A 72,089-nucleotide genomic window follows, 5' to 3' on the forward strand; every position below is an offset into this window, starting at 1 on the left:
CCCTCTGTCATTCACCAGACAGTAATACTATTATTTTGGTGATTCAACCGCAAACAAACTTGTTGATTTTTGACAGTATTTCTGACCAATGCAATATATAAATGGCGAGGTAAAGTTTGAATGATTTCACAATTTTCAAGCAGCTTTAGCGATTTAGCGGTTAGCGACTTCAAGGGATTATTTTTAGCGAAGCTAACGGTTTCGCTAACGTATTCCAAATTTAGCGAAAACGCTAACTCGCTAACCACAATTTAGCGCCGCTAACAAGCGATTTAGCGAGTTAGCGAAATTGTGCCCAACACTGGAAACAGGTCATGTTTTTAAATTTGACGAAGCCAAAATCATAGAGAAAATAACTAAACATAACACTAGACTAATAGCGGAAACATTTTACATTAAAATTAAAGGTGAGAACAATGTTGTGAATAGACAAGTAGATTCCGCAACGTTCAAAGCTGCATATGACCCTGTAATCAAAAAACTTGGGGGAAAGAGAAATAGAAAGTAAGACATAGCAAAGAGAAAGATAAACGAAGTAGAACCCAATGGACGAAAAAGTGTAAGTTAAGAATTTGTAATATGTTTTATGTTGTAAATGTGCCTAAACACTATATTGTTTTAGTGTCCGCAGATGATGAGCGAAGACCAGTAGTAGCTCGAAACGTCCGGACTAACTGGTAATTTAAATCTTCATACTTATTTCGCCGAAAAACGTCGATTAAATCGAACAAACATTGTGGTGGCGGCGATTATCTGAAATCAACAAAAAGAGGCGAACGGAAAAATTCAAACTTGGTCGTTTCTGAAAGCTAGAATTTTTATTTCAAACATATGTGAAAATAAAAAGCTGGTTTTTTTCTAACTCTAGTAAATTTTAGTTTAAATATTTCATGTTTGGTCATTTTCTACTATGCAGCATATTCTAATATTTTCTTGAAGCCGATTAGAGCCAAGTTAATAGTTAAAAAGAAATTTGTCATACCATGACACAATTTCTTCTGATTGTCACGTAAAATAGTCTTCGAATTTAGGATATAAAATCAGTTTCCTATCCAGTTTTGGATAAAAATCTATCTTTCAATTTTCGTTACTCTGCCAATTTGGTTGATTACCATCAATAATGTCTTTTTGAGAAAATTTTCAATCAAAAATAAAAACAAAAAAAAATGTTTTTGTTGGTTATTTCACACGTAATAGTGCAAATTATTATTTCCTTTGTTATACTTTACAACAAAGATTTTTAAAGCTGGTGCAGATATAAAATTGATGTTATATACGAAATTTGAAGACTGAAGTGTCATGGTACGACAAATTTCTTTGTTAGAACTCGAAATACGTATGAGTTTTCAACATACAATGTTTTACAAAAATATGTCTTTTGATAAGAGAAACAACTTTGTAAAACATTATGATGCAATAAACAGATGAAATTTGAAGTAATTGACGAAAAAGTGATTTTTGAGAGGTCTTTATATTAAACAGTCTGTGAGATAGAAACTGTAAAAAAATACGCCTACTATGTCTTTGATAAAGTTACTTATATATTCTTTAGCTACAACTTTGTCGAAGAAATTATCCTTCTATCTCTTTTCTATAAAAAGTTATTATGTGTTATGTGTTTACAAGCCAAATTGGAACTTAGTCGTTGATTTCACATTAATTGTCTTTTATAGTTGAACAATTTTGTTGAACATTGTAGGGAGCTATTATGAATCGCTTAGCCGTAAAAGTAAATTTCCACTTAGTTTTGGTTTATGGACCACTGTGCCTTGTAATATCCCAGCAATCAATTTGGTTTGTATTATATTGTTTGTATTGGTTGCAACAGAGAAATACGGAATCATATCTGCACGATAAAGTTATATTTCACACCACACAAGGACTTATAAGTACTACAATGAAGGCAATATACGTTCGAAAATTTTGAATCATTTGTAATTCTATTTTGCATTCTATACAGCGGTTTTTAGAACACACCACTTAATACTCCTGTATATATGTTTAGTATATAACGTAATATAGCTTAATATTACGATCACCTACATTCATCCACAGTCATCAGTTCTATATGAGGACACGCACGACTGCAAAACAACTTATTCTACATTTTGCTTTGACATACGCTAATCATTATACAATTCCAATGTAAAATTGACATGCATACGACTTAATGCGAACTTTCTATTACGATCTTGTGTTATCTGGGATTTCCATCAAAGCTGGTTCTAATGCTGTTTCTTCACTCTTTGTCGGAAAAGCGGAAAAAAAACCCGTTATAGACGAACCAATTCAGCATCCCATACAAGAATATTAAATTTGGGAAAATGTTTTTTAAAGATTTGACTTAGTCGAGATAATATTTGTTGGGGCATTGTTCGGTGTGGCAAGCTCTAGGCAAGAAATGGTGGTGCTACAAGCTAGTAGTTGAGCGAGAAAGTATAATCAATTTAACTGTATTCAATATTTAACTGACCAAATACTTTTTTGATTGACTGTTAAATACTCAAAAGTAAAACAAAAAAAAAACATTGCTTTTAAGCAACTAAACAACACATTTACCTATTTCTCTTTTTTCGTTTATTTCGAATCCGATATGACGACTTGACGTGACTTTTACCCGATTTTTCTGCTAGGTTGAGTTATGAGCATATTGTCATATAAATCAAATATAAATTCATTACTCTAAAACATAGTGATGAATGACCCGCAGGTTAAATCACTCGGTAATAAACTCAACAACATTACTCTGACAAATGCCACTCTATTACACCACCGATGCGATAGTGAAAAACGACCACTCTATTACATACTGTTTAGTGTAATTCTCGAAGTACCGACAAACACCCAATCCTGATAAGCGAGTCGAGTCTTAAATAATTATTTGAGTTTGAGCCAAATGTAGTGCACAGTTCGTAAATGCGGTAGCTCGTTCCGATTGTGCTTTCCGATGATGCTTTGTGCTTCTTCATCTCAGCTCAGATTGAGATGAAGATGACTACCAACCAATACAGACAACCTGGCAGTGTTTGTTTGTTTGCTTATTTTGTTTCTGTGTTTTCTTTTTTTTTGTGGGCCGCATCGGTGCGGTGAGTTGTTTCCTCGCAACATAGAGCAGCAGCGGCGTGCGGCTCGTTTTGCTCGTTGTCCATATGTACGAAATCCGAAGTTTCCTTTGCGAGAAAATCCTTCCTTGGTGGACCGATCTTGCCTTCTGGCCTGGTCTGGCCTGGCCCGACGAGGTGATATTCTTTCGCAGTTACACTGGCACTCACACCAGGAAGCTGCAGCCTGGAAGGCAGCAAAGCAGACACACACGGAACGAACAGAACAGGCTGAAAAGACAGAAGGCCATCTAGGACAGTGCTGTGGTGGCAGCAGCGGGGCGGAGAAACATACCAACCCGCTGAAACGAGGGTGATACACATGTAACAAATTTCTTATCTCTCCTTTATGCTCTTATGCCAATGGTTTTATGCGTTTCTCCGGTCGTTCGTCGGGCAATCGCTCGGTCGAGGCGGTAAAGTGCCGGCAGGCAGGGGGAAGGTAGCTGCGCTGCTCTTATGTGGGATGAATGGTTTATCCGGCGTTTGGGTGAGTTTTCGCCCATTCTTACTTTCTCGCTTTTCATACGGTGCCGACGGCACGGTGCGAAGCCGGAGCGCTCACGGAGAAGTAGGGGGAGGAGCGGATTACTTGCGCTTCGGGATTGATGCTTTGGCAGCTTTTTCTCGTTGAGGGTGATTATGGGCTCACATAAATATTGAAGTAATTATTCAATGATTGGGTTACTGGAGGGATATTTTGTGGGAAAATTTGATCGCTTGCTGCTGGGAGGAATTTTAGCACTTTTTTACTGGTTGACTTCAAATCAGATTCCATGGGTTTACTGATTTTAGATACATTATTTTTAAGAATTGATATTATTTTAGATAACGTCGTGTTTTAATTGGCACTGGACGTATTTATAAAACAATATTTTTTCGAAATTTACGAAACTTTCACAGCTAAACTCAAATGCGGGTGCTAGAGTCCCTCTCTCCGCTTCGCTTAGGTGAGCCTTTGTCGCAAACTGTACTCCATTGTCCTTTCGGTCAGCGCCAACATGCTGGTCGATAACTGCCTGCAGACTGTATATCCGCTGATATGCGGGCGGAAGTGGGCACGCAATCCAAACACCGTAGGGTGGTTTTGATTGGATCCGGTCGTCGGTCTGGCAATGGACCTGCATATTGCACCTGATTGATAACCGTGCGGATAAACTTATGGCTACGGGAGACAATGTCGGTCAGATTGCAGTAACCGGTCGATGTATTTGCGGTTTAGGGGTTTTCGAACCTCAGGGGTTGTCGCTCGATGACAGGGATTTATTCGCTTCCAATTTCAGTTGAGCCTTATATGGTCTTTTATTGTCTTCCTCGCGCTGCCGTTGCAAAGTCGGTCATTAAGGGTAATTAATGATCATAAGGACCAAATTACATCTCTAGCGGACTTCACACATACCTAGTTAGAATTGAAGGTCAGGAATTTTCAAAGGTTTGCTACTTTATACGAATGTAGATTTGCATCGATGAATAATATGAGTCAATAGCACTCTCCTTCGCTTTTGGTCGATATGTTGTTAACCTTTTTACTCCATTCTCGTTTTAACCACTCGCAGGTAGACTATGGTGGTGAGTTTTACGTATGTACACAGACTGAAGGATGGTTTAGTATTGTACAAAACATATTTTCGGCTTCATCATCGTTTCTGCCTTCCTCCGCTTTGGTGTCCTTACATTATGTGACCATCATAAATTTTGTTTGAAATTTTCTCGAACAATCCGGAATGATTTTGTTTCGAAAATGTGACTTGCAGCTTTGCTGACTTGCAAACCGATGACAACGATACTGTTCTCAATGTCGTTTATATATATGCTATCGCAAAATGAAAACTATTACAGTATGATTCCAATTATATCAGCTCCCGATTAAATCTACCCCCGTTTATATCTCCTTCCGATTATATCAGCTTTTTTTCGATTATATCAGCCTCAAAAATGAACTTTTTGTTTGTTATTTTTAAGTTTTATTTAATGATTTCTTATGAACATATGAACAGCCAGATCAATGTTTCAGACATTTTAACCCTTTATGGACCAGGATGCACAGTGGTCTGAATAGTGCAATACGTGATCACGTGAGATTACGACGAAACGCGAGATTTTTCGCAAATGGTTTCTTTGGCAATATTAATTTGGTAAAAAACCCCTTCGTTTGGCAGGAACCATTAAGTGATTAATCCCCTTAAAAGTGAAATACGAAATTTATTTTCTCACCTATTCGGGATACAGGTTTGATGCGTTCAGCAAAGATGTCGTAGATATCAATAGAAATAACTTTGTCAGAGACATTATAGCTGTATCCCTTTATAGAAATTAGCTAGGAAGCGGTATTTGTGGACAAACCCCTTAAAAACAGTTTTTTGTTTCTAAATTATTCTGGTCAATTTTTACGTGTTCATAGTTTTCTTCAAAATTAGTTATCTTACTGAAATCCACGTTTAAGTGGAACATCACTATACGCTATTCTTCCAACATCAACATGGAACATCACTATTCGCTAATTGAGCTAATATTGCGCTAATATTGAGCTTTTTTGGTGGAAAATAGTATTTCTTTGAGCGCAAACATTTCTCAAGCTGGCATTTGTTTCCAGGTGTGCTTCCGAATGTTCAGTCGTGCAAAATAGGTACCGTGAACGTACCATATTCTGCGCAGTTAAGACATTTTTATGATTCTTCCGCTATTCTAAGTATTCTGGATTTAAATTAACAACGTCGATAGCCTCAACGTGTAGTTCTACGGTCTATAATATCTGGTAATAAATATTGGAATTATAAGTCGACCAACAATTGAGTATATTTTTCGTTTTGTAAACTTATCCACGGTGCCTAATTCTGCGCACTTTCTTGCCCATGTTCCTAATTCTGCGCACCCAAAAAATGAAAATAAACACTCCTGCCATGCTGTTTATGTCTTTATACGCTGAAAACACACCAAAAAATCCGGCATTAGCCATTACCATAATTGAATCCATGATCCGGCCTTCGTGTGCTGTCCGGGTGGCAAAGGAATATTGTTATCATTTTGATTGCCTCATTTTAAATATTTTATTCTCGATGACGTGAAGGGTGAATTGATTCGGGTTTTCTGCATACTGAACATTACACTTTAGACATATATTAAAAATTGTGTTTTCATGTAGAAACCCCTTCGCCACTGTCTGACAGCTCCATGAAGTTGGACATTCAAAAAAAAATCAGAAAACATGGTTCCATAAATTGACGCTCGTAGGTTCGGACCCCGAGTCGCAACACAGGATTCCAATCAATGCAAGTTAAACGTTCTACTTGAATTTTCATGCCTCTATACCTCAGCCATTTGGGTGAGGTTGCGTATTCTTTCATGATTTCTTCGAAGGATACATTACTGCGCAGAATTTGGAACATGAATGAAAAATCTGTGCCTAAATCTGCGCACTACTGCGGTGCATTTTTCTAACGAAAGCAAGGCATGCAATCATTCTTTTTGTCTAAAACTTGACTAAAACTAATTATTCTTTCTAACTATGCTGAGTAATTTGATCATTGCATGGAATTTCGATCATAAATTTGTTAATTTTCTAGAATAACAGTTTTAGCGTTGGCGCTAACGACGTTGTTTTTTGACATATAAGATACTTTCAGATTCACTTTAATTTATTTCGCTGTCAAATATGATGCCTCTTTGGTGAATAATGGCGTAATATTCAACAGGTATTTATAAAAAAATAACACAATGGTCATAGTTATGCACAATGTTGATAAATACATATATAAAGAAAAATGCGCAGAATTAGGAGCTGCGCAGAATTAGGAGCGGTCACGGTACCACAGATAGCCATTCCCATGGCTCTGACAAAGTTGATTAGCCTCAGGCCATTGTCGTTTGTGGTAGGATGGAGGCTGTCTTTACCAATAACGAGGCGAATGAACTCTTCGCGTCCGATGTTATGTCTTGGGCATTCTTGGCCATATGTCCTTTCGAGAAGATCATAGAACTCCTCTTTCACATTATCGGGTTTGTCGTTCGTCGGTGCGTACACATTTATCACGCTGTAGTTAAAGAATTTGTCCTTAATCCTCAAGACGCATAGACTTGACTGGATGGCTCCACCTAATGGCATGCTTCTTTTGTTTTCCATGTAATACGAATCCGACTCCACACTTCGCTTGGTTGCCGACACTGTAGTAGATGTGATGCTTGAAAGTCGTGCCCACAATAGGATCTACTGCGCGGAATTCGTGTTCTCCCGTGTTCGGCTATCGCACTCAGGGCTTGAAAAGGGATCGCAAGTTGAATGTGACTGCCGTGAATGCGAACTTTCCGCATTCAAACTCCGGTTTTTGAACGATCATTTGACTGATTGTTGAATCCAGTCAATCTGCCGTTTGCGCTGCTGCCGTCTTACAATTCATGCGGCATCTCAGCAAAAGCAAACAGTCGATCTCCCGTTTTGCTTTGCGCTTTGAGAATATAAACTGCAAACTGACTGGAAGCATACGGTGACGTTTTTTTCGTTTCTCTTTTTGTCTCCAAATCGGCTGCTCACAGTAATAGTTTGTCACCCGGACGTCGGTCCGACGCAAGCAAAATATTTGTTTGTGTTGGACGGAGTCCGACCGACTTCTTCCATGCACATGTAGTGGTTGTTTTTTGTAGTATTTAATCATACGATTGTGCGGTTGTTTTTCGTTAGTATGGTGACTGCCAGTCATTTGACTGTTTTACAGTCATTCACTGCTCCAAACGGTAAAGGCAACTTGATCGAAACGAAAATGTTAAAAAGCTTAAGAACGCGTTCGTTCTACTGCGTGCAATCGGCGTTTGACTCAGCAAACTGCCAGTTGTGTTATGCATAGCGTTCGTATTCCACCACTAAACGGACGGTGTGAACTTGAATGCGCGTTAGTGTGACTGCGGTAGAAAAAAAGGATCGGTCGAAGTCCTGATCGCACTTCCTGGATGGCTGCAACCTCGACCTTCATCCTCTGCAGCTCTCTTGTCACGATAGCCGCGCGTGCCGGTTCAAGTAGAGTCCTGACATTTTGTTTGTCCTTTTGCGTTTGCCCAAGTCCGCACTGATTATTTCGTTGAGGGTAATTTCCTAAATTTCTCGTAGCACCAAGATTTGCCCCCTTACTAGGGCTGCGATGCCTAGTCTCACAGACAGGTCTGCCGTCTTGGGTAAAGCTGGCAAGCCACAGCGTTTCATGTGTCAGCCATCCGCTCCGGATCAGTTGCTGTTGTACGCCGCCCCTAACCTGGGATCCAGCCGCGTACGATCCAGCATGCCCACCCTTTCATGGCTAGTTTTTAAATAAACACTAAAAATTTGTCACATGCTAGAATATTCCATCTACTACGATTTTATACAAGACCTCAGTTTAAAATATATTTTTATAGTATCTATTTATATAATCATCAAATCATCAAATTTATATAAGAGGCTTATGTCTGTACCGAAAACCAGGTCTCTGACAGGACGTCATAAGAGGCTTATCGGAAACTAAAAACAGGTCCCTGACAGGACGTCATGCTTTTGTAGCAATAGGTTGTATTCTCAGTCACCTTACTGGTCGACTGCTGGACTGCTCGATTGCTCAACTGGTTGACTAGACTGCTCGACTGGACTGGTCGATTAGACTGCTCGATTTGATTGCTCGACTGGACTGCTCGACTGAACTGTTCGATTCGATTGCTCGACTCAACGACTTGATTGGACAGATCGACTTGATTGGACAGATCGACTTGATTGAACAGCTTGATTTAACTGCTCGAGTGGACTACTCGACTTAACTACTCGATTCAACTGCTTGACACATTTTCTTGACTTGCTACTCGACCCGACTGCTCGACTTAACTGCACGATTAAACTGTTTGACTGGACTGTTCGATTCGACTGCTCGACTGGACTGCTTGACTGGACAGCATGATTCATTTGCTCGACTAGACTGTTCGTCACAACTGTTCGATTCGACGCTCGACTCCACTGCTCGATTCATTTGATTGATTTCACTGCTCGACTGGACTACTCGACTTAACTGCTCGACTCGACTGCTCGAATGAACTGCTCGATTCAACTGTTCGACTTAACCGCTTGATCCGACTGCTTGACAGAATAATTCGATTCGACTGCTCGACTAGACTACTCGATTCAACTGCTCGACTGGACTACTCGACTTAACTGGTCGATTAAACTGCTCGACTGGACTACTCGATTTACCTGCTTGACTTGACTGCTCGATTTAACTGCTCGACTTGATTGCTCGCGACTGCTCGATTGAACTGCTCGACCGGACAGCTTGACTGAACAGCAAGAATTTTCTAAGCAACACTTAGACTTTAATCAGACTAGTTCGATTTGGCATGGTTCGATTTTGGCATGCCTCGATTTTGGCAACAAAAGTATCCGTTTTTGGCAACACAAAATATTTTACTTCCAAAAATATTCTTAAATATCAATCAGTTTCCGCACACATACTTCAAATGACGAAAAAATATTGCCTTGAGTGTGTTCATGAAAAAAAGTTTGCGGTTCTAGAATGTTTCGAACAATAATATTTTTATTGCCGTAGGACTACGTCTTACCGCAGGTCGCCAAATACTTATTTGTACCGCACGGATAACTCTTGGCAGATTTTGTGAACATGAAAAGATTGCAATCGTTGATTAACCCTAGAGCGGTCGCGCTAGTGTACTGAGTACACGCGTTTTCGAAAAACGCGAAAAAATCATCAAAATTTCTATCAAATCACACCAGGTTTTGGTTGTATTGGAAGATCTACTCTTCCTCTTTCTAATGATGCCAAAATACAGCAAAAAGAAATAAAAAAAGTGGTCGAAAGATGCTTGTAAAAATAGTGTGTCCGGGCGCGTGTACTCAGTACACCAGCGCGACCACTAACGTAACTTTTTTGAAACGAAAAAAGTTTTACAAGCGGTCGCGTCGTGTATTGAGTACACGGTGGGCAATAGCTCAAGTTTGTGAAGAGATAGAAGGTTGCGACTTTCGACAAAGTTGCTTATCTAGTTAGGACATATCACGTGATATACAACAAAGTTCGGAACTGATTCGCTAGATGGCGCTAATAATGAAGAAATTAAATTCATTTAGGAATATTTTAGAACCGTAATGAGCTAGAAGGTTGCTACCGTGCCGTATCGAAATCCGTACACCTAAGAACTACACAATTTTAAATGGTCAATATAAAATTATGCTATTGTAATAAGCAATTCGTCATGTTTTCTTTTGACAGTATAATGCTTATTTTAACGTTATTTGGAATAACAGGAAACTAAAATTAATCCTAGTTATAACGATTCGAGATCAAAATGTGCAGCTCTTGATTCAAAATCCGTACACTTTTTCATGCCTGATTCAAAATACGTACACCTGTGACTCAAAATCCGTACACCATGCTAAAAATCAATTAAAGTCCGCATAATTTTGAATCTAAATCCGTGTAAGCTTGATCGAAATGAGTTTGAAGTTTGTGGCTAAGTTGTTTTTCTTGATTTGACTAATTGCTTTATAAAATATGCTTTTCTCGATAATTGACGCATTGTATTTTAGTCCTGCTCATCTAAGAGTCGTTCACACGCACAGTAGGAACACTACAAAGAATCAATCCTTTTGTTTTAAGCCAAATTATGGGTAATTGTTCATTTTCGGTCGGAAAGTTAAAATATCAGGTTTGGTACTGATTAAATATTGCCTCTATCCATGGGACCACCCACTTGTAACAAAACCTCGTTTGTGTTAAATGTTCTTACATTCTTTTCCTTGTGCCTCTGGAAATATTGGGCTTAGAAACAAACTTTTTTAACATTTTAGAGTAAACTAACTTCACTTATAAATAATATATAACATTTTTTCTTGATTTTTGTTGCAAATTATACAGAAAGCTGAAAAATTGCAGAAGAGACTCCGGTATTTCGAGAGTACCAATTCAATATAGTAGCTCTTATCGTAGTGACCGGAACTTAAACTATCTCGATGCTTTATTAAAGGATTATCCACCATATATTATCGTAATTGCCATCTTCCAGTTTATCGACATATATTTAGCTTTAGTTATTTCCATTTTGTTTGGCAAAACATAGAATAGAGTTGGATCGCTAAGGATACTGCACAGGTGTACGGATTTAGATTCAACTAGTAAAACTGATTCAAAATCCGTACAGTACTAATTATAATGAATAAATATTATTTCAGTGCCATAATGAATGAAATTAAGCTGTAGAACGATAAACACCTTTAGTTCAAATTGATTTTCGGGATTTTAAATAGGAAAATCACTTCAAGTACACTTTACACTTCATTTTATTGGAAGTTATTTTCTTAGCAAATTGCTAACAACACAGCCAATTTAGAAGGAAATCTGATAGGTATTAACGTTTTAATTTTTATTACTTGTATTTCGTGTCCTACTACCTATATTTCGACATTGACGTAATGCTAATAAACCACTGGTCTAAACCTATTATTAATATTTTGCATTTAGACTGTTTAATACATATAATCAAGCAAATTGTATTAGGTGTACGGATTTCGAAGCTGTACGGATTTCGATACCGCATGGTATTTACTACATAGTTGTTTGTAAAGCCAAGACGCATTTGGTAACGAACACTGAAGTTTGGAACTAGTCCGCTAGATGGAGTTTACGGTGAAATTTAATTCATTTGGCGATATTTCCGAACCATGACGAGATAGAAGGTTGATGTTTTGGACAAAGTTGTTTATCAGGTCAAGATACTTCCGATGACGGTAAATTAAATTCGGAATTAAGTCAGTAGTAGGTGGAGATGATGAGAAAATCAATTTATTATCATAATATTGCGGAACCATGATGACATAGAACGCTGCTGTTCGCTACAAAGCGGTTTCTGTAGTCAAAACACGTTAGATAACGCACCGTTGTCCTTTTCATCATTGATTGCGTTGTCAATTCCAGCCAACCAACAGCTATTTCTATGGTTTTCTGACAGAAGCAATTGATACGTATTGCTTCAACTTTTATCAAAAGACAAGATGAACAGCACAGACTGATCAAAATGCTTTTGACGAAGCAATTTCGTCGTCTACATCGTCCAGCCAGAAAGATCACCAGGAAAAGATTCCTAGAAACCCGTGCTGCGTTTCCATCACATTGTTCAAAAATATTTTAGAGAGTGTTTGAGTTCCTATTCTTCCCAGGGTCGCTAATAGGTTTATTCGAAAATCCGGCAAACACGAATAAATGTCTGGCCAAAATCTGGCGATCAATTTGATCGATGGGGAGGACTTTTTCGGGAAACGTATTGCCAATTTTGTTCAATGCAGCGCCTTCTATTGTATAAGTTCCGAATTTTGTTGTCCGCAGTCAGATTGATCTCGTCCAAATAAACAACTTTGCCAAAGACAGCAACCTTCTATCTCTTCTCAGTCCCGAGATATTAGAGATTCTAGTAACGAGATTCTTGAATCATTTATTTTGGTCGCCATTTGCGCCATCAGTTCTTCAACTTTATTGTTCGTTTCCAGATGCGTCTTAAATAGATAAACAACTTTGTCGAAAACCGCTCTGTCGAAATCCAACTGTATTTGTTTCAGTTTCCGGCTATGACTCTTTTATGAACAACATCTTAGAGATATATTATGATATAAGAGCTATAAATGAGCAATACAGTAATGTTCCGATTTTGTCAGCCCCATGTTGAATTTTGGGCTGACAAAATAGAGAAACTGACAAAATCGGGAAATTTTTTTTTTGAAAATTTTTTCAAAGTTCAACACTTGGACTTCTATAAAAATTAAATTTTAACCCTCAATTGGTCAACCGAAAGCTCAATGAACCGGGCGCAGCACACTGGCCCATAACCTTTTTTTGTGCGCATTAGCTTTGAGCAGGAAAACTTGGTTTTAGGTTTATGGAACCTTCGGAGTTGAGCTCGAATCTTACGATCCCCATTGGCCAGTGTTTGTGAAGATGCTTAATCTTTGTATTAGTTCTTTGAGTTCTTATACAGTAATGTACCGGTTTTGTCTATCCCCGATTTTGTCTACTCTCGATTTTATCAGCTTTTCATTTCGATTTTGTCAGCCTAAAAGTTTTGTGCAACTTTTGTACTTTTAAACATGATTTCTAAAACTTTTCAATCTACATGAAACTATTCTGATTTCCTAAGGAGAGTTTTTGAATAAAATTATGCCTTTTTTACAAGTAATTCGGGGGTAATTATTGCACTTTTAGGGGGATTAATTAGAAGTTTGAATTCCACTAGATTTTAATTTAAAGAAACTCTTCCAACGGTTCCATAAACCTAAAACCAAGTTTTCCCGCTCAAAACTCTAATGCGCACGTTTTTTTGGTTTTTGGCCAGTGTGCTGTGCTCGGTTAAGGGGGCATAGTACTTTTTACACCATATTTTTTGCCTTATTTCAAACATTTTTTTTCTCGATAACGCGAAAAGCAAATCGATTCGGGTTTTTTGCATATTAAACATTGCACTTTATACTAATATTTACAATTTTGTTTGCATATGTGAACCACTTCCCCTCTCCCCTATGGCTCCTTGAACATGATCATTCGAAAAAAACATGATTTGCGGTACCATGGATTGGCGCTGGGGGGCTTATCCGAATTGAAAAATTCCAAAACGGCATGAAAGTATATTAAATTATCTCGTGTTTGACCCATCCTTTTTTTAAATTCGAACTCATAACAAAATGGCGGACATTCAAATATAAAAGTAAGGTTTTTAGTCGAAAAAATTGACTTTAAACATTTCTAAAAAATACAAAAATTGTAATATCGAAAAAAGGATGGATCAAACACTAGATAATTTTGTTGGCTTTGAAACAAAAAAAGAATCATGAGAATTGCTTGAGCCGTTCTTGAGATATTTATGGTACCGACTTTCAAAATCTGGTTTCGAGAAAAACGACGTTGAAGTTTTTATTCGCAGTATAATCGCTCCAGACATGCGCGGTACAAATAGCTGTAACTTTGTCAATTTTTGGAATTCATCGAAATGACTTGAAACACATATGGTCAAAATGTTAATCTTTCGAAATAATTATTAAAAAATTTTTTTTTAAATTGAAAAAGTACTATGCCCCCTTAATTAGATTGCGTTGAGCTTTCGGTTGGTCAATTGAGGGTTGAAATATATTTTTTAGCAGAAGTCGTCAATATTGTAAGGTCTTAAGAGTTGAATTTTGAAAGAATTTACGAAATTTTTTTTCCGCTTTGTCAGTTTCCCCATTTTGTCAGCCCAAAATTCAACATGGGGCTGACAAAATCGGAACATTACTGTATTTCGTACTATTTTATTGATAAAATAGTAACGAGCAATTATTGCGTGATTGTTCAAACACTGAGTGAACAATTTAGATCTGTAGTTGAATTTCTAACGTAATTCGTATGCAAGTGTGTGTATTGACGAACTTTCTTATCAACATATAATTAGTTCATTGCGACACTAGTTAAGTTTGGTTTACGTCGCGTTCTAGCAGTCTTAGATATGTAGGTATGAGCTAGTTCCATCATCAAGTAATATACATACGATTATGGTCTTTTTCTTTATATGAACCGACTTATCGGCAACACGTAAAGTGGCAACAACAATGACGACAGGCTAAGCAACGTTCACATCGCACCGCAATACACAATACACTTTTCGGACCGCTCGCTCCTAGCCTAGCAGCCAACAACACAGAAGCTAAACCGCGGTTTTACATATATTATTCTTATTCCTATTATTACTATCATTGGTTTGGTATTTACTATCGGACTAGTGAACCGAGCCGCGAGAGCGCGATCAGCCATAGTTGGCTACCGAACCGAACATCGAGCGGGCCGAAAGAGTGACGTGTGAACTGAACTGAACACCACCACGTAAATACAACATTTTTGTGCTATGCCTTGCCTGCCTAGTGGGGCGATATGTATAGATGATAGGATGGACACGAGAGGCGCGTGAGCAAACGGGTGTTTTTGTTTTAAATTTATTAATTTGCGCTCAACCACAAATACAGTCAGCCAGCGCCAGCTAGCGACGTAGCCCTAGCGGAGCTGAGCCGAGCTGAGCTGTGTGACGATATGTGCGGTTTCTCTTCTTCGGGTATTTTTTTTAATTGTTTGTTCACACGACTGGCTAAAATAGATTACGACCGCTTTATTGAGAGGATCCATTACCTACATACGGTGCGCTGATTGTTAGTACCTTAACTCTGGTCAAACGTCACCCGTACCATGCTGAGCAAGCGAACAGAGTCAATTGCACTTTGATTATGTTTGATGGATTTAATTTTAGAACCAACTTGATTCTACCGCATTCGCATCTGTTCCCCGAAACTTCGGTGCACATAAGATTTGGAATATTGTTTACTCCTGTCGAAGACCCTTGCGGGCTTCTACCGTGCACAATACAGGCAGGCAGTATCGAAGTCAGGAATAGGGAATGAGACCGAGAGGAAGCATGAAAATGGCAAAACAAATTGTGCGCGTTAGCAGCTCTGCTAACGGAGCGGAGCTCCGATAATTGACATATTTGGTAGCTTGTGACACACAATTTGTTTTCCATTTCTCGTTTACTATCCACTTTATAATTTAGACTTTTAGATTTGGTACTAAACGAATGGCATTGATGAATAAAATATTATTTCTCCTGCAAACTTTTCCCTGGATTCGATCCAACGTTCGGTTGTAGCCGTGGCCACGAACTGGGGCTCCTAATTTCCCTCCATGTGCATGGTTCATACGCTTTGGCCTTCCAATATGCTGCTCTCTAGCAGTCTTCACAGACCATTCTCCAGTAACTTCCACGCTCCATCGTTCGTCTGCCCATTCCACACTGTGTGCCGTTGCCGCTGTGTGTACAGAAAATCATGCGATGACGGTGATGATGGCAATGGAAGTTTGCTGCTAGCTTTTTGTGTGAAATATACGCCTCTATGTTCTGCTTCTCTACTGTTGGCCCGATATAACGCTGCTGCTCACGAAACGGTGACGACGACGATGACGGTCGACCGACGGGGGTAGAGCGACAACGTTAGTGCTTAGGGCTCGAAGGTGGTTGGTGCTCTATGCTATCATCCCTCCATCCGTCCTGAGCACAGATTGTATGATCCTATGAATTATTGCAGTGCCGATTGATGACAACGGTTTCTCCTGAAAGTTCGATGGGATTTGTGCGAATTCCACTGAATACACAAAGTGTAACTTCAGGGAATCCTATCGATTACGGAAGCGAACTCTAGTTGATTCTGTAAACTGAAACCTTCTTCTGTACACTATTATTATTATTCGATTTCAATTCGGCAAAGCTCCCTATGATAAATGAACTGCCATCATTTAAATATTAGCGATTTTTTTAAACTTAACACGTTCATCTTACCGTAAAAAAGTTCGGTCTATACGCCTATTACAAAGAAATAAAATCATCATTGAAAAGTCAGGAAAAACAAATATTTCAAACGAATTAATCGCTTTCGTTGATTATCTTTTTATGCCTATTTTGCTTTTACCGCGCGTCGCACTATTAGCACTCACCGTGCCGAACGCGCGAGAGCGAGCGCCGAGCACCTTACACTTCGGGTGCCGATCAACACATTCGCACCTCCAACACCAACACATTGATCTGGACCTCACTGCGCTCAGAGGAGAACTCAGTGGTGCTCGCTCGTTCGCTCTCACGGGCTCTCGCGGGGTGGTCACTCACTCGTTTACCTGATTTTCACGCCCGCTCAGAATTTGGTGTGCGACACGCGAAGAGGAGGAAGGAACTCGCTGCTCTTCCAGCATATTGTTGTTGCCTTGCAGCACCGGTTGCTCAGCAGATGAGGGAGCGAAAAAGTGAAACCTGTTTATCTTCTCCTCAAGTGGTATTAGAAAGACACTTCCACATCGGTGTGCACCGCAATGAAATGTTACCCTATATACACACAGTGGCCAACAGCCGTACAACCGAGACTGGCTTTGATGGCAAATTTCCTCTCATTGCCATTGCCGTCAAGCAAAAGCACCACCAGGCAGCAGAGGGCAGAGACAGAGACAGAGACAGAGGACAAGGAAACGCTCCACACCGCTGCCGTTGCGAACCGAGCCAAGCGGTAGCGTAAAACGTACGGAACGGATATCGACGGAAGAAGGGAGGAATATGCGAATCTCAGAATGTGCGGGCGATAATGACTAAGGCGCGCAAACACACATACACCTCCTCCTCCTACTCCTCTTCCTTCTCGGTTCGCCTTCGAAAGCAGCTGAGCGAGGAAAATTTGATTTTCTGCTACCTGCACAGTTATTGGCTGGAAATACACTAGCATCTTTCAATTATGGCATGATTTAGCTAAGGCGCCCATAATGGCACGGGCAGCAGTGGACACGACGCCCGCCGTTCAACGTGTCAAGGTCGATTACGTAAAATCATATTTTCTGCGGGCGTTCGGAGAAGAGAAGGCAGCCAGCTAGCTCACTTACTTGTGTTGTACGTTCCTTGCGATAAACGGCATTGAACCGGTATGGTGACGTTGAGCTGCTTCTAGGTTCTTTCGAGTGGAATCGATCTGACGTCATTGAAGTTGAAACGTCAAACGATCCGGCGTACGTCACCGGCAGGCATGATACTTGAAATTCCCTCAAGCATCCGGATGGGTTGTCATCTTCTTTGAGTCGAAGTAATGGAGAAGGTTTCCAGTGGAATTACCGGTCAGTAGGTGATTCTATCGCTTCTCAAACTAAGTTGCAAGCTAAGATATGGCTGATAAGAAATTGAGTCAGTAAATAAAAACTCACATATGGGTTTACGTCACTAGGTTTATCAACCGTGGAACTTGAATTTGTTTAACCTGGCAGCTTATCTGAAAACCGGTGCTCGACGGTGCCCCTATAGTCTAAAAATGAGATCGACACGAATGCTTATCTCAATAGTTTTATGACAGGTACATATTGATTTCTTTAGAGAGAACAGTAAATTTTCACGGATTCGTTATTGATAAACTTGTGTACAGTAGAGATTAAGTGTTATTTGAGATTTGGTTATAAAAGCGATCAGGGCAAATACACGGAGCATATGGGTATTCGTACAGATTTGGGCAATACATTGTCATAAAAATTTTTACGATAGTGAAAACTCTAGGCAAAAATCGAAATAGGTACGTTCTACCACTCCAAGAGAAATTTTTCGATTTTCTCGGGCATCGCTCCTTTCAAAAATTCAAAGCAAAGCCTAGGTGCTACATTCCGTTATCGAAACTTGACCTTCTATTTTGATACGACAGACTTCGCAGCCAGCTGTTAGAGTGCAGGACAATTGCAGGGCCAGTTGCTACGATCCTATTGACTCTAACAGCCTCTCTCAGTCGAGATTTCAAAAATTCACAACTCTTAATTCAAGTATTTGTAGAATAAAAATTTTATAAAAAATCCGTAAGCAAATTTCATTAAAAATCCAGAAAAAATATCTGAAAAAGGTTTTTCACCAAATTTTCCACAATGGTAGATTTGACTTGACAATGGTTCTTTTGGCTTGCTCCGTGTCCGTGTTGAGTGTAATCAGAAGGGAGCAACAATAGAAGCGGGTATTAAGAATGATCTTAAATTAAAAATTCTTCGTTTGACATACAAAATTTTAACTCAATTAGATAAATGAAAATAGAGGTAGGTAATTTTTTGCATCGTTTGAACCGCGAGTGCTGAAACTTTAATTTGCGTTGTGATGAGAATAAACTGACTTGATTAAATTACATCCTATTTATTAATTTGCTTTCCCAGTTGGTCTTGGGGTATGATGCTGGCCTGATAAGCCAGCCACCGTAAGTTCGAATCTCTACTAGGAGAGGCTGTTAGAGTCAGTAGGATCGTAGCAACTGGCCCTGCAATTGTACTCTAACAGCTCAAGTTTCGATAACGGAATGTAGCACCTAGGCTTTGTTTTGCTTTATTAATTTAATATTGAATAAAATTAGTACTAAGTGTGTTTGTTAACATGTTTTATAGGAATAGTAGAATCGTAGAACGCGTGTGTTTAACCTCCCCCATCCCAGACTTGAGCTTGAAGTTAGATTTTTACTCAGACTTGAACCTGGATTTGTACTCGGACTTGGGCTTGAACTGGGATCTGGACCGGAACTTTGAACTAGGACTTGAACTGGGATTGGAACTTGGATTTGGACTTGGCTTAAATTTAGTCTGGGACTTGGACGTCGATTTTGGCTGAAACTTGGACTGAGGTCGGGTTTTGGATTTGGACTTAGACTAGGACTCGGTTTCGGAGTTGAATTTGATTTCGACTGGAACTTGGATTGGGACCTAGACTGGAACCGAGACGTGGGTTTGGATTTGAACGTGAACATGGACTTGGACTTAAACTGGGACTTGGACTGGTACCGGGACTTGGGTTTGGACTTGGACTAGAACAGGGACTGGAACCGGGGTTTGGACTTGGAGTTGGACTTGGCTTAGACTGAAACCGGAACATGGAGTTGGATCGGGAAGAACTTGCACAGAGACTGGGATCGGGACGTGGATCTGGACTAGGACTGGGGCCGGGATTAAGATTTAGATTTGGATTTGAACTAAGACTTGGGTTTGAACTTGAACGCGAACATGGACTTGGACTGGGATCGAGACTTTGACTTGAACTTGGATGTGGACTTGAACTGGAACTGGGAATTGAGTTGATATCAGGTATCAGCATCTTTGACTCTAGCAGCACATTCCTCACAATCATGTGGAAGATCCGAAGATTTGAGTTGGACTAGACCTGGATTTGGGCTTGGCTTAGACTGGTACTGGAACTTGAGCTTGAACTTCAATTGAGACTGAGATCGGGACTTGGATTTGGACCTAGACTGGGAGTTAGACTGGTACCGGGACTTGAGTTTAGACTTGGACTAGAACAGGGATTGGAATCTGGACTTGGACTTGGCTTGGACTGGAACCGGAACTTGGACTACGATCGGGCCTTGAACGTGGACTGCAATCGAGACTTGCATTTGGACTGAAACTGAGATCGGGACTTGGAGTTGGACTTGGACTGGGACCGAGACGTCGGTTTGAACTTGAACGTGAACATGGACTTGAACTGGGATCGGGACATGGATTTGAACCTGGACTTGGACTTGAACTGGGAGTTGGACTTGAGTTGGACCAGGCTTGGATTTTAACTTGGCTTAGACTGGAACCGAAACTTGGGCTTGAACTTAAATTGAAACTGAGATCGGGACTTGGATTTGGACTTAGATTGGGAGTTAGACTGATACCGGGACTTGAGTTTGGACTTGGACTAGAACAGGGACTGGAATCGGGACTTAGACTTGGCATGGACTGGAACCGGAACTTGGAGTTGGATCGAGATTTGGACTTGCACTGAGATTGGGTTCGGGACTTGGATCTGGACTAGGAATGGGACTTGGATTGGGACTGGGGCCGGGACTAAGATTTGGACTTGGACTTGGACTAGGACTTGGGTTTCGACTTGAATGTGAACATGGACTTGGACTGTAATCGGGACTCGGACTTGGATTGAAACTGGGATCGGGACTTGGACTTGGACTGGGACCGAGACGTGGGTTTGGACTTGAACGTGAACATGAATTTGGACTGGGATCGGGACTTGGATTTGAACTTGGATTTTTTTCCTTTGCTGTAGAGCCATATCACAACTGCGTCCATTGATAAGGACTATTGTTGTATGACCCATATTTGAGTCAAATATAGTCAAATATCCTGTCACAATTAAGGTGTGATGGACAATGGTGGACATAGCACCAAGGTCCGACAACGTCACCTTCAATTGTATACCCAAGTAACAATCCTTGTTTTATAACAAACTTATGACGGTTCTGGTGACCAAAATTGGTCATGAAAACTGCAATAAGACTGGAATAAAACTCGAATTGTTACTTGGGTAGCGACACACAACAATGAAGTAGTGAAGCTTTGGTTTTAACTGACGCAGCACCGCTTCGCTTTCAGGCTGGTTTCACTTCATCATGACTATCGGTTTTAACTTTTCATTTGTACTCTTCTATCAAATATTCAAAAGCAAGCCAGCAATTTTGAATGCAAATTGAATTTGAGTAACATTTCCTATAATACAACGCATATTATAATTAATCCGTTCAATATCGACAATTAAAACTGCCACCAACTTCAATTGAAGTTTGCTTGAAACGTTCTGTTCAACAAATGAAGCAAGTCGCTTTATATATTAAGCGAAGGTAAGAGAAAGTCAGCTTCATTTGTTTGTTTCGACGATGCTAGGGCCTGCGTAGCACACGATCCGAGTTAGGCTCGACTCGTTTTATAAAGCCTAATACCCTGCCAGGATCGCTTTGCTAAATTCCACGGGGCTCTAATAATCCCGTTCCAAATATTGACATCCTTTGATTTATTAATGCTCCACAGTTGCAGAGTATATGTTCAGCAGTTTCCGTTTCAAATTGGCAAAAACGACATTGAACAATATCGTTTTTCCCAATTGTATTTAGGTGATATCTGCTAGGGCAGTGACCAGTCAACAGACCAGTAATTACCCGAGGATTCTTTTTTACTAAGATTTAATGAAATCCGGGTTTTTGCTGCACTTGGTCTTATGAATCTTTTTGCCTGTCTGGATGTATCCGTGGCTTTCCAATTTGATTCCACCGTGGACGTTTCCTATGTTCTTATTTCGGTCCATAGAGCACACTCCGGGACTCCACAAAATGGTTCCAGACCAATAAAACTTTGATGCAGAACCTTCTCTAGCTAGACTGGCGGCTTTTTTCGTTTCCTTCAATACCATAATGGCCAGGCAACCAGTATAAAGTTACTTCGTTCCTACTGACCAATTGTTTACGAGAAAGAATGCATTCCTACACTAGCTTCAATTTACGTGGAAAAGCTCGCATTCAGAGCTGTCTGTCTGAAAATATGCAGATCTTTGCAAATTTATACCTACTGTTTAAACAGATAATTGCACATTCAATAATGACATGAACTTGGATTTGGACTTGGACTTGAACTGGGAGTGGGACTTGAGTTGGTCTAGGCTTGGACTTGGACTTGGCTTAGACTGGAACCGGAACTTGGGCTAGAAGTTAAACTGAGACTGAGATCGAGATTTGGCTTGAACTTAGACTGCGACTTGCACTGGGACCGGGCCTTGGACTTGGATAGGAACTGGGACTGGAATCGGGGCTTGGACTTGGAGTTGGATTTAGCATGGACTGGAACTGGAATTTAGACTGGGATCGGGACTTAGATTTGGACTTTAACTTGGACTTAAACCAGGACTTAGACGTGGACTTGGACTTGGATTTGTACTGGGACCGGGACTTAGACTTGGATTGGAACTGGGACTGGGATCCGGGCTTGAACTTGGAGTTGGATTTAGCTTGGACTGGAACTAGAATTTAGACTGGGATCGGGACTTAGATTTGGACTTTAACTTGGACTTAAACCAGAACTTGGACTTGAACTTGGACTGGGGCCGAGACATGGGTTTGAACTTGAACGTGAACATGGACTTGAACTTGGATTTAGACTTGGACGTGAACTGGGATCGGGACTTGAATTGGACTAGGCTTGGACTTGGACTTAGACTGGTACTTAGACTTGTACTGGGACTGCAACCGGGACACCCCTAGTAGCGCAGTTCCCAACTAGCACTGTTGTTATAAACTAGTAGTGGTAACCAATTAATGACTGATTTCAGTCAGAAATAGGTTGCAGCAACCAGAAGCGACAAAAGTGTGCTACTAGGGTTGTTACAAATCAGTTGTAGCAACCGATTTATGACTATTTTCATTCATGCAACCATAAGTGCGAAGAGTGTGCTGCTTGGGATGGATTTGGACTTGGACTGGGACCGAAACGTGGGTTTGGACTTGAACATAAACATGGACTTGGACTGCGATCAGGGCTTGGATTTAAATTTGGACATGAAGAGGGGCTGGGACATGAGTTAGACTTGGCTTGGACTTGGACTGGGACTGGATTCGGGACTTCAACTGGGAGTTGGACTTTGCCTGGACTGGAACCGCAGTTTGGACTTAAACCCAGGCTGAGACTTGGACTTGGATTTAGACTGGGACTTGGAGTGGGACCGGGACTTGAATTTGGACTTGGACTTGAACTAGGACTTGGATTAGACTAGGGGTTGGACTTGGAGTTGGACTTGGCTTGGACTGGGACTAGGACTGGGATTGGGACTTGGATTTGGGCTTGAACTGGAACCGAGACTTGCAGTTGCTGATTCAGACTGTTCCATTCTTCTCACATTTATATAACAGCAATAGGAAAAAGTTTGACCTTGACAGTACCTATTGAAAATTTACCTAAGGGTGGGTTTAAACCCCCAAAATTGGTATACTTCTTGCTTGACATAAGGGAATCGACATTGAGGATTGTCAGAATAGAGGGGAGTGGGCAGGGTTGCAAAAAATGGCTTCACATGTCTTAAATTACGCGAATTTACGATTGATAATAGATGTACAAGTGGCTAAAAGGCAAAGGAAACTGGAATACAAGCAACCTTAACGGAGATCGGTAAAACCCCGGTGGAAACTAAGGTTATGCAGGAAATGCACATGAAGAGTGGCCAGTCAGCCATGAGCGTCTGTCCCCTAATGAGCGCCTCCACGTTAGGAGTGGCTCACGACTGCGTCTGATCCGGAGGAGGCGGTTGATTTCCGAAACGAAATGTCTTGACACTAAACCTAAGATGGCAGTTCCATCGTGAGACTCGGTAAAAAAGCAAAGCCTTGGGCTTAAACCCTAACTCTAACTTGGGCGTCTCTCTAAGACTTGACCCTTCTTTTTCGACAGACTTCACAGCCGCTGAAGAACCGACCAACGGCGAGTAAACAGCCTAACTACCATAATCCAGTAGTTATCTACGAGGGTGTGTTTAGCACAATAGCCCCTCCCTGAAGTAATACCGATAAGGTGGTGCTACGGAGGATCGAGGCTGGAGACTCGAGTAGGGGTTAGTGGGTCGAGATCATCACGCCCGATCAGGGGGGAGGGTCGGTACACCCAACCCCCCACACTACCTGAGTTGTCTTCCCAGATATCTGATAGCAACGTATCTTCTCAGGTGCTTAGCAGATTTCCATACTCGTAAAAAAAGACTTCACAGCTGGTAATAGAGTACAGGATAGCTACGGGGCTAGTGCAACATTCCTGCTGACTCTATCTAGCAGCACCGCCTAGCCGAGATTCGAATATACGACGACTGGCTTATTAGCCCAGCATCGTACCTCGAAACCAATCATCAGCGGTATCACGAGACTCAGTAGCGTGGTCCTAGTAAAGCCACCTACCTAAACCTACCGTACTACTTACCGTATAATCAAGAAAAATCAACTCGGAACATTCGGCATGGATAAAGGCGACACAATAATGACATGAAATGAATGATTGCTACCTGGAACTGCAGATCGCTGTCGCTGAATTTTGACAGGGTGCTGCTCGATCAGTAGACGGTAGACCCGATGACGAGAAGGAAGCATTCTGTGCGCAGCTGAAGGCAACGTACGATAGCTGTTCGTCACGGGTCATCAAAATCGTCATCGAGGATATAAACGCCCAGATCGGCAGGAAAGGGATGTATAGACCGGTGATCGGGCCTCATAGCCTGCACACCGACTCAAACGATACCGGCCAGCGATGCATCAACTTTACACCTTTTCAAGGCCTGATGCCTTTCTTTCAACGCAAAGATATCTACAAAGCTAGCTGGAGATCGCCTGATCAACGAACATTGAACCAAATCGACCATATTCTCATTGATGGCCGGTTTTTCTTTAACATCAGCAACATACGCTGCCTACGGGGTGCTGTTATCGACTCGGATCATTACCTAATAGCAGCATATCCTCGGTTAAACTTTCGGCCATTAGAAAACTCGCAAATTGTCAAGAACTACGCATGCTTCTTGAATATTCCTCTGCTTCGACCTCTCGCAGACGGATGGAGTAGGATACGCTCGGTTATCAGTAAGGCCGGAAACGCGGTTCTTGGTAAAGAAACCCGGATGTACGAAATAACTGGTTTGACGAGGAATGCCAGCATATGACGAGAGGAAAAAACAAGCCCGGAAAAACTATCTTGGCAGGAATCGATCGAAAAGGACTGATTTCTGCCAGAACTCTACAGAAATGGCAAAGAACCACCAGCGAAGACAGTTCACTGGATAATTTCAAGGTTTTGGGAGTCTCATCTACAAAAGGGGCTAGTGGTTCGAATGTTGTAATCCTGTAATTACCTCGGCATTATGTTGATCAACGCCGCCTTCAAGTTGCTTTTCATTTTGTAACGTCGTCTATCCTCAATAGTAAGGGATTTCGTAGAGCTGTATCGGGCGGATTTTATGGGGGCCCATGCTACTACGGATCACATTTTCGTGGGATTCAGAGCAGCATACGATACAGTCGTGCGCGAACAGCTATGGTAAATATGCACGAGAACGGTTTCCCGCACAAACTGACGCGGTTGATCAAAGCTAGCCTGGAGCGAGTGATGTATTTCGTGCGTGTTTCGAGGGCCCTCTCGAAATCCTTCAAATCGCGCAGAGGGTTGCGGCAAAGAGAATGGACTGTACTGTATGTTATTTAATATCATTATAAACGGTGTAATCCAGCGAGCGGCCATCAAAACTAGAGGAGCGATTTTTGGCAAAAGTAGCCAACTCCCAGCCTTCGTAAACTAACTTTTAGAGTTCTTTAGGCTATAGATAGAGCCCATAGAGAATTGATTTTATACACCATTTTTCATATTTCTCCCCCCGGCGCACAAGTGATGACACATATTTTAAAAATAATTTGCAATGGCCTTAGTTTAACTTCAATTTCATGAATAAAGAATGTTAGGTATCATTCATTAACTTTATTTGGAGGAAAGTGCATTGAGCAAAATACGTGTGTTTCATCTGCAGCCAGCACAATTACCCATAGCTAAATTCTTGAGCTCTTTGAATTTCGTAGCAGTAATAATATCGTAATTAAATTTTGGTTGTTCTACATCATTTGACCCGTGTTGTAAATTTTTAATTTTATTGCTTTTTTATCACATTGATGATATGGCTGTGTTTATCCGGCAAGGAAAACAGATTCGAAATTCGTTGTATCCGACGATGTGAATAAAAGATAACCTTGAGAATAAACTTTCAAGTAAATTTTTAAATCAAATCGTTTCTGCTGAAAAAACTAGTAAAAAATTGACTACATGTCGCAGTCGGTAGGATTCGAACCTACGCTCCCAGAGGGAATCTGATTTCTAGTCAGACGCCTTAACCGCTCGGCCACGACTGCTGCTTGTGGTTCGTGTGCGCAATTCACATCTGCTCATCTGGTGTCGAACAAAAAAAATCAACAACAAGAACACAATACCAGTCCAGATTGTATAACCAGCAAAGTATTATAATGTTGATCTTTTGTTCATAATTGGACAGTTTTACGCATTTTATTTTGTTCACTGTTTAATTGCTTTTCAAGCAACCTTCGCAAAACATTAAACCCACGAATGATTCTGTAGCAGTGTACCGCAATTAGTGAATGGATTATGATCGTCACCGGATCAAAGATATAATGTGATGCGCCCATTAAAATATTATTTAATATAATAAAAAATGTAACAATGTCAAACTTTCGCAGCCTATTAATCAGCAGCCACAGCAGCTTTCAGTGGGTCGTTCGAAATTCGCTGTTGTCAGGTACAGGCATATATGCTAGATTACATTGATTTCTTGCTTGCTGCATCGGAAGAAAAGATAAAGATCTGACTTTGGTTGAACCAAAACCGTACCCGACCTGTTTGCAGAAGAAAATCTGCTGAAAGTTTTATGTTACGCTCGAGTACATCGCTTCAAAGCCGGTTGCTCTATCTCCCCTCTCGCCCTGCTCGCCTCAACAATCTTCACTCGCTCTCGCCTGCCGCACTCTCTTTTGCTCCTCACAACAGAGGAGAGGAAACTACACAAGATTAAATTTGCCGTTTGACTTGAATCTGTTTCATGGTGGTGCTGCTGCTGCAGTTCGTTCGTTGTCTAGTTCAAAATGCTATAGTGTGCAGGAAGTCCACAGACTGCATTGCACCGCTAGGTACCTACCTATACCTACTGCACAAATGCATGGAATTTTAAAGACAAGTAATTTACGAACGTAACGTGCTACCGGTAACAATTTACACGGTTCGGAAACTGTTGGTACTGTGAAATTTTGCCAGCAAAAGCGCTAGAAATCGTCCGTATTTTTTGGTGACTGTAGCACTCGAAATTGTGTTTTGCTGTGAGTCGGAACCATCAACAGGGTTGATGTTGAATTATGCTTTGAAATCAACATTTAATATGTTGACTTCAAATTTTTTTATTAAAGTATCGTTTCGTGGAAATTCATCATTCTTTGTGATGAGTTGTTCAACTATAATACAAAAACCTGTATTAATCCACCTAGTATTGAGACCTGGCCTTTCTACTGCAACAATAATAAATTTTTAATTTCTCAGAAACATCTATAGTGATCATATTTTTAAATATATGTTATCCTTACTTAACACCTTACTTAACAGCCAAATTCACAAAAACGTACTGCGAGCGATAGCTATACTTTCTTTCGTAGGATGCGTAAATATTTGTAAATGTCATTTAATTTAATAACATCCTGTTTATTTTTAGAATATTAACTTGGTGTATAGAAACACATATGTAAACCTAAAAGATAACTTTTGTAGACTTGCATGTAGAATATGTAGAAAATTTGTAATTAAGGAAACGAGATGAAATCAAACAAATAGTGCAAAAGCAGTACCATAAACATGCTTGCAAGCCTATAGGAGAGCAGAATATAGTTACTATATATCTAGTTCGGCGGATAGAAAATCGGGAGCCAAATAAACGTCAAAAGCGGAGCCAAAAGCTTTTCAAAATCCAAAATGCAGGAGTAATGTTAAAAAAACACACTTTATTTTCATAGAACTAGTCATTTTCAACACCCGCCAGTGATTATTTTTCGTAAAAACCTGCACATTTCACCATAATTTCAAATTTCATAAATCAGGGATGCCAATTCGCCTGGTTTTCTATCCGCCGAACTATATATATAGTAACTATAGAGCAGAAAGGACGACATAGCATTATGTTGCTGAGCCAAACTTTCACACCGATGCTCTGTAATAGCGCATGTCGAAATGCCATGGCGGAGATAAAGGAGAAGGAGGATGAACTCTATGAATTTATCAAAGAATGACATAACGTTTATTCGCAGATGAAGCGGTTGCAAGCATCTAATCAGCTATTATTACAGTTCATCACGCGTAGAAAGATCTGAGGGTTAGAGCCGAGACTGCTGAAAATGCACTAAGCGAAGCTTCGAAGAAGAGACCTGCCGAAGTACCGGAGACGCCGAAGGGACGGCCAGGCTTCAATCCACGTAACTACGAAGAAGAGGATCGGAACCATGGTGAATGTAGCGGATGGTGTCCTGTCGTAAGTCAGAGGGAAAAGCAGAAACAAAACGAAAATGCAGTGAAGAAAGAAGACCAGAAGCCTAGGCCTCGGCGAGAAAGAAGTAAAGGCGATGCTCTGGTTGTTGAAGCCAGCGTCAACGTTTCGTACGCAGCGATCCTTCGAAAAGTACTGGAAGCTCTGGAGTTGAAGGAGCTTGGCGAAAAACTAGTGAGCACCAGCCGGACCCAAAAGGGAGAGATGCTTTCAAAGCTACAAAAGGATCCATCGGTTAAGAGTGCAGCCATCAAGCAGCTTGTTGCCAAGGCGTTGGGGAATGAAGCGAACGTGAAAGCGCTCACCCAAGAAACCACATTCGAGTGCATGGATCTGGACGACATCGCAACAGAGCGGGAGCGGGGAACTGCACTGAAGGCACAGTACGAACTGGTCGACGTCTCGATGGTAATTCGGTTGAGGAAGGTCTATGGCGGAACACAAACGGCAACGATTGACCTTTTATCAGTAGCAGCGCCTAAACTACTGAAGAAAGGCAAAATTAAAGTTGGGTGGTCAGTGTGCGTTTTGAAAGCCATCCCTCGTGTGACCAAGCAAATGGAAAGTTGCTTCTTGTGCTGGGGCTTCGGACTTCATACACGAACCTGTGGAGGTGCGGATAGGTTTAAATCGTGCCGGAAATGCAGTGAGGATGATCATTTTGTAAGCGACTGCATGGAGCCTACGAGGTGCATACTCTGCAAAAAAAGAAAAGGGAAATAACCACACGACAGAAGGCTTCCAATAATCAGCATATAACAACGCGAAGGCGGGCCAGCAGTAAATGAGGTGACCCAGATCAATCTTAATCATAGAGACACACCACACCAGCTTGCGACGCCACACAACGATTCCGTTGCCACAACAATTGCAGTGCCGTACCGAGTTCCATCCGGTAACGGTAACAGGGTAGCCGGTGGAGCAGTAATGGGTACATGTAATGGGGAAGTTCTCCGTCGAAGAGGTAGTTTCGTGTTCGTACGAAGGTTTCGTGATTGTCAAAATCAACGGAATGTTCGTATGTAGCTGTTATGATCGATGATTATGATCATTGATCGAGGAATTCGTCAGGGGAAGGTCAATTATAATTTGAAGAGACTTGAACGCTTGGGCTGTGGAGTGAAGTAGCAGATATACTAACGCCAGGGCGGCACAATCTGTTGGAAGCCCTGGTTAAGCTGGAAGTTGCACCGTTCACCAAAGGTACCGTTAGTATTTTTTGTAAGGACGGCCGCGACTCTATTATCGACGTCACCTTTGGTAGCCCATGTTTGAAACCAAACATGAACTGGAGGGTCTGTGAGGGGTGTACCCACAGGGATCACCATGCGATTAAATATAACATCTGCCGGCTTGAATATGCGAGGAAAGTGGAAGACGACGGCCTTTGACAAGGGTCTTTTTGTTGCGGCACTTCGGGTGGACAGTGGAAGATCGAACCTGAATGCGCACGAGTTGACGGATACGTTGACGAGGGCATGTGATGGTACCATGCCAAGAAAAATGGAGGTGCGAAACGTTCGGCGCCCAGCTTACTGGTGGAACGAGACACTCAGTAACCTCCGCGCAGGTTGCCTCAGAGTCAGAAGACGAGTTTGGGGAGCCAGAACTGCTGTAGATCGTGAAGAGTGAACTGAACAGGCAGTTCGGGTTCCGAAAAGGGAAGTCCACGGTGGATGCTATTTAGACAGTGGTCGAGCGAGTCGGGAAGTCATTCAAATAGAAGCGAAGAGGAGATAGTTTTTGCGCCATTGTAACGATCGGCGCCTTAAACAGTGCCAGAATGCATGTCCCGGGATATCTATGCAGAGTTCTGAGGAGTTACTCCAGGAATTGGTTGGTTGTTTACGAGACCACTAAGGGACGTAAGATGATGAACATTTCGTCGGTAGTTTTGGAACAGGAACGGTTAAAGCTGCCCAGAGGCGTGGTGATCGTCAGTTTTGTGGATGATATCCTGCTATCGGTTACAGGCGAGTCACTGGAGGAGGTAGAAATGCTGGTTGTTGCGGCTGGAAACCTTGCTTCACAGCAACGATGTTGGCCGGTGAGGTCGACGCGTCGCTTCGCTTGAAGCAAAGCGTCAGCGGACAGTTGTCATCATGATAGATCGGAAATCTGTCAAAATTGAGCAGTTACGTTAATGGTTTCGTCGGACGCACACTTCATTGTTGTACTTAATATTATCCTAAAAACTAGTTAAACATGTCTTAAAATTACAATTTATGAATCCTATTTACAGCTAAAGTAGTGAGTATTAATTAAATTAGAAATTCGCTAAAACTAACATGCAAACAACAGTTACAGTTACAAATTAAATCCTAAACCTAAAACATGCGGTTAAAATTGTGTCACTGAAAATTGTAAGTTAACCTAAATGTTAAAATAACCTAAAACTAATTTCTAAACCTAGACTATGTTTTACAGTTTAAAGCTGCTTTCTTAGGAAATAAAGGAAAGTTGCTAAAAAGAGTCAGTGGTCATTTTATTTGTTCCGTAACCGCTGGAACACTGGTGATAAAGCCGATTGGAACTATCGAGATCCAGGGAGCAAAGCTGCAAATTGCCCACCTTAAAACGGAGGTCCTGCTGGTTATCAACTGTAAGGTCACACAACGCTCACGCATCACCGTCGGAGAGCACATTATTACTTCATCGCGTGCTGTCAAGCATCTGGGGGTAAATATAGACGACCGGCAGAATTGCGCCAAGCAGAATCGCGCGAAGCTGAATAGTACGTTTCGACTCAATGCTGTAAGAGTCGCCAATGTGTATAGAACAATATCGTCGGAAACAGTGTGTGGTTATCGTTGGAATTATCCACATAAGCGTCATGCTAATGGAAGATCACGACTACTACGGTCGTAGAAACACCAGAGGAGCCCGAAAGCTGACGAAGGAAGAGTCGCTGGTCGAATGCCAGTAAGAGTGTGACACGGCAGAGAACGGTAGGTGGACGCACCGACTCATACCGGTTCTGTCAACCTGGTTGAATAGAAATAGGAAACATGCAGAAGTCGGGTTCCACTTGATCCAGTTTCTCCGAGTCACGGGCACGCCGCGACGCGAGTTTGCCTGGAATGCAGAGAGATGGTAGAAACTCTACAGCACGTGGTTTTCGAATGTCCTCGATTGGTCGCGGTGCAAAGGGAGATCCCCGGAGAACCCACAGCGGCGAGTTGCTCTTCGAGCTTAAGAGAGACCCGAAGGCGAAAAGCGCGGTCTTCAAGGTGCTAGTCGACACAGCGCTTGGCGGCGAAACTCAAGTAAAAGCTTTGTCTCAGGAGACGATCGTTGAAGCGAGGTTACAACAGAGAGTGAGGTGAAAGCGGTGCTGACAAGAGCGGAATACCTGGGCGACGTTCCAATGTCTATTCGGCTGCGGAAGACATACGGCAGTAAGTAGACGGCGTCGATTCGTCTGTCTATCGCGGCGGCAAACCGGCTTCTGATGATGAACAAGGTCAAGATTAGATGGGCGGTGGTTAGTTTTAGAGCAATCCCCTGTGAACCCAAAGAAATGGCGAGATGCTTTAAATGCATGGTCACCAGGCGAGGAATTGTCCGGGCCCTGACAGATCGAAGCTGTGTCGGCAATGCGGCAATGAGGGACATGTTGCGAAGGACTGCAATAAGCAATCGAGACGTATGTTGTGCAAGGAAGACAACAACCACGTGACGGAAGGCTTTAAATGTCCGGTGTACCAGAAGGCAAAGGCAGGCCTACAATAATGGAGGTGATTCAAATCAACCTCAATCACTGCGACACTGCACAGCAACTGCTGTGGCAGTCGACAACTGAAACGAAGTGCGACGTTGCAATCATAGCGGAGCCGTATCGAATTTCCTCCGATAACGGTAACTGGATAACAGACAGAGCAGGAATAGCCGCGATATTGGTGACGGGTCGATATCCCATCCATGAGGTGGTTACAAGCCGATACAAGGGTTTCGTGGTCGCCAAAATTAACAGAATCTTAATGTGCAGCTGCTATGCTCCCCCAAGATGGACGCTGGAACAGTTCCGTCGCATGCTGGACGAATTAACTGGAGAGCTAGTGATGGCAAAGACCAGAGGCCCAGCAATGCCAGCCGAAGGATGCCCAGATAAGCTAAAATGCATAATTGAAGGCCTCTTCCCGAAATACGAGCCAATGTCCTGGCCCCTACCTCCTACCGGGCGCTAGAGGATGAGAACACAGACGAGAGAAGAATCTCCAATGACGAACTACTCAGAATCGCGAAAGACCTGAAGATGAACAAGGCGCCGGGCCCGGATGGGATCTTCAACGTAGCTCTTAAGGAGGTAATCCATGCAATCCCGGATATGTTCCGCACGGTGATGCAAAACTGCCTAAACGAGGGACACTTTCCAGACAAGTGGAAAATCCAGAAGTTGGCACTGTTGCCGAAACCAGGAAAACCGCTGGGGGATCCAACGTTATATCGACCAATCTGCCTGTTGGACACACTGGGAAAGCTGCTAGAAAAGATTATCCTGAACAGGCTATCCATAGACGGAGGGCGAGTACGGACTTACACAAAGGCAGTTGGCGTTCCGGAAGGGAAGGTCCACGGTAGATGCGATCCGGACTGTCGTCGAGACAGCAGAGAAGGCGTCCAAGCAGAAACGCAGAGGAAACCGCTACTGCGCAGTGGTCACTATCGATGTTAAGAATGCATTCAACAGCGGCAGCTGGGAAGCCCTCGCAGCAGCGCTCCATAGAATCAGAGTCCCCGACTATCTGTGCCGAGTTCTGAAGAGCTACTTCACGAATCGTAGTAGTAGTAGTAGTAGTATACCGGACGAACCTCGGAAAGGAAACAGCTGTGATCACGGCGGGCGTTCCACAAGGGTCAATACTCGATCCATCTCTCTGGAACGGTATGTACGACGGTGTGCTAACCCTAGAACTACCACCTTACTCCCCTCTTCAAAGAGACCGTCTCCCTCTTTTGTCAACTCCCCTGCGCTGATTCTTATCTGTCAAAAAACATGTGTTCGACAAACGACGTTTGCTAAAGAACCGTTCAGACGTTCCGGAGTTAAGGCGGAACATACAAACAAACATACAAATTCAAGCTCACTTTTATAAATATGGATAAAGTTTTGACCCGTAGCTTTTATTTGGCGTTCGGGGTGCCTCTTTCTAAGTTAGACTGAATCCAAAAATCGTCGTTTTGCCAAACTTTTTTAAATCATATCTTTTGAACGACTGAACCGATTGTCATGATTGCGATACCAAATGAAAAGTATGTATTATTATTCTTTTTAGTGGATATCTGTTGGTAGAACCAACTGGTACAGTGCTAACTAACAGAATTATGTTCTGAAGACGTGTCGATTTCTATCTCAAATAACAAATAAAATAATATAACAAAGGTTCCTTTCACCACCTAGTATTAACTCTAGTTTTATTGAAAAGTTTTATTGTAGAGTACTTGTATAAGAGATAAGGTCGTTTTGTCAAATATTTCTTAATCAACTAAATTTAAAATCAGATCAGTATTGTGAAGATAATTGTGATCTTCAGTAATTGCATCAAAAAATCTCCAGGCTAGTTTTAATTGATGGAAACCCCAACCCTAGTGCGATGTCGAATTGTCTTGAGCAATGCGCTAAATTTAGCTTTAGTTCATTCGCTGGACAATATTTTTCCAGCGTGTCGATTTTCGAAACGCGACAGTAGCAGCACCAGCAACCTGTCCATGCTGTGCATAGCGATATCTTGAGAATTTGGCAAGTTCGCTTCAGTTGAGCCAATTGCGTGTCAAGTAAGGTAAACATTTCCAACCACGTAACGTAGGCACAAAAGCCGGTCGAAGAAGCCGAAGGGACCCGTGCGGCAGCAACGGTTTGGGGTTTGGGAGGCAGAGGCAGGCAGTATTTGCGCTTCGGTCGGCCCAAATTCGAATAGGCAGAGGTGCCTGTCTTTTTGCCTTGGTCTAGGCTCTTATCAAATGCCATGTTCTGGTTTGCCAGTCCCTGTCGTCGTTTCCAATATGTGCCCTGGTTATACTTTTTTTCTTTCTATTGGTTTTGTTTTCTTTGATAGCGTTCGCTTTAGCACACGGTGGTTGTCACTTTAGAGCCGAGCCATTTCTCATATCCCACCCCGTACCGACGTATACTGCGCTGCCATTGCCTGTTGTCTGCCCATCGTCATTAGCTACGTTTCGATACACAACAGTCACTGCCACACGGACACGAGCGACGACGACGACGGTGCTGACGCGGGCGGCGGCGGCTGTAGGTCGGTCGAGTCTGCTGTGGAAGCGGCACCCTGTCGCGCAGTTCGGTTGTTGTTTGCACGAATAAAGGAGGAAATGGGATTCAGTCCAACTTTTGTTCGCTCAATCCATTCCTTTGCAGTGCACGAAATTCGGTTCAAGGCAGTTCGGCTGAATTTTCGTCTTCTACTAGCCAGCAACAGTATTCGCAGCAGAGAAAAAGCCTACAAACATCGATACCGGAACAACTGCGACCTTCCACCGTAGGTGCGTCTGGATGTCAGAGACTGTAATGGTTTCATGATCGAAATCGTTTCTCTCATTCAAACCGTACAAACCAAGCGGAGAGCGCAAATTTTAAAGCTGCACCATAATCTATCAGATAGGGCTTGTATGAAGCAAGTCTGGGTTAGGTAGGTAGGTATATGAATTTTAAAAGCAGATCTTACGACCGCGACTCTTTACTTCATCATATGTGTGTGCTGATCTGAAAGGCTCATTAGTTGTCTTTGAACTTCATGAACAAAAGATCGAAATATGAAACTATTAAACTCCTTTACAACGTCTGTTATGCATTTATTGTAGAGCATTTCCAGGTAAAATCCGGCAATAAAATGAAAAATCTTGCATGACCCTCTCCAATTTGAATGAAGCTTTCAACCTGTTTTCAGTGAAGGAAACCATTCTTTTTTCGCAGGTCAATTGACCATCACGAGCACGACTCTTGACTGGGTTTTATAAAGGGCGTCTGGGCAATTCCGCGCCAAATCGTCATAAAATCCCGATTTAATCCACCTAGCGGTGAAAGGAACCTTTGTTAGACCAACACAGTTATCACTCGAGATAGAAATAGACGCGTCTTGGAAGCATAATTTAACTACCTGTTAACCCTCAATTGATCAACCGGGTACACCCTTTTCCTATTTTATGCTCCGATTTTGGTATGTTCCTTTTGAAATAATATCAAAAGGCTCTAGATCCTCGTTCTTTAGACGAATTCAGCAGCAAACTCAATCGTTTATACCCTTCGGTTATTTTGTATTTTGTACAACACTTGTAGATTTTTGAACGCCCTTTTAAAGTTACAGATCGACGTGTACTCTTCAATAAACTTGTTATGTACAACAAAATGACATTAATACTCATTAAATTAATATTTTAAATTGTTCGAAAAACTGGATCACTGAAACAGAAACGAAGCAAGCGGCGTGTGAGGTGTACCGCAATTGGTCGGTGTTAAGTCAGACCGAACCAAGTGACAAAAATTTGATTTCGGGAAAAACGAGGTCAAAGGTTGCTACTTTGTGTCGTTTAAAGCTATCATCTTTCGAAATTATTTTATATATCTCTGGCTGTTTGCAACATTTATGTAATCCGATTAGAGTAAAATGTAGCTTGAGAAATTCTTAATTGTTTGCTGTCACTAACTTAAAGCTTGCTTCATTTAGAATTGGAACAAACTTTTGCTCATATTGTAGCGCTCTTGGTGGACGGATTTGGAAGCTCTTGGCGCCCACGTGTCGGAAATTTTGTTAGTTTCACCTATGCATTTTTGACATTCCGAAAAAGGACTCTATTTTGTAAACAAACAACATGGAAGCCGAAAGAAGGGAAAATATTGTGCGCAGTTATTTAGAAATTCTATTGTGGTCTGCATTTAGGTCTGCTAAACAGCTCATTTCAATTGGCCAGAAAATTCGGTGCTGCCCAATGTACCGTGAGGAGAACTCGACTCCGGGAAGGAATCAAGTCGTATCGAGCTAGCAAACAGTCAAACCGAACTGTAAAACAGAATGGTGTGGCTGAAATCCGTGTTCGAAAGCTATACGACCGGGTGCTAACCAAGTTCGACGGGTGTCTTCTGATGGACGATGAAACCTACGTCAATGTTGACTTCAGGCAAATGCCAGGTCAAAATTTTACTTGGCAAATTTAAATTTGTTTTTGCCGACAAATTTGCAAGAAAATTGATGATTTGGCAGGGCATTTGCAGCTGTGGCAGAAAAACGAAAGTTTTCGTTACAAATGAGTCAATGGAATTTTTTCGGCTTTGCAGTCGTAAATAAGCAGAAAAAACGGTGTTTTTCTCTTCTACCAACGTTTCGAATAATTTGTATTCTTTATCAAGGCTCTAAAATAATCAAAATAATCAAAGCATTTTTCCAATTTGTTCTTACAAAATCAATATAAACTTTTTTACCGAGAATGGACCATTTCTTTGTCAAGTGGTTCATCATTGCACGGTCACTCCGTAGAAACATTAGCTTTGCATGAATCGGTTGCGAGCGTTACCAGTTAGTGAAACGTTAAGATTTTTTTTGTTGAAATGCGTTTAGGTCGCCATAATAATCGTAAGACGGTCCGTTACCGATCCTGCGCCGAACGAATTATGGTCCTCCAGTACCGTCGGTCCTAGGCTGCCGTTCTCCAATCCCCACGAACACCAGCTGAACGTGCATTGTCTTCGACAGTACACACCCACCGTGTTCAGGGTCTGCCTCGGAGTCTACGGCCTCTTCTTGGTTCTCTGAAAATAGTTTGGCTACTCTTTCGTCGGGCATTCTGGCCACGTGTCCAGCCCACTGCAGCCAGCCACATTGCACTACCTTCGCTATATCAGCATATTTGAATACTTGGTACACCTCGTGATTCATGCGTCTGCACCACACTCCATTTTACATTTTGTCACCAAGTATAGATCGCAGAATTTTACGCTCAAAAACCTCAAGCACCTGCCGATCAGCTTCCTTTAGCGTCCATGATTCGTGTCCGTAAAAGGCCACCGGGAGGACTAGTGGTCTGTAGATCGCCAGTTTTGTGCGAATTTGCAAACTACGACGACTACGGGACTTCAGCTGGCTACGTAATCCATAGAAAGCCCGATTCGCGGCTGCAACTCGTCGTTTCACTTCGCGGCTTACATCGTTGTCACATGTCACTAGTATACCAAGGTATATAAATTCCTCCACTACTTCATATCGTTCCCCATCTAACTCCACCTCGGCACCAACACCACTTGGGCTCCCACGTTCCCTACCAGCAACCATGTACTTCGTTTTGGCGGTGTTAATTGTAAGTCCCAATCTCGCCGCTTCCTTTTTAAAAGGCCTGAAGGCTTCTTCCACTGCTCTACGGTTGATTGCGATGATATCGACGTCATCCGCAAAACCAAGAAGCATGTGAGATTTCGTGATGATAGTTCCATTCCTTTCTACGTTTGCCCTTCGTAATGCACCTTCCAAGGCAATGTTGAATAGCAGGTTAGAGAGTGCATCCCCTTGCTTCAGTCCATCCAACGCCACGAAAGCAGCTGAGGTCTCACCCGCTATTCTAGCATTATCTGCCACAGCTCATTTCGTTTAACTGAATCGTACGCCGCTTTAAAGTCCACAAACAGATGGTGTGTCTGCAAGTTGTACACCCGGAACTTGTCTAGCAACTGACGTAGGGTAAATATCTGATCCATCGTGAAGCGACCCTCACGAAAACCAGCTTGGTACTCACCGACGAAGGACTTCGCTAACGGTCTCAGTCTGCAGAACAGAATACGGGAAAGCACCTTGTAGGCAGAATTAAGCAATGTAATTCCTCGAGAGTTTTTACACTCCAGTCGATGTCTCTTTTTGAAAATTGGGTAAATGAGGCCATCCGACCACTCCTCCTGCATTTGTTGTTCCTCCCAGATCCTGACAATGATCCGGTGGATTGCTTCGTACAGCCGCTCACTCCCCGCTTTTAGAAGTTTAGCCGGGATACCGTCCTTCCCAGCAGCTTTACCGTTTTTCAGCTCTCTGATTGCCTTTTTAACCTCCTCCTGTGTTGGTGGCTCCACAGCTTGACCATCGCTTACAATTCCTATCCTGTCCTTGCTGAGCTCCGCGTCTATCTCTCCATTCAACAGTGTCTGGATGTGCTCCTTCCACCTGGCTGCTACCGCCGTTTTGTCGGTAAGCAGGTTGCTAGCACTATCGTTGCACATCACAGACGCGGCGAAATTCCTGCATCTCACCGTTTTATAGAAACTCCGTGTGTCGTTGCTGGCGTATCGGTCCTCTGCGCCGGCGAGTACGTGCTCGTGCTCCTCGTACTCGCGTTTCTTTAAACGATGGATTCTTTTTTCCGCAACTTTAGTCTCTCTGTACCTCTCTCTGTTTTGACGCGTTGCCGCAGTGAGCATGCGACTCCTGGCCTGGTTCTTTTCGTCTGTCACTCTCTGGCATTCGGCATCAAACCGCAGCTGTTTCGATGGCACCATGAATGTTCCTCCACAGCCCATATATATCTTCTCCTTCTACCTGCTGTTCTGCGATTCGTTGGTCGAGTTTCCTGGCGTACTCCACTGCTACGCCGTCTGCCGTTAACCGCTGGATGTTGAAACGCAGCGTCCTCTCAGTGCGAGGTTTCGCCTTGTTCGACAGCCTTGCGCGAATCTTACTCACTAGGAGTGGTCAGAGTCGATATTTGGTCCCCGAAAAGACCGTACATCGATAACATCCGAAAAGTGTCGACCGTCTATCAAGACCTAATCGATCTGAGAGCTAGAGTTTCCATTAGGATGCCTCTAGGTGTGTTTCCGAATATTCAAACGTGGAAAGTAGGTGTTACAGATGGCCATTCCTCTGGCCGCGGCAAAATTTATGAGTCTCAGACCGTTATCATTGGTCGACAGATGAAGGCTATGTGTTCCAATGACTGAACGGAAGAATTCCTCCCTCCCGATTTTCACGTCGTGTTTTGGACACTCTCCATAGGTCCTCTCAAGCCTGTCGTAAAACTCGTCCTTAGCATCATCGGATTTATCATATGTCGGTGCGTATAAGTTGATTAGGCTGTAGTTGAAGAATTTGCCCTTAATCCTCAACACGCATATACGTTTTTTTGAAACGATGGTTCTACAATTGATAGAGGGATGGTAGGGGAAAGTAATGAAAATTTTTTTGGGAATGGAGGGGAAAGAGTAGAAACGAAGGGGTCCACTCTTTCCCCTCCATTCCCAAAAAAAAAATCATTACTTTTCTCTACCGTCCCTCCATCAATTGTAGAACCATCGTTTCAAAAAAAAATTAATATTAATGCCTGACCGCATTTCAAGGTCAAAAACTAAACACACGAGTTTGGTCAATTTCATAGGAACCGAGCCTTTCTCCGAAATCCCGCGCTGAGAATTGCAGCTAACACGAACAACGTCACACGCAGTATCTTGCAAGTCGTAAGGGCCTGCATAGTGTCGTTGTCCTGAAAGTAAGAACAAGTTAGATTAAAACTTCTCGGTCGATGGTTTCTACAGTAGACGGAGGAAGAGGCATAATTTGTGTCTAAAAATAACCCAACCAGATACGTCGCTACATTAAAAAGGGGTGTTGCGCAGTCTCCTTTTGTCCAGCGCCTCTATGGTTCAGAGGTACACGGATACCAGCGTGCTACACGCCCTGGCGGGTGTTGTGGGTTCGAATCCGGTTAAATCTCTGATTATAGCTTCCCAAGTTAACAATTTGGGTTTTATTGCACTTTTATGATGGCATTTAAGACCAAAATTGGTCTTTGAAGACCAGCATAAGTACAATAAAACCCACATTGTTGCTTGGGTTGGTTCGACCCATGCACCTTCCAGCATTGGACAAAAGCCTAGGAGTCACCACGACAACTTCTTAAGCGTAGCTACCTATTTGCCCCCCTTCCTTTCCACTCTTTCCCCTCCATTCCCAAAAAAATTTTCAATACTTTCCCCTACCGTCTCTCCAAATTGTAGAACCATCGTTTCAAAAAAATATTGATGTTAATGCCAAGACCGCATTTCAAAGTCATTTCGGACATTCCAGGTACCAAGTTTCCAATCATTATCCCTTAATGGTTTCCTTGTCCCTTGCCGTGTCCTATACCGATTGTTCCGTCCTGAATTTCTTCTTCGTTATTCACGGTAAATGAGTTTTTTGGTAAACTACCTCACCGGGGTCGCGATACCTACAATCCCGCTGATGGGTTTGCCATCTTGGGTATTGCTTGCGGGATGCAGCATTTTATATTCAGCCGCCCGTTCCGAGACAGGCGCTGTGTGAGCCGCCCCTCACCTGGAGAACAGGCGCTCTAGTTCGCACCTCCTAAGCTTAGCTGCCACAGTAAGTACATGAAGCATTTCCGGGTAAGGCCATCGACCGTCATCATTTTACAGATCTGCGTGGAGGCGCCTGGTGGGAGCTTGATAGAGCCAGAGCTATTTTTGACGCTCCTCCCAGGTAGCTCCATTTCATACCCTTTACGCTATTATACGCTATTGTCTAATTTTTCCGCGATATTGTCTAATTTTTCCGAGATTTCAAATATTTCTCAAGGTGGCAAATGGTGGCAGATCAAACAACTCGCACATAAAAGTACAACAAAAACCTGTAAAAGCAAATATCAGTTGTCTGTATCTGATTGTATCCTCGAAAGTATATTGATTATTGACACAAATAGATTTCTATAAACAAATCATTATATTTCGACAACCATAAGAGATTGATAGTTGCTATATTCGAAAAAGTTACTTATTTTAGAACGTTCTACAACTTTTATAAAGACATCGTATTTTTGGTACGTACTTAAAACCTTTTTTTTTTTTGGATTACCCTAATGCGTGGAAACATGACCACCCTAATAATGCAAAAAGATATAACATAATTCATTAATAAACTTGGCAAACTTCGAGCAAAAAAAAAAAAAAATCCGGTTATATTAATTTTCCAATTATCATCCCAAAATTCACGTAGCGGCTGATAAATCGGAACAATACTGTAATCAAAACGGGTGTTGCCAAAAACGGGAAGTCCCATTCATGTTGACTTTTTAGAGAGTCTTGTAGAACATATACCCTGAAAGTTTGAAGAATGTTCGAAAATATTTTATGCTGCAGGAAATGTGTTCCATCAAATAATTTTGCTGTCATATTTTCAACTATGGTGGGACTGACTCAAAATTCAATCCTCACCAGCAGCGGTAGTGATTCTACAATAAACACTATCGCATGAGTGTCAATGTCACCCTGCTCTTTCGGTTTAGAAAGCAGTAGATATTGTCAATAAAATCTCATCCGTAGAAATTAGGTTCATCCAATGGCCTGAACTGCGTTTATTAAAGCACCCGGCGGTGGCTTTTTATTTATTCTGCTCGCTTTTCCACACACCAAAAGCTGGTTTGAGTGCACCGCCGAGAGCATCAGCCCCGTGCCTCCTCCCATCGAATGCGAGGAGCGAGCAGCGTGGTGGTATGTATGGTAGATTATGTCGTCACGCCACCACCCGTCATGTCCCACTTCATCGTTCGGCACGAGCACCAACCAACCAAACAGCCAGCCAGCCAGCCTGCCAGCAGCGCATATGCCGCCTCGTGTATGATGAAACTTTACCAGTCGATGCTTTTTTTCCTATGCTAGCATACGACAGACGTGTTGATATTCTGACTGTCGACAATTTATTCAAAGTTTCTTCGTAGAATGCTTTTGTTGTTAGATTTTACAGGTCTTCCTTTTACTTTTAATTATATTCATTCAAAATATGTAACGAAGACACCGACTTATGCAAACTTGTCGGAAAGTTTTTCGCTTGGGTTGAGCTTCAGCATTGACTCGAAAAGTTTACTCTTGATATTTCGGATGGCACAGAACGGACGCAAATCAGAAGACTTGTGGTTGTTCTCCAATTCTCCACGCAAAACCAAAAAGCACCCTTCGATTTAGTCGAACAACCGAATGCCTACCCGTGCAAACATAAATCATAATAGCCAGCAGAGATACCTACATACTGTGTATCTGCTGCTGCTGCTGCTACACAGTCGCTTGCCTTGCTGCTACATAGCCCGCACATTGAATCGAACATTAGAAACGGGAAGTGGAAGTGGGAAGCGAAAAGCATAATTTCATTGAAAAATCGAAATATTCACTGCTACCTATACCAAGCTACATCCGCTTGGCATGCTCTACACTCCGGTTTGCACGTCGTTTGTGCACCAATACCAGTGTACGGGATGATGCTAAAATTACTCAGAGTTTGTTTTAATCATGCGAGCAGCTTAAATCACCAGTAGCACACATTTCTCTCCACTGACACGAAGCAGTCGTGGCCGAGCGGTTAAGGCGTCTGACTAGAAATCAGATTCCCTCTGGGAGCGTAGGTTCGAATCCTACCGACTGCGACAGACTTTTTGCTTCTTTTTTATTTGTTCGACAAATATGTTCTGTGGTTTTTTATAAATCTATGTAAAGTTCATAAAAATATAAACTCAATTTATCACTAATAAAACCAAACTAAATCTCCGGAGTTTTATACAGTTCATATAATATGCATACCTAGTCAGTGAAAACTTTCATTTCCGCTTGCTCAGTGCTCGGGCCAGGCCCAAATACCCATCAATCGCTTCGGTAGATGATGCGTATGTGTACATTCAATTAAAATCCAATAAAGCACCATCCAATCTACGCGAGCAGCTCGAGCAGCCAGTTAGTGTAGCAAACACACGGTCGGTCGGTCGGTCCGTCGGTCGGCGACGATGGCATGTATTTTACGCGCAAAAAATACCATTTTACGGCTGGTCCCCCCATCTGTTGTCACCTGCACCGCTCCGCACCGCTCCGGACCTGGTCGCTGGATGGTCCATCCGTTCGTCAAGCGCCCAAACGAACGAAGTAGCAGCAACAGCAACTGGCTCTGCTGTGCTATGATGGCAGGCTGACGAGCTACACGAACTACCTACATACAGACTAAGGCCAGGCCAGAGCAACCCGACGATACAAACGACAGTCGGTCAGCGAGCGAGCGTAGCGAGGAAGGCGATCGGCCAGAGAAAAGCTCTGCTTCGATAGACGGGCACCGCCGCAGCCAGCGCAGCGGCCGCCTCGCAGCGCAGATCGAGCCGAAGTACGTACAGTGCATGCGGCGGCGGCGGCGGCGGCGCTTGGTTTCGGATTACATAAAGCTCTGGCAGCAGCGATAGATAGGTACTGCGAATGTGTACGGCTGGTCGGTGCAGCCTTTATAGGAAACTTCAATTTGCAGATGCAAACTGCTGGCAAGTGCAGAGCTCTAAAATGGTGTCATGTCGGAGACACTAGAGCAGTGCACAAAAGTCAAACGAATCCAAGGAAAAGCCATCGTCTAATTGCATTGCAAATGAACAGTCATTTCACATTTTCATATCTAATATCGCAGTCATTTCGGACTCGCACCTTGAAATCTCCGTTTGGTCATATTGTGCAGCGGCATGTATGCCAAACAAATATGTAGACCTAATGAAGTTTTCACAGCCGAGCAGCAGAGGAGCAGCCTGACCTGGCCTGCCGATGTGTTCGGTAGACCCCTCTCGGTGAATGGATGGTAGGATGGATGGATGGATGGATGGAAAACGACACGAGCAAACTGACGGCCTTTACCGCCGCTTCAATGTCGGGGCTGATGGAGTGAAGTAAGATTTTACGATGGGCAAAATCGTTTGAATAGTGCAAACCGTTCATCACAGTTCGCTGCAAGCAAGTTTTATTAACGTGAAATTTGCTACGAAATAGTCGTTTTGATGGGATCTAGGAAGAGACCTTATGCAGCCTAGACAGGTCACACGCTCACGGGCAAATTGTTGAACCGTCCTTTTGTGCATGGTTGGAGAATGGGTCAATAGAGCGCAGCCGTCAAATTGTGCAGGGTTTCATTAGTCGATGTAACTTAATTAAAAAAAATAAACGCACTTAACGTTTAAGTGAACCGTTATATTATATCATCAACTCGTTTTGAGCTTTTCATCCAAGAAGAAAATTTAATGTAGGCAAAATTATGGCTTCCGCACTGTTAGGTTACCTTCCTTCGGTGCCACTAAAAGGAAACCCATAAAACAATGAGTGTATGAAATATGTGTCATTTTTTATGAAACTGACTGATTTTGACGTCGGAATGCGAGTGGCACTAATTACTCGGCCACTGCCCAACCAATTCATTGAAAATAGTGAAAATAATGTGTTCTTGGAAAGTCGCTATTGGTGAATGCATAAACGTTAAGCATTGTCATAATTGAAGAATCAACCAATCACACTTTTCCTTGCTAGCAACGCTCACAGCCGGCAACGACAACCGTGTACAATTGCGATTTCATTGATTTACAAAAAAAAGCAAACAAAGTCTACCCATCCCAATAGGTCAGGCTTTGCGTTTTTAATATGAACCTTAACCAATTTGATGTCCTGAAAGTAAAATGTGTTCATAGTGAGCAACCATCCTTAGGTTCTGCAGTTCACATTTTCTGATTTTTTTTGGTGAGGAATGAAACAGTTTCAGATTTTTTGCGTTACGCGTTTCAGCCTACTTTATTTCATTCAGCCATCTTCGGACGCAAGAAAAGACGTCTTAATCCTACGAGTGTTTCATACTAATGTATGTATACCAATTTACCATCCTTTTCAAACTTTCAGACAATAAAGTATAACCCACTAGTAAACGTTTGGCATATGTATTTCATTCAACTTCAATATCGTAACTGTATGCTCGCACCTTACGCTTAACTCCACTTAGAAGGTTCTGTACAACATACGGCTGCAGTTTTTTCTGTACGGAAGCGCACTTTTTCTTCATGTCTTCCTCAGATTTGACCTCCTTGGGAAGCTTCCGTAGTGCCGGTTTCATAATGGCCCAGTATTTTTCGATGGGCCTTAGTTCCGGTGGACAAAAATGGACATCCAGACAGGGATGGTTCGATCACTTTAACTCAATTTTGATTCATTTGACAGTACCGTCTCAGCCGAGCAAAATTTGAAATATTTGTAGAACTAGTTATTATCTACAATTTTGCTGAATGAAACGTTGTTGTATCTTTTGTAGTTACGGTGCTACAATGCTAGTACCTGTTTAGTAACTAAATGAACGTTCATTTAGTTTACTAAAGAGGTACTAGCATTGTAGTGCCGTAACTACAAAAGTTACAGCAACACTTTATTTAGCAAAATTGTAGATAATAACGAAATTGTAGATAATAACGAGTTGGATAAAGTATTTTTAGTTTTGGTAAATCAGATCTTCTTCATGTATCTTTGTCTTTTTTGACAGCTTGAGAAAAAAATTCCAAAATTTTAGTTGTCACCCATTATTACACACTTACAACGGTCCTAGTGACCAAAATTTTTAAATGAAAAAAATCATTTAAAAAGAAAACTTGCTTAACTAAAGGCGGTAAACATAATTTACTTTGGGGATGTTTGTCACTATGTTGCTTTTAAGCAACATTGCGCATTTAAGGGTTAAAGTAATACAGAGCAACCCAGCTAGCACCAACTCGTATATCAATGAACGAAAATTATCGTAAATATCTCCTAAGAAATTCGAAATCGTAACTAAAGCTGGATAAAGTAGGACCAAGTTGATTTTCTTTCGTATATAATGATGATAACTGACATACATACGATTTTCAGCATAAAATCGTATAGTAGTACGGAACGACTCGCGCTCAATCGGATATTATCGTATATAAATACTTATATAGTCGTAACGCTCAAAATTATTCGTAACCATGTATATCGCCTCCAAAATAGTACGGATGCGCATCAAATACGATTTATTAGCATGTATATCTGTACGTAATGCTGATTTTTATCTCTTTTTGTACATACGAAAATGCTAGCTGGGAACGTGATGCCTCGCCAGTTACCGCATTCAGTTAGGTCTCCTTTTTTAGGGACTATGACCTGCATCTAGTTCACTGGAAATATTACTGAAAAGCTGATGCATCATCAGGGATGACAAGCATGGGTGAGCTTTGAGCATTGGCGTCATACGCTTGACATTTGAAACTCGTAAAAGTTGTTGAAAATGTGTAATCCATCGCTTAAGTTGTTCTGTATAGTTGGTCAGTCAGTAGCTGACCAGCTCTGTCCTTAAGTAGTATCTTCGTATTCATCCTGGCACCAATAAACCGACGAGAAATATAGTACAACAAACGGATATCACCATTGGCGGCGGCAGGTTCTCCTTGTTTGGCTAGAGAGTTATTCCAGGCTCTCTTGTCCCGCTTACAAGCTCGTCCTCTCCAATTCGGTGTATCGTTGACGGGTATAGCTGTCTTTTTTGCCCGGTTTTCGCCTCTCTTTGCTCGTCGATCTTCCTCCAAGTTTCATCCGAATGCTCACTTCGCCCGCTGCGCGCTTTACCGAGGGTTTCGTCATTGTAATAGTAGTAGCAGTAGCAGTAGCAGTAGCAGTAGCAGTAGCAGTAGCAGTAGCAGTAGCAGTAGCAGTAGCAGTAGCAGTAGCAGTAGCAGTAGCAGTAGCAGTAGCAGTAGCAGTAGCAGTAGCAGTAGCAGTAGCAGTAGCAGTAGCAGTAGCAGTAGCAGTAGCAGTAGCAGTAGCAGTAGCAGTAGCAGTAGCAGTAGCAGTAGCAGTAGCAGTAGCAGTAGCAGTAGCAGTAGCAGTAGCAGTAGCAGTAGCAGTAGCAGTAGCAGTAGCAGTAGCAGTAGCAGTAGCAGTAGCAGTAGCAGTAGCAGTAGCAGTAGCAGTAGCAGTAGCAGTAGCAGTAGCAGTAGCAGTAGCAGTAGCAGTAGCAGTAGCAGTAGCAGTAGCAGTAGCAGTAGCAGTAGCAGTAGCAGTAGCAGTAGCAGTAGCAGTAGCAGTAGCAGTAGCAGTAGCAGTAGCAGTAGCAGTAGCAGTAGCAGTAGCAGTAGCAGTAGCAGTAGCAGTAGCAGTAGCAGTAGCAGTAGCAGTAGCAGTAGCAGTAGCAGTAGCAGTAGCAGTAGCAGTAGCAGTAGCAGTAGCAGTAGCAGTAGCAGTAGCAGTAGCAGTAGCAGTAGCAGTAGCAGTAGCAGTAGCAGTAGCAGTAGCAGTAGCAGTAGCAGTAGCAGTAGCAGTAGCAGTAGCAGTAGCAGTAGCAGTAGCAGTAGCAGTAGCGCTGCCCCCGCAGAAATCACCTCCGGATTTTGTCTGGCATTGCATTGGGAGGAGTTGTTTTCTACTTTACTGTGAGGAAAAATTGAAAATTTGTATATTAAACTAGCCATAGTTACATAACTGCCAAAATCAATCAACTAAGGCCAACCAAAATCAAAATGTCATCCGACATTCACCATTTGTGTACAGCACAGATTAATTTGTGGTAATACGAAGTTTGTCGGGTCAGCTATTATATGATATTAATGAATATGGTTTTAGTGATGGCGTTTTGGTCATCGGGTTACTAGTAAACTAGTTTATTTGCTGTCTAGGCCAACGTTTCAAGGACTTTATTTCCTCGTCATCAGGGCAACTACGAAAATACAGTTTACATTTACATTGAGTTACAAAGTCAATTTTTTTTTTTTTTTACACACAAAACTTACAAACATATTAAACTAATTCTTGTCAAGTTTGTTGGGGTGGGTTTTTTCTGCTATTGGTCGAACTACACTATAAAAACAGTACAATTTATTACAAACTACTGGGTTGGTCTAATTTTGAAAATTCAAATTTGAATACCGGCGAGCAAAAACTTACACAGTCATTCCTGTACACAACACAGTACGGTTATGACTTTCAGGGAGCGTCAAAATGGAGAGTACTGTTTCAACCTGATTTGAGAGTGTGTATCATTGTGTGAGAGACCGTAACATACCAGAATAAGCTATGCTCAGGTTGTTTGTGTCTGTTCTGTAGTTGATTGCGGTTCTGTCACAAGACAGGTTGAAACAGTACTCTCCATTTTGACGCTCCCTGAAAGTCATAACCGTACTGTGTTGTGTACAGGAATGACTGTGTAAGTTTTTGCTCGCCGGTATTCAAATTTGAATTTTCAAAATTAGACCAACCCAGTAGTTTGTAATAAATTGTACTGTTTTTATAGTGTAGTTCGACCAATAGCAGAAAAAACCCACCCCAACAAACTTGACAAGAATTAGTTTAATATGTTTGTAAGTTTTGTGTGTAAAAAAAAAAAAAAAAATTGACTTTGTAACTCAATGTAAATGTAAACTGTATTTTCGTAGTTGCCCTGATGACGAGGAAATAAAGTCCTTGAAACGTTGGCCTAGACAGCAAATAAACTAGTTTACTAGTAACCCGATGACCAAAACGCCATCACTAAAACCAAAATTAGTATCGTTGGTCAAACAAATCTCTCTTAATGAATATGATTAAGATGAAAAGAAGTATATATGAGCAAAAATAAAACGATCTCACCAGCAGTCTTTCGAATGGAAAAGAGTTGCATTATTTTAGTTTACATAAGTGCTTCCATTATTAACTTATTTTTTTCTTCTGGTATCCATGAGCATTATTTAGACTTGTTTCGACCAGAGTTTTCACTGTAGTGTAGGAGGTGCTTCCCAGTTGGTCTCGAGGTAAGATGCTGGCCTAATAAGTCAGTCATCGTATGTTCAAACCTCGGCTGGGAGAGGTTGTTAGAGTCAATAGGATCGTAGCAACTGGCCCTGCAATTGTCCTGTACTCCAACAGCTGGCTGCGAAGTCTGTCGTATAAAAACAGAAGGTCAAACTTCGATAACGGAATGTAGCACCCTAGGCTTTGCTTTGCTTTGTAGGAGGTGCTTCGTGAGCTAAACCAAAACAAATAAATAAAAAAACTCCTATTAAGCTTCCCAAGTAGCACTTGTAACTAATTATAAAAATAAAAAAATACAAAAAGGTTGCACAGCAGTTACATTTAGGATACTTGTAACGAGTTAGGTTACACAAAATTAAAAATGGTTACTTTTTAGTTGATTTGAAATTGAAACCATTTTTTCGAGCTGTTAACAACTTGGTCGTCGCAAAACAGTCACCTTTCAGTTACGAGTTACCAAATAGTTATCAAGTGACACAAATGAAACCATTTTCCAAACTGTCATCAACTTGCTGGTCGCAAAACAGTTAATTTTCCGTTACGAGCAGTTACGAAGTCAAAAAAAGTCAGCTAGTAACATTTTCGCAACAACTTGTTCACTGTTCCTTGTAAACACAACGGATTAAGCAAAAACTAGATCTCAAGAATTTTACTACTGGTAAAGATAAACAATTAGTACACGGGTTGCAAAATGCTCTTGTAAATGCGTTTATTTACTTAATTGATGGTACTTGGAATCTTCTCCGCACAGACATTGGTATTAAGTAAACAAATTTTGATTATTCTCAAACGTCAAAACGATCAAGTTACATCGAAACGAAACCGGCAATGAAAATAGGTTACAGTGTAACTTAGAAATGACGACATAAGAAATAAGCGACCACAACAGATTTAATATTGGTTACCGTAACCGATAGCGTAACCAGGTCGAAGGCTAAGGTTACGTGTAACTAGAATATAACTGAAATGTAACCTTCTATGATTAACACTGCTGGTAAACTGTATTATTCAAACTGAAACGATTCTTTGATATTAACTTAACACTTTCTTTTCACAACAATCACTAAAAACACCTTTTCCCAATATCTATGAACAATGTCTGCTTCATATCATTTCAAGCAATATGCCGAAAACGATACAAAACTTCAAGGACGATGGTTTAGTAGAAAACCAAAGGCAAAATGGCTATGAATTTTACTAAGTGATAGCGAAAACAATTTGTTTTTCAATGATTTCTAGGTGAATGCTTCACTAATTCATTATAGCTAAGAATAAATTTAAAAAATCAGAAAATTAAAATTTTTATATTTGTACATATTTGTTTTACAAAAAATCAATTTTTCAAAGAATTAAGTAACGAAAAGCTAGATTAAATCAGAGCGCGTGAATTTTTCAAAGCTAGAATCATGCATTTCACCATAAATTTGAAACTGCATTAAAATTTGTGTGGAAATAACAAGCGAAATTTATATACTCTTCTATATTCAACAGTTAAATTTACTGCTTGACGTTGACAGCAATGGATTGAAATAATAAACCTGCTGCATTGTTTTCGCTATGCAATAAAAGTTTCAAGATAACTAATTTGCTACCAATTGAAAGTCAATTTACAGTTTATGTGTAACTTCAATAGTAACCATTTTGTAACTATACATGTTACATATTGGTTATTGAGTAACTGTTAATGTAACCATATTTAGTTACATAAGTTGCGCTATTTCGGTTGCACAACTGTTATATTTTAGGTTACTGTAACCGAAGTTTTACATTTAAATTTGTCGCATATCAGCCGCTGCGACTCAATTGTGACAACGTGTGCTACTTGGGTTACTTACCAACAAGGCCGTGTGGCTCAGCCATCACTCAAACACGCTGGTTTTGAGATCACGCAGCCGAGAACCGCCCAGTATCGCACCTCCAAGGTTGGCTACTCAATGGAGCATTACCGGGCAATGCCACGTGGAGGCACTAGGTAGGAGATTGGGATGACTGGAGCTATGTTGGACGCTTCCCCATTTCATACTCAATACTCATCATCGTTACGCAAATCGAGAAAAAAGAGTATAATTTCACCGAGAAACATCAACAAAACATACTATGTATAAAAATAGTTACGGTGACTAAAAGTAAAGGGTTAGGTTATAGAGCAAGTCTAAAATTCCTGTAACATTCTGTAGTCCTTGATTCGTCCGACTATAAGATAGATTTTCAAGTCATCAACGATAAAACCTTCCATCTCTAATGGATAGCAGCGCTGCGTTGCAGGTTTGGTTACAGAATAGCAGTGGCCCCAGATTACTACCCGGCGGTACGTCACAAATATCTGTAAAGACGGCAAAAGTAACTCGTACCGATCATGTGAACTTTCAATAGAACTAAAATAAGAGAAGAAATAAAATTTTATCTCACCGAATTAATTCCGTAATATCCCGCACAGTACTGCAGCGTCGGTCTCTACGGGACTCGGTAACTTGTTCGATACTTGCTTGCAGAGGTTCTTACCGTTTAGCCTTCTTGATAGAACCGTCCTAGTGACGGTGGTAATAAGTTTTGTAATTATTATTGATATTAGATGTAAAACCTATCCTTGTGGTACACTCCGAACTCTTAATGATTAGCCAGAGTAGCGAAAAGCTCCTTTGAAATCAGCTTTCTGCTGCAGCGATCCCAGTTCCAAATCAAGCTATGGGCTGGGCCCGTCCATCGGGAGTATGTACCACATGTTAATTGTTTCAACCAGAATCCAAATGGTTCTATTTATCCCATCTTTGGTGAAGCTATTTGTTTTGTATTCATTTTGCCTCAGTTTTTCTTTCCAATTCACGTTTAGTCACAGAGTTATTCTGTAAAAATAAAACTCGTTTACACCCACGAAGCATGAGTCCAAACTGTAAAACGAACGATTGTAAAAATCATCAGAAACACATCAACTCAAACCATCTTTCGGTGCTTATTACAGTGCTTGTAAATTGCCATGGAAGGACATGTTTGCCATGGATGGACATGTAAATTGCCATGGAAAGAAATTCATACTAAGGTCCTAAGGAAAAAAAGTTTCACCCTGACGTCTCCGATGTATGAAGAAGTAACTGAGAGGAATATGTTTTTAATTAGGTATAAACAGATATTTCCAAATGCTAACAAACCAAGTGAAAATTACTAGCAAAATTTGTTCTTATGCTGGAACGTAGTTTTATGGAAGTACCCGAATTGATTGCTAAACTTTTTGTTCGACTTAGTAGCTTCCCGGAAAGCAATATAATAAAAACAATATAATCCCATCCGAATAACTCAAAATTCTTCCCGAACGTGGGCGAGATTTGATTCTGTTTAATCCAGAAGCCCGGCATCAAGTGAATGAGTATTTTCACTTCCCTAACCATGCCGTCCGTTAAACAGCTGGTTTAACTTCATCCACCCACCTAATCAATTACGCAACCAAACACTGAACGATTGTTCGTTCCTCGACAATTTCTCGCGAAACTAATTAAAAAGATCGACGCAATACACACGGAGCAAATAAATCCGATTTACGGCCGGTGTTGTTTGCTGAAACGAAGGGGGCTTTTACGCATCCATCGTTCATCGGTGTTCTCTCTTTCTCGCAGTCTAATCTACTACTAGCATCTAGCACTATCACCCATCTCCTTGTGCACGACCGGTGTGCCACGGTTTGATACGGCCTTTGGGCGGCCGCCCAGTGTCGTCAGTTCCAGCAGAGACCGTACTACAGACGACACAACACATCGGAATTGCGTCACTCAGCTTTCCGAGCGCTCCCAGTTTCCTTCGAATTCCCGAGGCGTCATCGTGAGAGTGGTGCCGGTAAACATTTCTATTTACGGACGACGCGATATTCATCAACTGGAACAGGCTGTGAAGGTTTCGATTGATGGCTGTACAATATGGGGGGAACGGTGGGGGGATGCTGTAAATAAATCCAGCTGTATGACGTCTATGAGGAATAGCAGGAAAAAGAAACCGTGAATTCGATGAGAAGATGACAGTGAATTTACTATCAATTGCCCGTTTCTGGGGGGTGGATGGGGCGTACCCCAACAGACAAGCGGCTCAATGGTCTAGGGGTATGATTCTCGCTTTGGGTGCGAGAGGTCCCGGGTTCAAATCCCGGTTGAGCCCGGTTCACTTTGTTTTTTATGATTGAGTACTTCATTTTTATGGCACGGGCAGTTTTTAAAATCTGTCGAAACTAGAATAAGAAAGGACAACCAAAAAACGCGTAAATATTAAAATCACTGTAAGCTGTAGTAGAATTAAGTGGAATTTTCTGCTAACTGTCTTGCTAATATTGAAACTATTTTTCGACATAAACTTGTCCAGTAGCAAACATCATATTTCTATCTACATAACAAGAAGGTGAAACAAACAGTACAGAGAAAACGTCTGCGAAACTTAATCTCCAATGCATTTGCAACCGGTGCCGAAGGACAAATAGGACCATGTCCTGCGAAAGAGAGACACACTTTCGCAAGAACCGCCCACCTTCGAATCTTACGGACGAGGAAGAGGACCGCGTCAAGAAAGTGCACCCGCAAATTCATTTCCTTTTTGCTGAATATAGGGGATAACTTCGGGACTGGCATGGCGTACTGGCTTTTGCAGAAGCTATAAAATATTGATTCAAGTGGCACCCAATCAAGCAAATGGATTTGTCGAGCCGCCCGAGGAGCTCGTGGTGGGTTTCGTTCCGCTGGCGCTGTTCTGTGTGGGCCGGTTGTCGAAAGTTTTCGGGACAAGTAATAATCGTTACTGGCGTAAATTGCAGGACGACACCCTTTTCGCAATGGCAATCTCTGGTTCGGTATTATGATCGGTAAAAGTTGATTATGCATATCAAAAGGGTTTGCATGAATAATTTTAATTTATGAAATGGAACATTATGACTGTTAATATTTCAAACCGGAACATGGGGAGTACTTTGGTCAGTGAAAATGGTTCATTTTTAACCGAAAGTATATAGGTTGTATGTTCTATATGACAGGCAGAGTTTTGATTGAGGTATATCCATGTTTACCGTAAAAGAAATTTCTTTTTGAATTTTTTTAATAAGTTCATGAATATTTTGATACACTACTATTGAATTATCAGTTAAATCTCTATAAAATTTCGTGGATAACTCCTGGGAATTGAAGTATTTCATTTTGTACTAAGATAGGTTAAGTCGGTTGATCGGTTCAAAATAAAATATAGGGGGAAGTCGTCTATGCTCGGACACCTAAGGTATTTTAGATAAAACTAAAAAAATACCGGGTTTATTACACCTATTTTCACTTTAATGTGGTAACATTAAAGTAACATCTGGTAACAAAATTTGCGCTGCAAGGTTAATTTTGAAAGTAGACTGTATTTTGTATACACATTAACTCAAATCGAAAGCTGTCCTCTATGCTCGGACTTGAAAAAATGATCTATTAAAACCTGCATCAATAGAAGAAAAAGATCCCAGAACAATTTAAAACTCCGGCACGAATCTTGTGAGTCCAGTCCTTGCAAGTTTGCTTTACAAAAGTTGAATAAAGTTCTATTCACATAATTTTTTGGTTGAGTGTGCTGGTAATGCGGAATGCACGTGAAAATGTACGCGGCAACTCCATTTACAAGGCACGTTGATAGGTTGACATCAATCTAATATTTTGCTGCTAATTTGCTAATAATTTTTTTTTTTTTTCTGATTTTGTCTACCTTTTGCATTGCTTAACAAATTTTATTTCACATAAGAATTAATGATACATATAACAATTCTAGACGAAGTAAGCAAATTTCGCTAATTATTTTGCTGTCCGGTCATAAAGGACAAGTTGGTGTCCGGCCATAGGGGACACGGCACAGTTTTAAAAAATTAAGTTTTTTCATCAAAATCTTGTATTTTTATGCCAAATTTAAACTGTTTCAGAAAACAACTTAATCAAGCCAACGTTCAGAAATATGACATCTTTTATTTATAAAAAAAATATTTTCAACTGCACTTTTATGAAATTTACTCGATTCTCTTTGTTTTATTGGTGGAGCCGTTCGACAGTTCTCATTTGTTTACCTTTTGAAACAAAGATGTCATAATTGGGGCACCATAAAATCTTGCAGTTTATTACTGTTACATGCTTTCCGAATATTTTTATAAAGCTTTGTTTTTGAGAAACCCTAGTGTCCGGCCATAGAGGCTGTCCGGTCACAGGCGACTATCATCTATGTTACGATTTTCTACCTCATTTGTTACAAAAAAAAGCTGACAATGAAAAATGGAAACAGAAATAATAATAAGATCCAAACCAATACTCTATGCTATGTGTGTGTGTGTGTGTGTGTGTGTGTGTGTGTGTGTGTGTGTGTGTGTGTGTGTGTGTGTGTGTGTGTGTGTGTGTGTGTGTGTGTGTGTGTGTGTGTATAACCCACTAAAACCTCACGGACTTCCGCCCCCTCCCTCGGAACTACTTCAAGTATTACTTAGGGAAGTGGCTAAGTGGCTGTGTCTTCGCATTACTCCGTGAAACTGTCGAGACGTGTACCGATACAAGGATTTGTTTATTTATTTTATTCACATCCCATCACATCACATAAATTTTTATAAGGCATTAGTTCTTGGCAATCTTTACATACAAATTCGAGTAGGCTCTCCAAACTCGAATAGTTTTTCAACCCGAGTGACCGTCCGGATACATGCTATCACTGGCTCGTGGTACCCAAACTTGGTGGAATTTCCGGGGTGGAATTCCGAGTGCAATAAAGGCATAGTTAGCAGAGATCTCTCGAACGCTCGAAATTTCACTTTAGAAAGCAATGTCGTTGTTCAAAATTTTTGCCACAAGCGTTGCTTGCTGAAAGTTGCGGCGCTATTCTAGTGTGTCCTAACCAAGCAGAAGACAACGTTTACGATAAGGGGGGTGATTCCCTGGTTTTCTCCAAAGCAAATCTTTAAGGGCAATACGGATAAATCCTCTTGGGATGCGTTCAATTCTTAGAATCCATACTGGTATGGTTGCCAAATCACACAATTCTTGAAGAACAATATGAACAGCAAGGGGCCCATATTGCTTCCTTGGGGTACACCAGACTTATTTGTAAATACAAATGAAACAGTAGATACCAACTTGACTAGCAAGGCTTTATCGCGTAAATATAAATCAAGCGAAGCCAATAGTTGCAACGAAGCTCCCAAACGAGGCAGTTTCCGTAGAAGGAAGCGATGATCGATCCGGTCAAATGCATCTTTTATGTCAGTGTAAACTACGTCAACTAGTGCGTTTTCTTCAAGCTGCATGATGCAAAAGTAGGTAAAAATGGGTAAAAACTGAATGTCAGACAGCGCGAAAACTGATCTCGACGCTTAGGAGTAAAAAGTACCAGATATTGTGAAAAATTAGAACAGCTATTCAGAGTCAAAAGTCTTAGAAAGGACGTTTTAGCCCAAGGTTTTGCTTTGATACGCGCAAGATCTCCGAAACTCGTAAGGGGGCTACACACCGAAAACTAGCATGAGAGGGAATCTAATCACAAACGAGCGCGACGCGATCGACAGGTGAAAGCAGTTCTTCGATGAACACCATTAGTTCGCCATTAGTTCCAGTAAGAGCCGGAGCAGAAGTTACCTAGCCCATGGAAGATAAGAAATATTCCAGCACCTGATCTCTAAGTAGTCAATCGTGACATCGAACTGAAGTCCAACAAAGCCGCTGGTAAGAACCGCCTACCGGCATAGCTTTATACACGTGAACGAGCAACAGCTCTAAACTGTGCTATTTCCAAAATTTGGAGGAGGAGAAGCTACCTCAGAAATGGACGGAGGGGGTTATCCGCTCGACTGCTGCAACTATTGTGGCATAACGCTTGTAATCGCCGCCTACAAGGTACTTTCCTAGAACCTGTTACGCCGTCTGTCACCGAAAGCGCAGAGTTTCGTAGAGAATTATCAGGCGAATTTAATGGGGCTCGCGCAACAAGAGACTAGATTTTTACCATCCGATAGATCTTTCAGAAACGCATCACATCCTTATTGATTTCAAAGCAGCATATGATACAGTCGATCGAGACCAGCTTTGGCAGGTAGCGCACGAAACGGTTTACCGGATAAATTGACGCGACTAATCAGAGCTACATTGGATCGATGGATGTATTTCGTGTGCAACTCGGGGACATTCTCAAGTCCCTTCGAGATGCTGCGAGGGTTGAGATAAGGTGACGGCTTATCCTGCATGCTGTTAAACATCGCTTAAAAAGGGGTGATCCGACGAACGGGCATCGAAACGGGAGGCACAAACAATCACCAAGGGTAACCAACTCCTAGGCTTTGCAGATGATTTCACTATCATAGCCAGGAACTTTGCGACGACGGAGACAATCTACGCCAGACTAAAAGCGGTGTCTTGGAGGATTGTGTTAAAAAATAAATGTGTCAAAGACCAAATACATGAAAGGAAGAAGCTGAAAGGAAACAAACGCTTTCCACTCACAGACGGTTACTGTTGATTGGGTTGAAGTAGAACTGGTGGTAGATGTGTTTGTGTATTTGGGATCGCTGATGATACCGCCGTTCGAAGCTGATAATGTACAAAACCGTACCGGCAGTTCTTTATAGACTTGAAGCCGAAGTTGAAGTTGAACTGGAAGGTGCTGCGGACGATATTTGGCAGAACTGTGGACGTGGACGTGGGGTTGGCTAGACTGGTCCACGCCAAGGGTGCTAGCTCTTGAGGGCGACAAAAAATGCATGCAGTTTAGTAAAGCATTAGCAATAACATGTTCATTAAAAAACTAGACTGATTTTAGCGATTTTTCATGCCACGATATCAGTTGATTTGCATGCTACAGCCATAGTGAAAACAGTCAAAAAAAACTACGCTCGATACTTTGTTCGTACTGCCAGCTTCATCCCGTAGCGAAGAAGTTGGACATAGTGAATCATTTCGTATCAGCTGAATAGAGCCAATCTGGCATTCACAACATCCACTCCCGCGAGAAAGGCGAAAGCGTTGAACGGAAACCTGGTTTCGCGCCTTGAGCCAGGAGGTCGGAGCAATTGGCTAAACGGTGAAAAAGTACTTGGCCAAAATGGACATTGTAATGCTAAAGCATTAGTTGAGGCTGGCTATACGAACTTTTCTCCAGCGAAGCACGATATCGTGTTCATAATCAGCGTCGAAAACTACTTGACGCTGGACGAGAAGAGAATGTTCAAACAGCTATTCTTTCGCACGGGGTTTACGGTAAACGAGGAGATACGAATATACAGTACGCAGTACCTACCGGAAGTTGCCGCCCTTATCAAGAAGTATCATGCAAATGATTTGGTCCTTTGACCGAACTTGGTTTTGGCTCATTATACCAAGAGAGCACTAGAGAACATGGAACGGCCATGGAACATGGATCACCAACTCTCTGAACATCCCCCAACTGCAACTTATTGAAAATTTTTGGGCGAATCTCAAACGGAGCATTTACTCCAATAATTTTGCGGCCAAAACGGAGAAAGAGCTGATCGCCAAGGCCACGAAAGAGTTGAATAATATACCGATGTTTATCTTTTGATCGGCCTTAGCGGCCACCTGGCAGGATGTCGAAGCATTTTTATAGAAGGTCCAATAAACTTAGAATTTAAGGAAAATTTGATTCATTGAATTATCATTTGTTTTTTTTTTCATTGCCATCCGAAATTAGTCCATTTTTCCAAAAGATTCGTTAAATGCAGCGCAGTATTGGAAAAGAAGCGAATATGAAAAAATGATAAACCTGGTGTGAACACTGGTTAAGAAAACGAGGGGGCGTCAAATTGGTATTCCGCCACAATGTCACGCTACGGCTCTGCGAAGAAGGCAAAACGAGAAAGAAAATGACGATAAACTGGGTAGGAGAGGAGAAAAAACAGCAAAAAGGGAAAAAACGGGATAGACAAGGAGCATGAAAATTGACAAAAAAAAAACAGTAAAAGAGGAAAATGGAGAAAAAAAATAAAACGGAAGACAAACGGGAGAAACCTAAAAATAGAAAATGACTAAAATGGAGCTAAAGCAAAACATAATAAGAGGATGAATGGTTCAGGTGAAAACAAAAAAAAAAGAAAAAGAATTAACGGAGTAGAAAACAAAAACAAAATGAGATTAGAAAATTGGAAAGACGGCTCTGAAAATGAGGAAAAAGGACAAAAAACGAAACAGAAAAGAGAAAAACAAGAGAAAAACCAGGACTGAAAATGGTGAAAAACGAGACAGGAAACGAGAAAGAAAAAACAGCGGACGGAAAGCAGGAAGAACGCGCAAAAAAGACAAATAGAAGAAAAATGGAACAGAAAGGTGGGAAATAGGGAAAGAACAGAAAGAAAAACGAGGAAAGAAATGGAAAACGGATCTGAAAACAAGGGAAACCAAAATGAAAAAGAAGAATAACGAGAGAGAGAGAGAGAGAACGAGAGAGAAAGAGAAAATGATAGAAGAAACGATGAAGTCGGAAAAAGAGGTCAAATGGAATATAAAAGGAAAAAGATGGGACCAAATTTTAAAATGGGATGCGAAAATGGGACAAATACAAGGAAAAGAAATGGATAAACAGACCAAAGAAAAAGGTTGAAAAAGAAGAACCGTGGATGAATATGGTAAACTGGAGAGCAAAGAGAAAACAAGGTGCCAAAAGCATAACAAACATGACAGAAAAGAAGAAAAACGGGTCACGGGAAAACTTATCCAATTTAATTCTACTATGTGTATTTTATTCACGACAGATACGTATTTCGCCTACGACTTGCAGGCTTCCTCAGTGTCTGTTTTATGGCGGTTTTCATGACCAATTTGGGCTTAAATGCCATCATAAGAATGTCGGATATTAAGCTCAATTTCGAATCTAATTGAATTCCAAATTTAAGTCAAATTTTAATAAAATCATGTTGACTTTTATCCTATACTAGCTGAGTGCCCGATCTTAATCGGGGAGCCTTTGTCTCACAGCCACTTGTACATCGGTTATTGTAACCGAAATGCTTATAATGCAAAAATACAACGCTTGTTTCTCTTTCGGACGTTCCTCCCCATTTGTCAGCTCCTTTTTTTTGTCTGCCCGGCCACCTGCGCACCTGTTATCTTTACGGAAATCCCTATAAAACCCTATAAAGAAAGTAAAACAATGCTATTTTTCCTATTTACACCTTCCGCTTTTAACAATGGCCACCTCACCCATAGGAAATAAATAGTTTTGTTATTGGACTTTTTTAAACACAGCTTTTTATTTGTATATTAGTTTAGTATTACATGCTATCCTAATAAAAAAAAGTAGAAGGTGCAACAGTGTTTCTTCCATGGATACAACAAACCTGTCATTCCTTTCATCTCACTTCAAGACAAAAATTGTTTGTAAACAATGTTTTTAGTGTCATCACCAGGAACACTAGAACACAGAAGTATGCACAAATTATTGGCTGAGCCTACTCTGCAGCACGCCACATAAAGTTTACCAAGAGAAAAACATGGTGTTCTCAGATGAACTCCACGCTGTTTGAATGATTGCCCCTGGGACTGAAACAGAGTCGGCCAACAACAATTAGCACTAATGATCGAACACTTTTTACACAGGTCACTTTGATTCGGTGCATAATTACACATGACAAATCTACAGCTGCGAGCCTTGCAGTTTAGTGTTTCGTATTTTGATTTTTTCTGTTGTACGGATAAATTGTTACAGTCATGTGGGCGTTGCTTCCCCCTTCTCGTCAGCAACCTGCGGTCATCAGCTTATCCTTGTCCTGTCCTTATGGGAGAACCGTCTAAACATTTCGGTCCCCCTGTTGTACCGGTCAAGCCGTTTCGGAGTTAAGGCCCCCCTGTTATGAACCCCCCTCTTTTGTCAACCCCCCAGTGCTGATTCTCTTATATCAAGGAACATGTGTGCCAAGTTTGGTGGAGATCGGTCAAGGCGTTTTGGAGTTATGGTGGAACATACAAACCAACAAACATACAAACATACAAACATACAAACTTACTCACGCTCATTTTTATATATATAGATTCTACATGATTCATTCTAATGATGTTCTCATTGGTCTCATTGGTTCGCAGTGGTCTAGAATGCATGAAGTCATCTTGACAAACAAAGAAATTCAGGTAAAGCTGATCAGGAAAAGGATAAGAAGAGGTAAAGTGAACCAATGACGATGAATAGAAGTAAAATATTGAAAATTTTGGTTAATTTTATAAATTCAGAAGTGAGACGGAAACGTTTTGACGTCTTAACGTTGACATGATTGATCGTTCGACTGTGTTACGCGGTTGCCAACATATATCTATGCAGGCTGCAGGAATAGCGGGGCGCTTGATGGCGGTCGGTTTTTCAGGTTTGGCGACAGGTTCCCGTAATAAATACTGCGCACTAGCTGTCTCGAGGTGAGTACGGCCCTATGGTTTAAAGCTTCTGTCGATTACCGCGAACCCCTACGGTGTGCTATGTTCAATTTTTTACTTTGTAGACCTATCTTGGGACAGTACTTATATACCAAGGGGATGGAAGATGAAACTTGTTCCAGCGATCAAACTCTGATAAGTTGATAACTCAAGATTTGATTTCCTATTTGTTTCATTTGTGGTTTTTTGGTTGGAAAATTGATGGCGGGTGCATACATTTAAAAATATTACATCATATTTAAAATATGGCTTTTGGCAGAGCATGGGCGTAGCCAGAAAAGTTCCTTGGGGGGGGTTTTACCAAAACAAATCTGACATAGCCTAACCGTAAGCAGCTTATTCAGGAAATGGAGTATTATTTTCAGTTAAAAACTATTTTGGTTGAAATTGAGTGTTCTGCATCAGACAAATGCCGCCTAGTTGGTTTCGAGGTACGATGCTGGGTCAACAAATCAGTCGTCGCATGTTCGAATCTCGGCTAGGCGGTGCTGCTAGATAGAGTCGGTAGGATTTTTGTACTAGCCCGGTAACTGTCCTGTACTGTAGTAGCCGACTGCGAAGTCTGTCGATGAAGAGGGATCAAGTCTTAGAAAGGACGTTTAATCCCACGGCTTTGCTTTGCTCATCAGACAAAAAATCAAATTGAAATAACAGAGTTAAAGTTATGGCTTCCCAGCCGGCATTGAGGTACGTTGTATGTTCGAATCTCGGCTGGAAGAGGCTGTTAAAATCCATAGAACTGAGTCTCTTCAAGACGCAGCGAGAGTGCTGAAGAACAACTTATGCTGTATGATTCTCGACATCGCTCGTAAGGTGATCCGACGATCAGATTTCGAAAAGAGAGGTTTGATTCTTAGTAAATGTAGCAAACTTCTTGGCTAAGCAGATGACTTTGCCAGGTGGCTAAGCAGGTTACAGAAACTTTGCCACGACGAAGGCCATCTGGTCGGTGTTAAATCAGACCGGACCAAGTCGCAAAATTTAAAATAATAAGGTAATGACAGCAAACGATTAAGAATTTCGTAAGCTACATTTTACTCTAATAAGATCAAACAAATGTTGCAAACAGCCAGAGATATGAAATGGTTTCGAACGATCGATAGCTTTCAACTACACAGCAGCAGCAAACTTTGACTTCGTTTTTCACGAAATCAAATTTTTGTCACTTGGTTCGGTCTGACTTAACACCGACCATCTGTGCTAGACTGAAGGCGGAGCCTTGCAGGATTGGGCTTTAAATCAACGTGTCGAAGACCAAATACATGAATGATAATAGCTCAAATGGTCGCTGTTAAGTCAGACCGAGCCAAGTGACAAAAATCCTATTTCGAGAAAAACGCGTTCAAAATTTGCTGCTCTGTATGGTTTGTAACTATCAATTGTTCGAAATCATCTCATAACACTGACTGTTTGCAACATTTATGTAGTCTTATTAGAGTAAAATGTAGCTTAGAAAATTCTTGAACGTTTGCTGTCATTAACTCATTCTTTTAAATTTTGCGATTTAGTCTGGTCTGATTTAACGCGGATCAAATGAGACGAACGTGCTTTTTTCGCGGACGGTAATCGTTGACGGCGACGATCCAGAAGTCGTAGATGAGCTCGTGTATGTGAGATCGCTGGTAGCCGCGGATAACAACACAAATAAGGAGATCCAGCGGCATATTCAAGCAGGACAACGGGCCTACTTTGAGCTTCGCCAAACGCTGCGATTAAGAGGCATAAGCCACCTTAGGAACCTGACAATGTACAAACCCCCTATTAAACCGATAGACCATGCTCACGGAGGACTTACGCGCCTTTGCGGACGGCATTTGACGAAGTGCAAGCTGAAAGCGAAGAGTAGCGGAGGTGCATGAATCAAAGGCAACATACACTGCTCGGGAAGATTACCAACGTACATTTGGAGTAAAGTACAGTGAACTAGTCACGTCGTAAGGAAAACGGTTCTATAAAACAACCCCACCGACACCGGCACATAGCGACTCAACGTGCGAGATGGCTCGTCCAGGTCTAAAGCGACATTTTTTATTTTTTAAGTAAAAACTGCGACTTCAGAGATACCTGGAAAATGGACGACGAGTAACTCAAGATCGCATTAAATGGGGCTTAAAACAGCACAAACCACCCCGGCTCTAAGTTCACGACGCCGACGGGGATCGTACAATCAGCCCCGTACATTTTCCTATACTTTAAACAACAGCTGGCTGTGAAATTTCAAGCTTGAAAGTGTATAACAAATTTTCTCCTGGGGGGGGTTTGAACCCCCAAAACCGCCCCCCCCCCGTCGCTACGCCCATGTGGCAGAGGCATGTCAGCAGAGAGTCAGTTCGCGAAGTCCGCGCCTCCGCCCGCAGGCATATGCGTGACGGCTACGCTTGGGGCTCTACCTGAGTTTTAGTGGGCGACATTGCCTGTCTCATCATGTAGAACTGGCGTTTCAGATCCCCTAAAACTCTGATGATGGGAACGCAAGAGGACCCGGCATAGAGTTTTATGAGCTATTAGGCGACTAGCTGAATAAGCCAAAAAAAAAGGAATTTTTAATACAATTTGAATTCCAATTTCAAGTCTAATTTCAAAGGAATTTCAAGTCTAATCTCAAGTCCAATTTAAATCCAATTTACGTCCAATTTCAATTCCATTTTTGAGTTCGTTTTCGAGCATAATTTCTAATCTCATTTCAACTTTAACTTAAAATCCAATTCTATGTCTAATTCAATTCGTATCGAGTCAAATTTCGAATAAAAACATCAAATTTTCTTTTAAGTCCGATTTTATGTCTAATTCTAAATAAAACTTCCAATCCATATCACAAATTGAACTTCAATTTCAAATCCAATTTTGAGTCCAATTTACAGTTCAATTTAAAATAAAGCGTCAATCCAAAATTAGTCCAAATTTAAGTATAATTTGATACTCTATGTGAAGTCCGATGTCAAGTCCAATTTCAACTCTAATTCCTATTCCAACTTTGGTTTTAAATCGCTATCGCTGGTTTTTAAAGATTCGCTATCGTACGATGACTCAATTTTCCAGGCCAAAACGTTCTTCTGGAAGGTCGGGTGCCCCTCCTTTTGTTTATGGCTGGGCACGCTAGTGCATGCATGTCACCCACCCTTGCCTTCATTTTTTTTAATATGAAGAAGCAAAAAAATAATGACACTTTATTCTGACAAAAATCTTTAAAGATATTTGTATAAGCATACCTAAAAAAGTTCTTTCGATAACACTTTATGCTTGTTTATATTTTTGAACTGTATTCTACTCAGAAATACCAAATATTCACAAAATTATTGTTTCCAATCACAAACATTCGGCCTAGTTTACCACAGTTTGATCATTAAAAAAGGCAAATGTTTCAACGCAATTATTTTGCGTAAAATGCTTTGAAAATCATTATCAGTAGTAAAAATGGTGTTTCATTTGCTGGAAAACAAATAAACAAAGACTCATCAAGTCAGTTAAAAGAGTGTAGAAACATTCCAAACCAAATCGACATTGCAACCAGCCGCTAAGTGTTTTCTCGCGCACCGCACCGCTTCGCACGGCCCCTACTCCGTTCCAGCTGCTGCCACACCGCACCGGCCCATCCGTCCATTCGTCCGTCCGTCCAGACCATGGAATGCTCGCCCCTACCGACCGTAGACAGGTAGATATCGGAGCAAAGTTTTCTTTTACTGTTATCCAACTTATTGTTTTCGTTTTACTGTTTCGCCTGGACGGTTTATTATATTTGGCCTTCCTTTTGCTGCTGCTGCTGCTGCTCTGGCTCTGGCCACGAAGAGCGTTCTTCGATTCTTGAGCGGTTGCCCTGCCCCGCTTGTCCACCGCATCGTAACGCTTCACATCGCAACTCGCAACCTGCTATCACAGTCGGAGGCGATTTAAACCGAACCGAAGCACAGAGACAAGCGTGCGGGTTTGCATCGGCCTCAACTGGCCTCGGATTCAGCTCGAAACCGGCTGTTTCGTGAGTGTCCCCCGTCCGTCGTCGTCGTCGTCTTCGTACATCGGACCGGCCGTCATCAGCGCGTGTGTCGCTGCTGGTTGGTTGGGCTTGGGGTACTCCACCGCTCTACCGCCGCCGCAACCACCGCAACCGGTCCGTTCGGTTGGTTTGGTGGCCGGGGCCGGTTGGTGCAATAAACATTTGTTCAATTTTCATTGGCCTTACAGCGCAGGAGGTTTGTATTTTGCTGGACATTCTTACCTTTGGGCTTGTAATAGCGCAGCTTTGTAGGTCGTTCGATTAGTTGATTACAAAATATGACAAGCTTTCGAGCCCGAATTGCTACAAGGATTTGGAAACTGATCGACGAGTAGTCCCTTCGTTGAAATGCTGTGGTTGATTTGACTTCTACATATCTTTTGAAGGAAATGACAATTTTTTGGTTTATGTAATGCATAACGATTCTTTCTTCTTCTGGTTTATTTCCTTAATGAGTTTGTGGTAAAAAATAATTAAATTTACTTATAATCTTATTTAACAAAACGTTTACGTTACTGTTGTAAGCACTTATTGGTTTACAACGCATTTCACAAAAGCGGTTGTGTCTGCAATCCCAAAAACTCATATTATTCGCAACTGCATGTGAGGAAAAATCCTTCCAACATCATTGAATCCCTTGAATGCAGATCCATCTAGTTGAGATTCATAAACCCGCAGATAAATAAGTAATTCAAGAATAATAATACCATAAAAGTGAAGTGACTAAATGTTGCATTGAATAAAATCATCCAACGCCCTCCAGAGACAGACAAGCGAACCGGGCAAAGGCGACCCGTGCCACCAGCACCACAGTGAGTGTACGGGACGGAGTTTGCTCATTCGCGAAAACGAAAACAAAACCAACGAACCGACGAACGAACGATCGAAGAAAACAACGCATACCAACACCGAACGAATACGGTCATTTAAATATTCATAGCATAAATATCGCCGGCGAATACAGCGACAAAAACACGATAATAATGCCCGCGTGTTCACAGCGAATTAAAGCTGAATTGATCGCTCCCTCGACCTGCTGCTGCTGTTGCTGGACGGTCGGATAGTTCGCGGCCGGTCCGGTTATGGCGAGGAATGGAGGCAGCCAGGGAGGGATGGAACGAACTCAACTCGGCGTCACCCGCAAAGATCTGTCTCTCACTCACTACTCGGTGTAACAACAGCTCAGCTCTGCTACTCGCGGCACGTGTTATGCCGCGACGCCACCGTCGAGCGCCCGTTGCCGTGATGCCGTTGGGTACTCATCGCAGTGCAAAATTTTGCTTCCTCCCCGCACGCCAGTCGCCAGCTAGCCAGTGGCCGCACTAAAGTCAGCAAGCAACCTGCGAAATACACGCATCCAAGCGCAACCGTCAACCGGGTCGCGGCCACGGCGCGGCTAGTCGGCCAGCCAGCGGTTGTAAATCTTTACGACCTTCCCCACTACGCCTCCCCAACCAACCCGGGACGTGTGTGTAGTGTACACAGGTATGCTCAACGATTCCCGTTTCCACACCCACTCTCACCCACACGCAAATCGCTCCAATCGTCGACACTGACAGCAGCATTGGGAATTTTCGGGTTTGTTTTCTTTTCGCGCAAAAAACCCACACATGGAATGAAGAATGGTTTGCTCCGCTTATACGTGACCCCGTGCATCTGTTAGTGCCCTCAAAAGGCAAAGCAAAAAAAAATAAAGTCTGATATAAATATAAACAACGAAGGTGGTATCGGCAAGGATCGGACGGAACAGTTTTGCGACAGCAGCGGGTCGCGGCCGCGGCGGGTTTCGCGGACATAAAACGTGGCACCACACGAAAGTCAATGATCGGTGGAGCATTCGGTGCCTGGCTGCAAGCCACTCGACTCGACTCGACTCGACTCGACTCTCGTTCGTTGCAGCTCCGTACGAAAGCCTCCCGGTTAGTGGCACTCGGTTCATAAATATAAATGGCTAATTACACATCGCAGCATTGCGCGAACGAAGATGCTGCTGAATAAAAAGAAAATATCCTTTCGTGAAGACTGGTCGCGTTTGGATAGTTTGGAGAGCATCATGCATCACGGAGTTGAATTAAACTAGGTTAGACATGGTTGTATGAGTACGAGAGCAAAATAGTCCAATACATCATGTCACGTTTATGAGATGACTGCAAGAGGGGAAATTCAATTAAATATGGGAATAAGTCTTATAAAAATTGAAGAGTTATGGCAACATTTTTATATATAATAACACATAATCACGCGGGTGCAGACTTTAATAGAAGGTGGAATAGCAAGCAATTCAACAGCCTAGCTGAAGGAAAAAATGCATAGTTCAATTGAAATATTCCTACACGTTCGAATTTACAAAGCCGCTGCTGAAATGCTTTGAAGTAGTTCGTGATTGTTTTTACTTTATTTCAGTTTCCTCATATAGGTACCTAAATGTTTTTTTTTTATTTATTTTAGTTTTTGATTTTTCTAGATTTTCTAGTTTCTAGATTTTTCTTTAGTTTGTTTCATGTCTAGGTTACATTATCATTCGTGTCAATTTTGTCTCAGGTTTATTGTATATTCACACAGGTTTGCGATCTCCTGATCGGTTTTGTTTTATTAACAGATCGGAAAACGTTTTACCCTTACTTACTCTACTTTAGTGGCGACGATGCATTATCGATCCTGCACCGAACGAACTATGGTCCTCCAGTACTGTCGGTCCTGGGCTGCTGATCACCAATCCCATCGAACACCAGCTGAACGTGCATCGTCCTCGACAGCGTACACCCATCGGGAACGTGCGGGGTCGGCCTCGAAGTTTACGGCCTTTTCCTAGTTCTCTGCTGAATACAGTTTTGGCTACTCTTTCCTTGGGCATTCTGGTCATGTGCCCAGCCCACCGCAGCCTGCCACATTGTACTACCTTGACGCATATTGGTATACTTGATACTGCTCGTGCATCTGCGTCTGCGCCACACTCCATTTTCTATTTTACCACAAAGTATTAATCACAGAATTTTAAACTCAAAAACCATAAGCATTCGTCTGTCAGCTTCCGTTAGCACCCATGATTCATTAGCATTAGCATTAGAATTAGCATTAGCATATGAGGTTGCATACATCATAGATGGCTATATAATCGCATTATATATCTGGCTACGTCCGAACAACCGCAGGGGAAGTGGGTAGGAATGTTAGTGATAGCATCTACTTTTGAAAGTGCAGGGAACTCATACTACTTTCATAGATGTTACAGAAAAACATAGGATATCGTGTTAGTAGGGCGAGGTAAACAATAAGGATCATGGGGATTCAATAATAAAGTATGTATATATAGTATATATGGGGTATATATGGGCAAAAATAGAACAATCTCACCAGCAATCCATCGAGTGAAATATAATTGCGTCATTTGAGTTTCCATCAGTGCATCTAATATCCAATAATTTAATGTACTGATATCCATGTGCATTATTTAAACTTGTTACGACAAAAGTTTTCATTGTACAGTAGGAGGTACTTGATGAGCTAAAACGAAACAAATATTTAAAATAACATATTAGGCTTATCTGCTACCAAGTCCTTGTGGTTCAGCCGTCTGTCCAAAATCTCCAAAATTTGAGATCAGGCATCTGGGAACCACGCGGCATCGCACCTCCTAGCTTAGCTACTCAATAGAGTATTACCGGGTATGTCCGCGTGGAGGCGCTAGGTAGGAGCTTGGAGGCAAAAACTATGTTGGTCGCTTTCTCGTTTGCCTTCCCCATGTCATACCCCTTCTCTTAGCACCCATGATTCATATCCGTAACGAGCCATCGGGAGGACTGGTGTTCTGTAGAGCGCCTGTTTTGTTCGAATTTGCAAACTACGGGACTTCAGCTGGCTACGCATTCCGTAGAAATCCCGGTTCGCAGCTGCAGTTCATCATTTTACTTTACGGTTAACATCGTTGTCAGATATTCTGCTGCGATTAATTGATTATGCTTTTTGGCATATTCTGCTGCTACACCATCTACTATCAAGTGCTGGATGTTAGAAACGTAGAGTCGTTTCAGTGCGGGCCTTCGTCGCGTTCGACAACCTTACGGAAATCTTACATGTAACGAGATAGTGGTCAGCGTCAGTGTCGACCGCCAATCAGTCACCCAAGTAACCATAAGCATTAACTTAAAACTGTATATTGGAAATAAATCAGCATATTTAGTTCCAAACTACTGTATATCAGCAATCTTATTGCCTATGAAACTTATATTAACATTGTTAATGCCTAGAAGCATTAACGAAAATAGCATTAAAGAAAGCAGTAGGGTAATTTGGGGGAATTTGGACACCCTAAGCAAAGCACCTATTATCCCAAAATCTATACATAAAAACTCAAAAAAGTTGAATCGTGTACTGAGATTTACTTGTTTTCTGTTTACCAGCGGAGTTTTACAATTGTATCTAACTTAGTTTTGCTAAAATATGTTAAAATAAAAATAATGATTTTTTGGCATCAAAATTTTGTTTGGGTGAGATGGACAATGTGTAAAAAACTGTTGTTTTTAACGAAATAACATATTGTGGCTCATAGCAGATAACTTAGAAACACATCTTAACTAGTAATAGTGTTTCGAGCTCAATTCCGTCTATCTGAGTGGAAGAGCCAGTTCATAAATTATACCAATATCACTTTAGTTATTTCGCAAGCAAACAAAACCATTCTTCGATGAATCTTGATCTTATTTAAGGTCTTTTTCCACATTTGTTACATGCAGGTGCTCCTGCATTAGTTCCTGGGGTCTCAGAGAAGGTGGACATATCGATTGGGATAAAATACTTACGATACCTAAATGAATGTGACATTGCATTTTGTGCAACCATAGACATTCAGGGATTTGCCCCGAGTGCCTCAAAAATCACATATTTTAATATTAATCTGAGTATGAGGGGAAATGACCAGAGTAAAATATTACATTTTGTTTGTTCTCAAACACATCGAACCCCGATTATTAAAAGCTCTCACTTTTGTATCGAATGTTCTCTTTGGCGATCATACGTTATTAGCGGGATTGCAAATACTCTCAAAGCTATATTTCCAAAAATTGATTACCTATGATGGTCTTTTCGGTGGATTCTTGTTTTAACATCACATGTACATTTTTTGTACTTTTACGGTATCTAGAATCAATTAGTCCGAAGAAATGGTTCAAAATCAACTTGACAATTTCACCCCAAAAAAATTGTCCTTTTCACCCCACAAAGCATACAACAATATGAGATAAAAAAATTGGTTTTATTTTTATACAATTTGGCTATAATTTTCTTTCAAACAGTTTCTCTTATGTAGCCAAACAGAATTGCACTGCATAATGATCTGAAAAGTTTGTTAAATCACTGGAAAAACCTTAAAACCTAAAGCATAAAAATTACATCTGGAGTCGTTTTAGGCAGTTGTTTTGTTTACGTTTACATTTGGCAACACCTGTCAAAGTTAGGCCCAATTTTTTTACGTTAATAATGGTGTACGAAGTTAAGGAAGAAGTTGAGAATAATGTGAAAGCAGAGAAACTGGTACTTTCCGAGATAAAGCACCTGTCCATTTCACCCCAGGTGTCCAAATCACCCCAAACGATCCTATATACGCATATAATGTTCAATATAATGTTTTTATACAAATGTCTTAAAATAAGTCGTAAGTATTAATAAATTTCTTGTACTTGACTCCATATTTTGCTTTTTAACGACTATTATTTCTGCCCTCTTCTACTGAACGAATGCTGTCTTTTTCTCTCTTGTTGGTTTTGCAGGACAGGTAGCTTTTATATTTTTTTTTCAAATAAATAAGATGTGTAAATAAATTCTACCAGAAAGCAGCGCCAAAAACAAATAATTCCGCTTTAAAAATAAATACGATAAAATTCTTTTTGTCTTCAAGACACCGACGACCGAGCTCATGTTTACATTTTTTTTCTATGGCAAGCGAACGATATGCCGTCGATATTTTTTCGAAACGTCGATAATGTAGGCCGAATGACGTTTTGATGAAGTTTTAAACAAACACTCATAATATTTATGAAATGCTTGTAACGTAGCATTTTAACAACCCGCTACTTCGCCTTTTTAGCCTTTTATGAGTTCTTCAGAGGTGTCGGTATAAAGCAAAATAAGCTTTTAATCGGAGTTCTGTATGTAAATATAATGTTATTAAAGGACTAATGTGTAGTGCTTAGTGGTTACTTGGGCAGTCAGTCAGGATGCTTTAAGGTATGTTTCCGAAAATTAAGACGTGGAAAATAACTGCCAGAGATGGTCATTCCTCTGGCCGCGACGATCGTTATCATCGATCGACAGATGAAGGCTATATCTTCCAATGACAGAACGGAAGAATTTCTACCTCCCGATCTGCGCATCATCGGATTCATCATTTGTCGTGCGTATACGTTGATTGGGCTGTAGTTGAAGAATTTGCCGTTAATTAATTCTCAACACACATATACGGTCATTTCCGGACCTCTACATTGCTTTTGCTTTTTGAACACTATGAAACCGACTCCATGTTCTATTTTTCCACCGCCACTGTAGTAGATGTGGTACTTAAAAGAAGTGCCTGTAATAGGGTCTACTGCACGGAACTCCATTTTTCCGGAATTTGG

General features: G+C 41.5%; 3 non-coding genes across 3 annotated transcripts; 2 read left to right on the plus strand and 1 right to left on the minus strand.

Annotated features, from left to right (window-relative positions):
- Positions 1-26,282: 26,282 nt before the first annotated feature.
- Trnas-aga (transfer RNA serine (anticodon AGA)) lies at positions 26,283-26,364 on the minus strand. Its single transcript has one exon. It is a non-coding gene; the product is annotated as a tRNA-Ser (tRNA).
- Positions 26,365-42,865: 16,501 nt separating this feature from the next.
- Positions 42,866-42,947, plus strand: Trnas-aga (transfer RNA serine (anticodon AGA)). The gene has a single exon. It is a non-coding gene; the product is annotated as a tRNA-Ser (tRNA).
- A 10,213-nt stretch (positions 42,948-53,160) lies between these two features.
- On the plus strand, positions 53,161-53,232 carry Trnap-ugg (transfer RNA proline (anticodon UGG)). The gene has a single exon. It is a non-coding gene; the product is annotated as a tRNA-Pro (tRNA).
- The last annotated feature ends 18,857 nt before the right edge of the window (positions 53,233-72,089 follow it).

Source organism: Sabethes cyaneus, chromosome 3 (genome assembly GCF_943734655.1).
Source record: "Sabethes cyaneus chromosome 3, idSabCyanKW18_F2, whole genome shotgun sequence".
Lineage (NCBI taxonomy): Eukaryota > Metazoa > Arthropoda > Insecta > Diptera > Culicidae > Sabethes > Sabethes cyaneus.